The sequence below is a fragment of the Nelumbo lutea genome, chromosome 1 (assembly GCF_056320005.1).
Source record: "Nelumbo lutea isolate HS-2025 chromosome 1, American lotus-T2T, whole genome shotgun sequence".
Classification (NCBI taxonomy): Eukaryota; Viridiplantae; Streptophyta; class Magnoliopsida; order Proteales; family Nelumbonaceae; genus Nelumbo; species Nelumbo lutea.
Genome location: NC_142684.1, coordinates 62497822 through 62559913, shown reverse-complemented (window position 1 = coordinate 62559913; position 62092 = coordinate 62497822). Strand labels below are relative to the sequence as shown.

Genomic DNA, 62092 nt, shown 5'->3' with positions numbered 1-62092 from the left:
TGGTACGGTTCATTTGAGCAAACATCTGCTCACACATGAGCGAGAGAAAGATGAAGGGAGAGAAACAACCCAAACACAAATTGGGAGGGGGACTAGTTTTGGTACTTTTAGATATTCACAAGAAAAAATGAGACAAGAACTTGCTAAGTATATTGTACATGCAGAACAACCATTTATGTTGGCTAAAGATCCAAAGCTAGAAGAATGGTTGCGTAGTCTGTAAACCCACAATATAACAAAGTTTCTAGGAATACTATAAGAACCGATGCTTTAAATTTTTTTGTTCATATAAACAAAATTTAATTTCTTTGTTAGCAAATCTTAATTCTAAAGTTGCAATTACTTCGGATGTTTGGACATCCAAATTTAATATTAGTTATATTTCTGTTACCGACCATTTCATTGATGAAATTTGGCTTTTGAATAAAATAATTTTAAGTTTTACTAGGTTTGAATGGCCACATAGTGGCCCAGCTATTGCTGCAAGTATTTTAAATACTTTGCATGATTTGTTTTCTATTATTTTTGATAATGCTAGCAATAATGATTCTACAATAAATATTTTAAAATCTCAATTAAAATCATGCTTAAATGGTAAATTATTTCATCTTAGATGTGCATGTCACATCTTAAATTTATGTATTCAAGATGCCTTATTTCAAATCATATTTCAAAAATTAGAAATTGTATTATATATATCAAAAGTTCAGGGGAAGGAAAACAAGAAATGGCTAAATATTTATGCCAAAATTATGGTTTAAAATATAAAGATTTTATATTAGAAGTAAAGCATAGGTGGAATTCTACCTATGCTATGTTAGAAAGTTGTATATCTCATAAACAAATTCTTTCTGATTTTTATAATTTAAAAATGCCTAATGATATGATATTTGAAGAAGACTAAGAAATGGCAATCTGTATAAGAGATTTTTTAAAACATTTTTATGATGCAACAAATGAATTATCTAGAATTTATTATCCAAATAGTTGTAATTTACCATATCAATTAATGGTAATTAGTGATTGTTTTGCCAAATATAGAAATAATCCACAATTTCAATGTATTGTTGAAATTATGGAAAATAAATTTAAAAAAATATTGGGAGAACATTTCTCCCCTTATCGTTTAGATACAATATTAGACCCTAGGATTAGAAAAGATGCTTTAGATATTTTACTTGAAACATATTATGAAAATATGAATATTGTTATAGGAAATAAAAAAGACAAAATTAATAATTTATTATTTGAAATGTATAGTTTGTATGAATATGAAGTTGTAGGAATTCCTACAACTCGTTCATCTTCTTATTCTTCTCCTTCTGACTTTGAGCCCAGTAGTAGAAGAGAAAAGCTTTTTTATTTAATAAGTAGAAGGCAAAAATCTGCTAGTTCTACAACAAGTTCATTTATTGAACTTAATTTTTATTTGCAAGCAAAATTTTCTAATTTAGGTGAAGTATCAAATAATTTTGATATTTTAGTTTGTTAGAGTGAACACTCAAAAAATTATTCGGTTCTCGCCGCCATGGCACATGTTCTACTAGCCCCTCTAGTGTCTACAGTTCCATCGGAGTCTTATTTTAGTGCAGGTACCAGGGTGTTGGATGACAAAAGAAGCTGCATGAATGGTGAGAGCATAGAGATGTGCATCTGCTTCAAGGATTGGCTAGATGCAGAAGATAGATTACAAGACAAGGGAGGGCATGATACAACACCAGACATTTCACCCGAAGCAGATGATGAAAGTCATGAATGATGATTCATGAATTTGACTACTTGTAGAATTTTTCATTTTTTCAAATTATTGTAAAAGTTTTAAATTTTATTTAATTTATTTGATATATTTTTTTAATTTTTAATAATGTAATTTTGTATTTTCAATTTGTAACCATATTGTATTTTATATATTTTATTAATTTATTCCATTTTTATATTTCATTCATCCAAGTATGCAATGACCCAATCATTGTATTTATAATTCACTAATTTGTACCATTCAAATTTAAATGAAATATAATTCCTAGTTTTCTTCCAATTTGTTATTCCATCATTCTTATTTCAAATTGGTTAAGTTTTTTCATTTATGTATTAAATAAATTAGATTTCTCACTTCTTAATTTTTTAAAAAGTTCTTAATTCCCAAAGTTCATAGGAAAGTTAAATATTTTAGTTTTACAATTTTACTTAGAAAAGAAATCAAAATTTTCAAAAAAAATAAAGCAATGCAGCCCGATTCGGCCAAGGCCCAAGGCTCGCCCTATGGCCCAGCCTAGCACAGCCTGCAACCCGACCTGGCCTAGGCCCGCATGCCAACATAGCACGGCACAGACCCACTTGGGCTTGGGCCATGGGCCGTGCCGGGCCGACCCCCAAAATTTCCACTAGGGAGGACTGCACGGCCCATCCCCGCCTTTAGGGTGGGCCACCCATGGGTCGTGCTGTGCCAGCCCAGCACGACCCACTTTACACCTCTAGGTCATCATGGTTTGACCACCGGACCAAACCTCAACCCGGGAGAAGGCTAGGCCAAACCCACCTAGGCTCATCATGAACTCCCCGTAGCGGGTCAAGACCCCTAGCATAGGAAGTGGGGGATAATTGATGAAGGGTGATTTGGCCCGACCTACTAAATAGCAGACATGTGGATGCGACTTGCTAACTGGACAGTGATTCGGCATTTCCTGCCACCTTAGTAGGCCAGGTCGGCTCAAGCACCTCGGCCAGAACCGAGGTCCAAGTAGCCCAGGATAGTCCAACCTGCCGAGGTGACACATAGTAGACTTCTAGAAGCAAGCCAACTGTCTCCAAGCTCTTTGGGATCACATTGCACGACTGTAGGCCTTATCCTCATTCTATCCGGATCAGACAGACTCGATAAGCCTTATCAGTTATCAAGAAGTCCACCTTCTAATACGGAATAGACTCCTAACAACATTGGCCGAGGATCTTAGAGGTGTTTCATGAGACCCACTACAACTCACCCATATAAGAGCCTCTACCCCAGTGACACAAGGTACGCACAATTTATTGCATTCTAGCCTTCTTGCTCTCAAGCTTTCAGCTCACACACAGATTATACTAACTTAAGCATCAGAGTGCCCACACCAGGTTAGCCACCCCAAGTCCTCTGAGCTCTACTTCCTTGCAGTTCGACCAGCCAGCTAAGAAACCGACGTTCGATCTGCCCTCCAGTTAGGAGCAACCAAATCACGCACCATTAGGAATCAAAATCCTTTGAATTCAAAATCAAAATGGTCTATTCCCATAATCTGTTTGGTTTAGACAGGAATCAGAATGGAAATTGAAATCGCCTAGAATGGGATTTCATTTCTAATGGAGGGAAAAGGAATGGCTATTCCCTGAAATGGGGGAAATGTCATTCCACTAGGAATGATAATGAGATTCCAATTCTGCCCAACCAAACAGTTGAAATCGGAATGGCCCATTCGAATCCCGAATCCAGACCCCTATTCCCGTGAATCAAATGGGACCTTAGAGTTTTTGGATAACGAATAACTAAATTATGCCATCCTCCATCTCTATTTATAAACATCCATAATCTCAGTCTTATTCATAACTGTAAATTTTATAATGGGCAAATGCATATATGTGCTTATATCCAATGTTTTTAACATGCAATTGATCCAAACAGTAGAATCGTTTGAACCCTTAACCAATCCTTTTTTTTTTAGGTTCGGTTTTTTAAAATCTAAGAAAATAACCGAAATCGTTGATTTTGACTCAAATGGTTGAACCATTGGCCCATTCAAGTCACACATTATATGTATATTAAAACTTTAAAAAACCATAACTTTGCATTTGGTTGTTCATTTGTGGTAATTTTTTTTTAGTTTGAGTAAATTTCAAACATTGTTATTGTTGCCAAAAAAATAACCTTTTTTTGGCCTTAAATCCCCATTTTAGTTTTTTATATTTATATAAATTTAAAATTAAAATAAAAAAATTGTTAGGCCTAAACAAATAAACATTATAATTATCTATTGTATATAATATTATTTAAACACATATATGTAGGAAAAATCTATAACACTAAAAAGACATGGTACCAGGATAGCTTTGACCAATCAGACCACCCCATGAATTTTGAAGAGGAAAAGACAACGTGGACTAATTGTTCAAAGCCTCAAATAAAATATATCAAATGGCCACTTTGGAAGAAATTGGAAAATTGATTTTGCCCAATACTATGAGCTGCTGGTGTAGGAGTTCGGATCAAGTGAACGGATGCTTTGTTTGACCTAAAAGAGGGAGGGAAAAAGAGGGGTTTTTATAGTTGAGTCCACCCCTAGGATTAAGGGCAAGTGAACGGATGCTTTGTTTGAACAACAAAAATGCTGCTCTATCCTTTTAATATGTATTGACCAAAATGCCCTCATTGGCTAAGGGCAACGACTTGAAATTTGATGGCATCTCTAAAAATGTCGGGCCTGAGGCCCAGCTCCTGATTTTGAAATAGGTCGCCCCAATGGTACTTTCATAGTTGTTCATAATCAGGCAAACTGTTTTAAAAATCGGACAGGACCAGACGATTGAACCGTTTGACCTAGGAATCAGTTATGTTTCTGGATCTATTTTTAGATTGGACCATTTTAAAAAAAAATGTTGATTTGATCAGAAACCGATGACCTGAACGGTCGAATCATTACACTGTTCAACCCGAGCAACAGTTTACGGTTTATTAACATAGAAAAAAAAAAAAGAAGGTTCAGAGATGGGGGAGGGACTAAGAGTCTAAGACATGAACTCATCAATGGGATCTAAATGAGAGAGAGAGAGAGAGAGAGAGAGAGAGAGAGGGCAACATCTCAGATCTGAGATCTGAGAAAGAGAAACAAGTTAGATCTTAGATCAGAGAAAAGTCATCGTCGTTGTCTCCATCGTTGTGGTCAGTAAACGCCTCGTCCTCCTTTCTTCCTTCTTTTCTTTCTTTCTTTCCTTTCCTCCTCCTTCATTTCCTTTTATTTCCTTTCTTTCTTGACTGTTCAGTCAACAACCATCCTAGAACTAGCTCTCTCTTTTCTCATAAAAGAAGAGAGATAGAAGTATAGAACCCTAAACCCTAATATTCTAAAGGTCAAACCACTTGAACCATTTGACCCAAATGGTCAAACCACTGGCCCAAAAATCGATAGTCAAAACGATTCCGTTTCTGAATCAATTTTTAAAACTTATATATATATATATATATATATATATATATATATAACAAAACAAAGAGGCAAAATATTCACCTGCTCCATCAATACAAAGAATATATACGTTCATATGCTACCAAAAAAAGCTTAGAACAAATGGACTGGTATCATAAAAGAGCACTTCAATTAATCAAAGCTCTTTGGGCACTATGTCTTTCTGGTATCATAGATTTTCTCTTAACAAAATTCACTGAACAAGGCCTATGCTGGCTCGGGCCACAACTAGAACCTATGTTGAGGGCCATCGCTCAGGCCTACACGGGTCAGGGCGGGCTGCGTTCAGGCCCATGACTTTAAATAAATTATACAATATAAGATATTATATATAAATATAATACAAAATATGATATAAAATAATCTATGCATATCACATGGTGCCTTTTATTTTAGGGTTATTACCTTAAACTCCCCATCACTTTTTTCTCATTCCATATAAACATACCAAGATTTTTATTTCACCGTTAGTAACCATTAACGAAGTTGTTCACCTAAGCAATTAATTAATGATTTTTTTGTCCAGTGCTTTTCTAGGAGGTGGAGGCCTACTGTTCAACTTCTCCACCAAATACTGAACCAAAGAGCAAAACAATTGCTTCCCCCCTCCCCAAAATTGTTAATCTAGTAATGGCAGATCTTTGAAAGGGGTCTATGGAAAAGTCGGAATATGCTTAACAAAAATAGGAAAAAGTGAAGGAGAGATTTAGATAATAATCCTAAACAATATAGGGCAGGTGGGGCAAGTATTGGGCCCAGGCTTGCAAATATTCAAATTTCAGGCCTATTACAAGTCCAGGCCTAGCCACCCCAATGCAAGGTTTAGAGTATCGACATGTACCGGCCGATATGCATCTGTATCATTTTGGGCCTCCCCTATACGCCCCTACAATGGGTGTATCAAGGTTCTGACCAGTTCCGGGGGTGGAGAATCCTTAAACCAGCCTCCTGAATCGGTTTTGAAAAAAAGTAAAAAACAGTATCGATATCGCCCGATACACCCCTACCAGTGTATTGGGCATATCAATAGTTTGAACCTTGCCCCGATGCAAACCCATAAATTGGATGGCCAGGCTGGGCGAATTTTTGGGCCAGACTAGAGATGATCAGCCCTAAAAACCATCCCATCCAAGGTTCAAAATATTGATACAAGGCAGTACGCCAATAGGGCATAAGGGCCTGTATCAATACTATTTTTTTTGTTTATTTTTATTTTATTTTTTTTAAATCTGGTTCAGAGGGACCAGTCTACCCCCTAAACCACTCACCGACCCAAAACACCCCATGTAGGGGTGTATCGGGAAAGCTCCTATACGGGCGAATACATGACGATATTTTGAACCTTGATCCCATCTAAGAAGGTTCAGAGTTAAGGCAAATACAAATGGGTAATGGTAGAGGCATCAATGCTTAACAAAAATCTAGACCACCAATCACATACCAAAATCCAAATATGCATTTTCTAATAACTTACTATCAATTTTGTGGTAATCGGAAATTTAAAAGGGCAACTATTAACAATCAAGGTTCAAAATTATGCAACGTATTGAAGGGATGAGAGATCTATCATATGGATGGCCGAACCCTGCAGGTAGGTTGGGCGAAATTTCAAAAATTTCTCTCTTCCATCTGGGAATCACATTCCCTGTTTTAGAAAATCTGCATTTTCAAGGATCAATCTTGAACCAAGAACCGAACCAGATCTAAAACCAAAAGGTATGAGAGGGATGTACCTGATATGGAGTAGCAATAACTCCCAACGAAGGTATTCACACCCAAGGAAATCTTCAATGACTGCTTCCACTGAAGATGACACAGCATAGGATGGAGCAGAATCAACAGGTTCTTCACAAGAATCGAATCCTTCAACAAGAATTCGATGGATGGAGTGTGAGCACGACTTCAGATCAGCCTTTCTCCAAAGACTGATATCAAGAACATTTCTTGATCGCTTCTATGGTGGATATCGAACTGGCAATGGCGGCAGCAGGAGGAGGGCGCAAGAGCAAAAGATGGCGTAGTCTTACTGTAGTTGTCTTCTCTCTTTCTGTGATCTGAAATCTGATCTGATGTTGTGTAAAGAATGGTTCGCCCCCTCCTTTTATAGCCTTAAAGAGAGCTCCTAATCTCATTAGGAGTTTCCTAATCCAAACCTGTATTTGGATCAGGAGTTCTCTTTAAGAGATAAGGATAAGCCCTTATCTTATCTACAGATTAAATCAGCCCTCATAATCTTATTATGAGTTTTCATATCCAAATATGTATTTGGATCCGGACTCTTTGAGTGGATAGGGATAACTCCATATCCTATTTGTTGATCCCAATCCCAGATCTGCCCCTCTTTAACTAATCAAATTATACTAGTTCGAATTAGGCTTTAGGCCCATTAAGTCAATTTGCTCACTTACCTTCCAATCTGCTGCCCAATTAGATTTCCTTGTATGGCGTGGGACCCAAACATTGATCTACACATCAGCCACATGGGTTCAGCCTAGGCTCTGTTATAAGGCCTGGCCGAATTCATTGTTATGGGTAGTGAACCCCTAAGCCCATCACCATGGGCTCTTAACGGGCCCAACACTTACACTAAGTGGTCCCTAGGCCAAGCCACCTTATAAAAACCCAAGAACTGTGGGCAGATGCAAGATTAGCCCATCAGGTACTACCCTCAATGGTCTTACACTTAACCTCTCAGCCCATAATGATCAAACACTGCCCAACAAGAGAGGATGTCTCCTTCGATTGCAAGGAACAGTGTTGCACTCTCTGCTCACATGGATCCCAGGAATTAAAACATTTTACAAACATTTTGAAATTGTAATATATATGTATATCTTTATATAAATATATTTTGCAAAAACAAATTTCAACTATTGAAATCGGCTACCGGCAGCTTTGGTTTCCATCAGAGAGAGTGCATCCCCGATCATTACTTTGTCTAACAAAGGGACTGATCTTGTCACTATGATCACTCACTCAGATGAATTCTCAGATTGTCCCAACATACCCAGGTTTTGACCCCCTTTAAGGATCTCATTGATTGGCATATAAAAAATAGTCCAATCCGACACCTAGTGCAGTATCATAATCAAGTCTAGGGGTCAGGTGTAACATTCCAGTTTTGCCCACTAATCACCAAGGTCCAAGGCAATACCAGAATTCTGGTCCGATTCAGGGTTTCAATTAAACTTACACTGCATGTACCTCGGGTCTCACCCTAACAGCTAAGACAGGTTACCCCAACCAACTTGGTGGCACATCAGTGTTAGCTTTAGCAGGATTAATCTCCCCAGACTTATCCAATGACTGTGAACATTCTAAACTAACACGAATCTCATATGTGTCAAGTTTAAGGGTATTACACAGAAATACACCATAATAACATGAATCAAATATATACTTTATTCATTTACAATAAATGTCTTAATGTATATCATTCCGATTGGAGCTAAGGGCATACACTATCTAACACGTATCGGACCTTCCGGTACAAGTCCAATACATGGAACGCATAGAAATTATCTATAGCATTCCTTTTCGTATCTATCGGTCTATATCGAACTATTTCGGTTCCGAAACAGTCCAATACATCCTAATACAAGTTCCCTTCTCTCTCATTAATTAATGCATAATTTTAAATTTGAATTTCAATTTTAGCACCTAATTGGAATTCTCTTCTTATTAATTTCGTTAATTAATAAACCTCTTTCTCATTAAATCCATTTTGTTAGTATAAAACTACAACTTAGCAATAGCAAGATTCGAACCCTAACCATTAGGCTTTAAAACTAAAGGTTCACCACTAAGCCACGCCCACTTGCTTGCTATAGGTTTATGCATTTTTTTTTAAGTAAATTTTCTCGTTTTCTTAGTATATGTTTATCAATAAATGTTAGAATCAATTATTAAAATTTATGTATTAATAAATATTAAGATAAACTATGTTGATTATTTTAAAACTAATGTATATCAATATACATTTTAGTTTTTTTTCACGTTTTAGTTATTCCAACATTTGTCAATAGTTATTAAATGTGTCTCAATATCTCAAATTGTATATAGATCATTAAATTATAGTTTTTTTTTTTACTTTTAAATAACTTATTTACAATAATGACTGGTCTCTGCAAGAGAGCAGACTGTCCGGAATAGGTTACCGGAGAGTCTACAAGAGGATGCTCTCGGTTCGTCTTCCTTATCTTGGCAAGAAGGTAACCAATATTTCTGGGTTAGCTCGAGACAACTCAGAAAAACCTCCCAAATTAAGATAAGTTAAATGCTGGATAATGATGATGTTCATTCAAAGAAAATAAGGGTATTTAACGAGTTACACCCCCACAACCGAAAACAGCTCCACAGATAGAAACTATCTCCTACTAACAAGAGAAAGTGGCAAGAAAGTCGCCTTAGGCATCTACAATTTGAAAGTTAACATAAAAAAGATAATAATGGGCCTAACAGCTTTGACTGGCCTTCCCTTGGAGTCGTTAGAATGTTTGCGGGCCCCTGCAAGGCTTGCATGTTATCAACGTTCATAATAGGCTTGTAACAACTCTCCCCTCCTAAGGATTTCCCTTGTCCTCAAGGGAAAATTCAGGAAATTGCTCATGTGATCAACTGGTTCCCAAATAGTCTCAGCTGGTGATAATCCCCGCCAATGAATAAGAACTTCTTAATTGCCTCGCCTGACCCTTTGATCAATCACTATTTGATGGTATGGATGATATTCCTCTTCCAGGTGAAGATTATGGGGTAATTCTGACTGGGGAGAACTATGGGGCCCCAGATGCTTCTTGAGTAGGGAGGGACACATGAAATACATTATGGATTCTCAACCCTTCCGGCAGTTGTAACTTGTATGCGAATGGGCCCATTTGGCCTATGATCAAAAAAGGCCCATAGAATTTTGGTGCCAATTTGATATTACTTCTTGTAGCCACTGACTTTTGTCTGTATGGCTATAACTTCAAGTACACCCATTCTCCCACCTCATATTATATACTTCTATGTTTACTATCATAGACTTTCTTCATCCTGTCATGGGCCTTACAGAGGTGAGTTTTAAGCTCTAGCAACATCTGATCACGTTGGAGTAGGGCCTCTTCAACTGAAGCATGTGCAACTGTTCCTGGTACATATGGGATCAATGAGGGAATCGGCTTACCATATACAACTTCAAATGGTATGCACTGAATAGATGAATGATAGCTTGTGTTGTAATAGAACTCAGCCCAAACTAACCATTTAGCCCATGTGCTAGGTTGAGAGTCTACAAAACACCTTAAGTACATCTCCAAAGTTCTATTGGTTACCTCAATTTGACCGCCTAATTGGGGATGGTACGCTGAAGTTAAGTTGAAGCTTATTCCCTGCAATTCAAACAACTCCTTCCAGAATGAACTCATGAATGTGGGGTCCCGATCACATACTATGGTTTTGGGCATAGCATGAAGTTTAAAAATATGATCAAAATAAAGTTGTGCCACTTTATAGGCCGTGTAAGGATGGCCTAGTGGGACAAAGTGGGCATATTTGGATAAGTGGTCCACTACAACTAGGATAGTACTCTTCCCATTAGACCTAGGTAGACCCTCCACAAAGTCCATAGAGATACCGACCGATATATGCTCCGGAATTGGTAGGGGTTGGAGAAGCCCCGTTGGCCTGACTTGCTCTTGCTTGTTATGTTGGCAGATAGTACATTCTCTGATGAATTTTTTTACGTGGGCCTTCACTACTTTCCAGAAGAAAATTGTTTTGAGTCTATTAATGATTTTGAGGTACCCTTCATGAGTAACATTGTGGAACTGGCCCACTATGAGTGTGATCAACTCAGAGTCTTCAACCAAGTAAATTCGGCATTTGAAGTATAATACTCCTCCTCTGTAAGCCCATGGCCCAACAGCTTCATCTTGCTCACATAGTTGTATTAGGCATTGTGTTTGAGCATGCTCATGTTGGCCAGATTTGACAGCTTCAATCCAATGGGGAATGGGCTGTGTTAGTGCCATTAGAACAGGCCCATCTAGACTTTTTTTACTGTCGCCTTCATCTCTTCTGAATAATGCATCTACCACCTTGTTCTCAGCTCCTTTTTTATATTCAATACAAAAATCAAACCCCATAAGCTTATATAACCAACGTTGCTGAGTGGGTGTGGTTATACATTGGTTCTATAGGTATTTGATACTCTTCTGATCTGTATGAACAGTGAAGCGGTGCCCTAACAAATAAAGCTGCCATTTTTGTACAGCTAGTACTAGGGCCAATACCTCATTTTCATAAGTAGAGAGCAAGAGGTTCTTTCCTTGGAGAGCTTGATTGATGTAAGAGATTGGACGTCCATGTTGCATTAGAACTGCTCCTATGCCTACTCCTGAGGCGTCACACTCCACCACAAAGGGTTGAGAAAAATCTGGGAGGGCCAATACTAGAGAGTGTCATTACTTCTTTGAGTTGACAAAATGCATCTTCAGCTGCTACAGTCCACATAAAGGAGTTCTTTTTAAGCATTTGAGTCGATGGTCTTGCAATTTTCCCATAGCCTTCCACAAACTTATGATAGTATCCAGTAAGTCTTAGAAATTCACAAAGGGTTTTTGTAGATTTAGACTTGGGACGGTTTAACATAGCATTCACCTTTTCGGGGTCAACCTCCACTCCTTTAGCGTTGATAATGTGCCCCAAATACTTCACCTACGTCTGTCCAAACAAACACTTTTCTTTTTTGACAAATAGCTGGTGAGCTCTTAATATAGAGAATACATGCTTCAGATGTCTCATATGTTCGTCCCAATCAGTGCTATAAACCAAAATATCATCAAAAAAATACAAGAACAAATTTCCGTAAACAATTTTGAAATATTTCGTTCATAAGGGACTGAAATGTGGAAAGTGCGTTAATCAACCCAAAGGACATGACTAAAAATTCATAGTGCCCTTGATATGTTCTAAAAGCAGTCTTAGCCACATCAACGAGGTGCATTCTAATTTGATGATATCTAGAGCGAAGGTCTAACTTAGAAAAATAACATGCACCATGTAACTCATCTAGTAATTCATCAACACTAGGAATAGGGAACTTATCTTTAATGGTGATCTGATTGAGTGCCCGGTAATCTACACACATCCTCCAAGACCCATCATGCTTCTTAACAAGAATCACAAGAGATGAATATGGGTTATTGTTGGGCCGAATCATGCCTGTAGCTAGCAATTCAACAACTATTTTTTCAATTTCAGATTTTTGACAGTGGGGGTAGCGATAGGGTCTCACACAGATTGGCCTCGTGCCTAGAAGAAGGTTGATTTTGTGATCATGGGCTTTAAGTGGGGGCAAGCTTCTGGGCTCTTCAAATAAGTCTGAAAAGCTAGTTAGTAGCTCTTGCATCTGAGGAGAGTCGGGCTCAACTGAAAGGCCTAATGGGCCTTCTAAGGAATGCAACAAGATGCCTTGATGATTTTTCTTGATAACCCGACTATGTGTGGCATTTCTAACAAGGGGTAGTATCCCTTGTAACAATACTTCACATCCATTAACCCAGAATTTCATGCGAAGGTGAAAGAAATCCCACATGATGAGACCAAGAGTAGAGAGCCATTGGGTCCCTAAAATCACTTCATATCCATTGATGGGTAACAAATAAAAGTCAATCTGTAAGGGAACATCTTGTAACATTAAAGAAACGACAAAACATTTACCCGAGCTGACCAAGGTTTGGCCATTTGCTACTACAACCTTGAATTGACCATCCTTAATGGGTTTTAGGCCCACTCGCTGTGCTAACTTGGTTCTAAGAAAATTATGGGTGCTCCCCGAGTCCACCAATGCAATTACTTCTTCACCTCCCACCTTCCCTTTGACCTTCATGATGCACCCTAGTGTGTGGCCTATAATAGCATGGAGAGAGATTTCCAATTCATCATGGGTAGATTCTCTCTCCTCCCTTCAATTTCCATCTAAATATCACCATCTCCTTCCTGCCAGTAACCCTCTATCACAAACTTCTTGCATCTGTGACCGGGACTGAATTTCTCATTACAGTTGAAACAAAATCCCTTGTCAATAAGGGTCAATCTTTGGACAAAGAGAATAGAGGGGGTTGATGCTAAAATTTTGGAGGAAAGAGATGACCCGAACTCTGGAATCATGGGTCATCTCCATGAGTTATTTCTAGCTTTATAGAGACAGGCCAAACCAATTGCTTTTGACAGGGTAGTGGGCCTAGTTGCAAGAACATCAGATCTAATAATCTTTCAATCCACTAATGAAACTACTTGTTGCTACGGTGTCACTCTTCCCGCGCGAGTGAGAAGCCTTTCAAATTGTGTCTGATAATCTCATACTGAACCCATTTGTCACAGCTTTGTGAGGTCTCAAAAGAAATCCTAAAATTTGGTTGGACCATATCGTAGATGGAGTTGTTCCTTGAACTATGGCCATCCCATTTTGGAATGATCTTGTTGTAGTAACTGAAACCACAACTGGGGATCACCCTCAAGATGGACTGACACAGTAAGTACCTTCTCCACTTCGGGTACCCTTTGCCGTAAGAAGATTTATTCAACCTTGCAAAGCCAACTAGTTGGGTCATCACTACCATTGAACCTCGGGAATTCAAGCTTCAAGTTTTGAGCAAGAGGGGCAAGGTTAACCGCCTTTGAGTTCTCTAACTTGTCAAATCTTGTGGCGATTGAAGCAAACATTCCTCGTACCTCCTCCATCATCCACTCTTGGGTAGCCATCTGGGATCCCATCTCACCTTTAATCTGTGAGAGGCGTCGCTCATGATTAGGATCCATCGTTGGCTCTGATACCACCTTATTATGTGCTACTGTAACTGAACGTGTGACTGGTCTCTACAGGAGAGCAGACTATCCGAAATAGGTTACCGAAGAGTCTACAAGAGGATGCTCTCGGTTCGTCTTCCCTATCTTGGCAAGAAGGTAACCAATATTTCTAGGTTAGTTCGAGGCAACTCAGAAAAACCTCCCAAATTAAGATAAGTTAAATGCTAAATAATGATGATGTTCATTCAAAGAAAATAAGGGTATTTAACAAGTTACACCCCCACAACCGAAAACAGCTCCACATATAGAAACTAGCTCCTACTAACAAGAGAAAGTGGCGAGAAAGTCGCCTTAGGCATCTACAATTTGAAAGTTAACGTAAAAATGATAACAATGGGCCTAACAGCTTTGACTGGCCTTCCCTTGGAGTCGTTAGAATGTTCATGGGTTCATGCAAGGCTTGCATGTTATCCACGTTCATAGTAGGCTCGTAACAAATAATTAGTAAGAAACGTAATAATTTAAAACCCAAAACACTTTTAAGCCCCAAAGCACAAAACCTAAAATTAGGACTTTGTGCTTTTGAATTTTAAAAGCACAAGCCCTAAAGCTTATCTGAACTCAACCTTGATCATCAAACAAACGAAAATCAGACCCATGATTGGTAGATGAAGACCATATTCTGAGTTTTACACTTTTACCAAAAAGATCATGCATCAGTTAACAAAAAACTAGCAACCCATTCAACTACGATAACAACCATAGAATGTGCATAATATCAGAAACCGTCAGGAAGAAATTGATATCAGACCTCCCAATCCTGCATGTCAACTAGATATTGAGGTAAACAGGAATAAATTAGAGCAACAAGATTATGATTGTTACTACAGAAATGAAAAGAAGAAATGACGTTGTGGACCTACAGCAATGAAAAGAAAAAAAAAAATCAAGTGGTTGTCTGGAGTCTGGACTTCTGAGGCCAAGGCGGCATTATATAACAATTAGTAAAGATATATACTGCAAAAAGTGGCTTGATCACCAATCTGAACAAATCAAATCATAAGCTGGCTAGGCTGAAAGATCAACCCCTCTGGATAACATGTGACCAATTGCATTAATCAGCCATTAAGAAGAAAGCAGGTTTAATAATATGGTCATTTTATGAGCTTTCAAAAACAAACAAGGAGTCTTCCATGTGACTAAATGGTTGGGTAAAAACATGACCTATTTGTTCCTTTCTATAGACCAGCTTTTTGCCATGGAGCAAATTTCAGAACCAAAAACTGCTTACATAGCCATGATATGCCCACTGTTTGAGGGTGCCCAACCCTTGTGGTCCACGATAGCCCTATCCCATTCACAACAGGATTCCCTAAAAGCAAAAACTCTGCACACACTGAAAGCATGGAAATCCAGCTGCACATTGGGAACATCTCCCCCATGAATTTAACATCATGTACGGGAGCTATTCCTAATGTGTGGTCGGTATGCTATGTGAACAGAGTTTTTACTTGCAGGAGATCCAGGCTCATCCCATTCATCAGATGGGTAGCCTCTGGATCAGCCATATGCGCATGCTTGCGGTCCACATTAGCCCTGCCCCATCTTTCTATTGGAGTTCAACCCGATTAAAAGTAGTTGTCAGAATTTATAATTTGATAATCTAAAAAGCCATGCATCAACAAGAAGGGTTTTCTTTAGCACAAGCAAGGTGGCTTCCAAAATTTATTTGGGTGAGGAAAAGAATTCAAGGAAACCCCTTAAGCCCCAAATTAATTCAACACATGAAAGTTTCCTTGGTCTTTTAGGGATCTCTAAACAACTTGCCTAGAAAACTTGTGTGTTTTGTTGCATGTGTATGTGTAAACCAAAAATGTGCTTTCACAAGTTCAACTTCTTATCCTTCATGGAAGTATATTGAGGCCCGGTTACGTACCCGTCCAGGGATGTTCTGATGGATGCAGTGCCATTGATTGAAGGAGCAAATTGTAGGTTCATCTGATCAAGCCAAAAGGATCATTTTCACAAAGACCTTGTGTATTATAGCAACAGAGATGTGTGACACAGATCCTTTATCCCTCAAGAAATGTCATCAAATATAAATTCAAAAGGCCAAAAAGATGGGCCTGACAAGGTTAGAAAATCAGGACAGCTTACCTGGACCAGTACAAGTAACGGATTTACTTTGAGTGTCTAAGGTTAGCTAATTTGTACACAACATCCTTCATAGGTTCCTTTATATTTTGTCTTTTGCCCTGGCAGAAACAAAAGCAGAAGAGAAACATTGTAGTATGTTTTTTAATTGATAAAACATTGTAGTATGTTTATTCATTGAAAAAAAAAACATTGTAATATGTTCAAGCATGAATTAAGATAATAAGATCCAAAAGGAAATGGAAAAGGGCAAAAAGTAAATAATGGAGAGTTCATATAGGCTGTCTACCTTCTCTCCATGATCAACTCTGATGTAGTTCCAATAAGATGACACAGATGACAAGCAATTATACAAAAGCAGTGCCATGCGGTGTTGCAATTAAAGGTTTCAACGTATAATGAATTTCCCCACTAAATATTTAACTTAAGACCTTTGGTCGAAGTCTTCCTAGCTATTTAATTATCTTTATTATCCTAATTTCAATATAACTCTGCTTGTACCAGTACTTTTTCCTACCTCCATGCCCTAATGAAATGGTTCAAATTCATCAAGTTCAATTCTGTATCAATACAACACCTGTTGCAACTATCCCAAAATATTTTTCCAGCCATTCAAAAACCTAGGATACTTGACTCCATAAGATGGGGTGACTATCATCAGTCTACAAGGTTTAAAATGTCGGTGTTGATGGAAATGTCAGAAATATCATATTGAAATATTGTAAAAACTATAGACATGGTAGAAACATTATAAAATATGTAAAAATATAGAATGATATTTTATGAAATGATAAAAAAAGCACAAGCACACCTTTTTAAATTATTATCTTGTTTCAAAACATTAAACAGAGCTAAGAAACTAAGGTTATAGACAAAATAATATGTTGTGAAGTTGTACTGTAAAACTTAAGATTCAAAACTGCACGATAGACTGAATGCAAATAAAATTGAACTCAAAAAAATGGAAATGATTCTAGTAGATCAATCAAATAATCTATTACACAAACCAAAACTAATATTTAACTTTATATTTGAAATGAATATTCAGCTGGCTTAAAGTGGTAATATGTACATTAGGCAGGTAATAACATTGCTATTCCACATATCTGAAATATTGTCACTAAATTACGTTTTTTTTATACAATAGGGAGAAGATTAACACCAGAAGGGGAGAGCCCTACCTGCTGCATTCACATCTAGGAATAGGACAACATACAAAAGATTGAGCTTATATGACAATTGTGCATGCATGTTATAATACTATCTCTTGTACTCCACATAGTGCGTATTGTTCACTGGGGAATATGTCAACTTCAGTAAAATGTGTTCCTACCCATGGAAATGGAAAACATGTCATGGAAATATTAGGAAATTTAGGGGCATTTTAAACCATGCAGTCTAGCACCTTTTTTTATAAGCATCAGTGAGTATATTTCAAAAACAAAGAAAAAGGTAGATCCCCTACATCCATTCACCATATGGACAAAGGGTGCAAATGAATATTTATCAAAAAAAAGGTGCAAATGAAAACCAATAACATCACATCATTTAAGCCTTGTCCCAAATATATGGGAATGAGAGAGAGAGAGAGACATCACCAAATGTTTTTTTTTTTTTTTGAGAAAAAGTTAACTTTATTCAAAAAGAAGAGGTACATGAGGCAGTGTACACGACAGGTAAAACTCTCAGAAAATTACGAAGGCATAGAGCTATCACTAAAAAGAGAATCCCTGTGAACACCAGATTTAGCTAGACTATCAGCTTTAGAGTTTAGCTCCCTCGGAACCCATACTACATGGGCATTTAAAGAACCCATACTACATGACCATTACCAAATGTTGGTCCAAGCTATCTAGGGTCTTGGGAGGACCAGAGTAGACTGGGTGAAATCCTAACCTTTGGCATATATGGCCCCGAGTACAATTCAAACCTCCCGTCCCCATCTCTACCTTATCCATCTGCATAGAATTTGCTGATCTAGGAATACATTGGAACAAGTTCTTCAACCTGGCAGTCAACAAACTAGCTTCTGTATTTTGATAATTGATACCATCTTGGCTCACCCTTTGTTCACCATAAGCCTTTGGTCAGTTTGGTACCAGACAGGCTCACTCAAGCTGCAAAACTGAATGCATAATTAATTATAGGAACCTAATCTATCTTGGCTTACTGATAACCCAATAATGAAATGGTACTGGATGCAAACTTCACAGCACCTATTTCTTAAGAAAAATGCATGCTAGCTTGTATAGCATTCAAGGAGTAATGCATAGTGCAATACTAGAAGGCTTCTCTACATGGGAATTCAATATGGATTCTGAATTCTGAAAGTGATAAATTATTACTTTTTTCCTGTGATTTGTCAGCCCAAATAATGTATATCCATACTCTCTTGCGTTTAGCATGTACTAATCAGAAGTAAAGTAGCGGAACTAAGAGATTTGGAGAAACATAATAGTGAAGGGAAAGGCCCTAAACTGCAGGGTCCCTATGAACCACCACTATTGAGAATTACTCACCAAGTGATGTAGAATGACTAGGCCCTACAGGAGCTAGGTGCACCAAGTGTATTTAGAAATGAATGGAGATGAACAGCAGCTTTAAGAGAGTTTCTTGGAGATATTTAATATATGCAAATTTACCTATAAAAAATTCTATATCAAGTTTGGCAATCTATCAATTTCTCTTCAGGAAAGAAATTTTTGGAAAAACCAAGAAAGTAGGTCTAAGAATGAAATTTTTATTTGAAATTTAGGATAAAGGATCACAAAGGAAAACCAGTTTTCTAGGATTCTGGCTTCCACATAGGTTCTGCACAAAAGGACTGGTAGAGATGCACTTTATTAGCATTTATATATTCTGTTTATACTGTTTTTTTAATAGGAGACGGTAACTTTCATTAAATAGAAAATCAGGAATTACAAACTGTCACCTAAAGAAGGACAAGGTGACCCCTGAAACAAAAATCAAGTTACAACACAGCCCAAAACAAAGACTCTCTATTCACCCCTTGCTTTGCTAGTAAGTCAGCTAAAGCATTTGCTGACCTCCTAGTCCAATTAACAACTACACCTAGCTCCCTTGTAAGGCTCGATAATTCTCTTACAGCTTGCCTTAGGGACCAAGTTCCCAAATTATTTGTTTGCACCCACCCTAATACTAACTTTGAGTCTCCCTCCACTTCTAACTGTTGCATAACCAATTGCTTAGCCAATGCCCCTAAAGGAGGGCCAACACTTCTACTATAAGAGAGTCCCCCACACCTATTGGACCAGAGTACATAGCTAGGATTCTTCCTCCCTCATCTCTAAACACACCCCCAATTCCAGATGATTCAGGGTTCCCCACACCGTCAAAGTTTAATTTCACAGTACATTGTAAAGGAGGGGACCAAGCTGCTTGTAAGGTAGAACAAGATACCGAAGACCCTGCTATTATACTCCACCCTGTAGTCAAGTCATCTATATAAGTCCTTGAACAAATCTAAAGTTTTCAGCCAATGTACAGCCTTGATGGTGACCCCTTCAATAAGTTCACAAGCTGATTTTTCCTTTCCTTGGAAAATCCTATTATTTCTCTTCCCAAACTGCCCATAGGATATCTGCCCTTGTTGTTCTCCACATCACCCTTCCCTTCTTTGTTTATCGAAAGAAGCTAGGGCCAAAGAGATCATCTACACTTGAGGCTGAGGGAGAGTTCCACCTGCAATCAAAGAGAAAAGAGAACCAATCCCATAAAAGAGGAACAAAGGGACAAGAAATTAATAGATGATTTGTCGTCTCACCATTCTTCAAGCAAAGGCTATAGACATGTCAGTTTACTAATGTCAATTGGGAATGGTATACTTCTTTGTTTGGGTGCAAGTGGACCCCCCCCCCTCCGAATGTGCAAAGCTTATTCACTTCTATGCCGATTTGGCCAACAAAAAAGGCCAAGATTATGTGATGGTGTATGAGGGCTGCAGTCTGTTGGACTATTTTGGAGGAGAGAAATTCACAGATCTTCTCCAATAAGGAGAGAAGTTTGGAAGCAATATTGGAGGTCATCCGTATTAGGGTTATACACTGGATGAAAACCTTGGCTTTGTTTGCAGAATTCTCAGTTGATGAGTTGCAAAGATATAGAAGGAGATAGCAGAACTTGCTCCAATAAAGAAGGCCTCAAACTCTTGCTGGCTCCCTCCACCTCATGGCTTTACTAAACTGAACTTTGATGGCAGCAGCATGGGTAATCCAGGGCCATCCAGAATAGGAGGAGTAATAAGAGATGAACAAGGGAATTTGTTAGCTATGTTTTCTGGACCAGTAGGGGTGGGAGATTCTTTGAGGGCTGAGATACTTGCAGCTCTTGAAGGGGTACAAAGGATCAAGGATATGCATATTAACAAGCTGATCATAGAAGGAGATTCTGAAGTGGTGGTAAACTGGATAAAAGAGGATAACTCTAGACTTTGGAATTACAGCAATGAAAAGAGGAAATTTAAATGGCTGACTAAGGATATGGAAATTCAATACAAATGGGTAAAAAGAAGTGCGAACTCATTGGCAGATGGTCTAGCTAGACAAGGGGTGAACAGGAATTCTATATTTTAGGTTGTATTGTAATTGTTTTTTGGCGTTCAATGGTTGTTCTCGAGAGCTAAGATTGTTTAGCTCCCTTGCTCTATAACTTTTCATAATATTAATACAATTCACAGTTATTGATAAAAAAAAAAAAAAAGGTTATAGACATTGAGACAAGCACCAACTTGGTCTTTTTCTTTGAAGCACTTCTAAGGTATTAATTTTTTGGAGAACCGCTTCCTAACAAAAAGCCCTTACCTTTGGAGGCACCTGAGCTCTCCAGACTTCTTTTACAGGAAAGGATGTAATCAGGTTTGTAGGGGGCAACAAGCACTGAAGAAGGAGGAACAAGAAAAACATCCCAAAGAAGTTCCAGTCCAAATTTTACTATCAGAACAAGAAAGGAACAAGAAGATTGAACTGAAGAGAAAACAGATCATCTACCAATCCCCTTCTGAGTCCCTCAAGGCTCTCCTTAGCCCTAGATCCCAAGAATCCTCAGAGACATGAAAAGAAATAACTCAAAATTTTTTCAAAAGAGAATAGATGGTTGGAAAACTATCCTAAAGGGGAGAGTCTCCAATCCAAGTGCCCTCCCAAAAAAGTACCTTATTACCCAAACAAGCATCATACATTTATGAAAGTTGAGAACGCAGGCAATACACCAACAATGTCCTTCCACGGGGAGAAGCAAGAAGCCCTAGGGTCGACCCCAACATCCCATCCATTTGTTGTCATTCTGTGAACACTTCTTATCACCTTGTGCCATAAATTTTCTTGCTCCTTGGGGAATCTCCACAACCATTTGCCTAACAATGCTGTATTTCTTAATCTAATATTTCTGATCCCTAATCCCCCTTTGTCTTTCTTTCTACACACCACCTCCCACTTTACCCTATAATCCTTTTTAGAACCACCAAATTCCCAAAGAAAATCACTCATTATTTTTTTAATCTGGTTTGCAATCTTAACAAGCATCTTGAAGGTAGACAAAAAGTACACCAACAAGTTTGCTAGTGTTGACTTAACTAAAGTGATTCTACCACCAAAGGTAATGTAGTTCCTTTTCGAACTCGCTAATCTCTTAGAAAATCTCTCTAGCACTGGGTACCAAAAGCTTTCTGATCTTGAGTTTCCCCCCAACAGTAAACCTATGTAGTTCAAAAGCCAATTACTTACCTCACAACCTAAAGATCTAGCCAAAGATGCCACTTCTGCTTCTTTCCTATTGACTCCAGCTAAAGTTTTAATCCAATTTACCCTTAGGTTGGAGACCTTTTCAAAATTCTCTACCAACACCTTTAGGTTTTCCATCTCCTCTGGGTCTCCTTCACAAAAGAGAATCAAGTCATCAGCAAATTGAAGATGGATAACAACTATTTCCTCCCTCCCTACACTCCACCCTCTAAGCAAATTTCTAGCATCAGCTCTAGTGATCTAAGCACTCAATACATCCACCATAAGAGTGGAAAGGAAAGGGGAAAGAGGGTCCCCTTGTCTTAGACCTGTCTTTGCAGGGAAAAAATCTTTGGCTACCCCATTTACCAGGATGGAATAGTGGCAATACAAGTTACAACCCTTAACCCAATTACGCCATCTCTCTCCAAAACATCTAATTCTCAACACTTCAAGCAAAAAAACCCCAACCCACCAAATCATAGGCCTTTTCCAAGTCGAGTTTGCAAATCAGCTCCTTTTCTCCTTGCTTTTTCCTGTAATCCACACATTCATTGGCAATAAGGATCTGCTCAACAATTTGTCTTCCTGACACAAATGCTCCTTGGTTTGGGGAAATCAGGGAATGGTAGCACCTTTTTTATTCTCTCAGCCAAAACCTTTGAGATTACCTTATACATACTACCAATTAGGCTTATGGGCCTAAAATCCTTTGGCTGACTTGCATTTGCCTTTTAGGAATCAAGGCTATAAATGTAGCATTGGCTCCTGAATTGATCTTACCTCTCTCAAAGAACTCACATAAAACCTCCAATAAGTCACCACTCACCACCTATAATGTCCCAACAATCTTGGTAAAAGGCCATCGTGAAACCATCTGGGCCTAAGGTTTTAGATCTTTCCATTGATAACACAACATTTTTTATTTCTTGGATCTCAAAATTCTTTTCTAGTGCAACCATCAGATCTCTGTTACCCGGTTGCCAATCAAAGTCAGGGAGTTCTTCTCTCTCTCTTCTTGGGCTGTCATAAATGGATTTAGTGTTCCACAAAGGCTCTTGCTATTTCCTCCTCTCCTGCAATCACTTCTCCATTCCAACCCAGTCACTCCACAACATTCTCTCTTTCTTCCATTATTTAGCGTATGAAAGTATTTGGTATTCCCATATCGCTCCTTAAGCCATTTACACCTAGCTTTTTGCCTCCAACTTACCTCCTTTTTCCTAATGATTTCCTCCAATTCATGTTTCAACTTCCAATGATCTTTCCTCTCTTGTACTATCAGCCTTCTCTCTACCTCACCTACATCAATTCTTGAATCCTGTTGGAAATCCAAACCTTTCTTTCTTCCACTTTCCTAAATTCCTCCTTATACCAAGCTTTGATTCTAGCTCTTAGAGCCTGTAGTTTTTTATAGAACCTATATCCTTTCCACTTGGTCTTCTTCCCACCACAGTTGTACCTTTTTTACAAAATCAAGATGAAGCAACCACATGTTCTCAAACCGGGAAGGACAAGGTCCCCCTCCTAAGTTTTCCTTGGATAACCTAACTAGACAACGATCTGAGGTAGGTCTAGGGAGAGCCCTTACTACAAATCCTTTCAAAGCAAATTCCCGGTCTAAAGAGAATAAGAATATATCTAGTTTACAACACAAGGGTTCTTGGAAATTGGACCACGTGTAGTTTGCCTGCAACATGAGTAGCTCTCTCAACTCAAAAGAGTGGTTGAAATTTCTCATGCTAGAGGTAACCCTATGGTTTGGATTGGTAGTTTCATTCAGGAACCTAATGACATCACCCCCCGAGCACCACAAGCCATCCTAAAGACCCCTGATGGCTGCTAACTCCTCCCAAAACTCACCCCTTTCCCTATACGAATTAGGTCAATAAACATTGATAAAGGCCCACTCAAATCCATCCTCTCTCCTTCTTAACTTAATTATAACTATAAAGTTGCCAATCAGTTCTTCAGTACACTCTGGTTCCTCATTCTTCCAAATTGTAATGATGCCTCCTGATGCTCCCCAAGATTGTGCAAATGCCCAGCTTAATCCTCTAGCTAACCATACACTCCTTGCCCATCTTCTGTCCACCTCTTGCAATTTTGATTCTTGGATTAACACAATGGTTGGCTTCTCTTTCCTAAGGACTTCCCTAATTACACCCCTTTTCCTTGAACTCACTGGACCCCTTACATTCCAGCTGAATATCTTCATGGAACAATAGAACTACTAAAATCCAAAAGATTCACCTTATTTTAACCCAACTTTCTTTCCTTCCTCCCTGTACCTCCTCTTTCATAATAAACTACACATCTTAATCTCTCCACTTTGCTCAGCTTCTTTTTTCTTCTTCTAGATGCCTCTCCCTCCACCTTGTTTGGAGTTTTTGTCTGATCTACTTATTTTTCTTTTTTCTAATTCTTTTTTCTAGTTTTTCTTTTTGCCTTTTTAGCTCCAGCATCACTTTTACTAATCACTATTAGCTCCCATATTCTGTTTATTCTATTTTTTATATGTTTTTATTATTTTATTAGGGTGGCACGGTATTTTGGTTTTTTTTTTGACAAGTATTGTATTTTGGTTATTGGTACATTTTTTTATAAGATCATAAAAATACAGTTGTTTGGGGCGGCAGACTGATTCCTTTTTTCTGGCTCCCTTCTTTCATTCAGTCTCTTCTCTGTCTCTTTTCATACATTTCTGCCTCTCTTTTATTCTTTTCCTGTGATTTTTTCCTTCATTTTTCAACACTAAATAGGATCCTGGTAACAGAATGCTCAACAAGTTAACACAAATTCTGCAATGTAAGATTTAAAGCAGAAAAGTTTTGTCAAAACTTAGTGGAATGGAGCATTATAAGGGCTTTTAAATTTGAGGTCCTGTGCAGGTTTGTCATTGAAAAACAAAAGAACTATTTACCGAGACAAACCAGGTAGTTTTTTAAATTTAGAAATGGGAAAGAGGAAAGGAAACTTGGATGTGCTAGAAGATGGTTTTAGAGTCGATTGATGCCTTTAGAATGTCAACCTACTCAAAAAAAATCTTTAAACTATTTTAGAATATATTTGATGGAACATGATTGGCTGATGGTATATAAGACAGAATAAAGGCAGTGGAGTTCTTTTAATTTTCTTCTAATCAAGGATGTGCTGGTATGGAGTTGCCACAAACAAAGGGCACATCAAATAGTTAAGGTTGAACTTTTTCTTTGGAAAACAAAGGCTGCAATTCCCTATCCTAGCCTATGGCCTGACTTTTTGTGAGAATGCATCAATATCTTAAATTATAATCTAGCATCCCAGAGATTGAGATGATCAATCCTTACAATACAAAAACAAAAGGATCATGCAAGCATAGCCTCTCTCTCTCTCCAGTTACATTACAGACCAAAACATATGGTTTATGTTTATGGTTTACCATTTGCTTTGCTAATTTATCAATCAGCCAGTGAATTTGCAACCTCTGTACCCATATAAATGTTCACCTGCATATTTCTTGACAACCACTTAAACTGCTTTATCTCATTCTTAAACATCCACAATGCATTCTCTGTTTTCACAAACCAACTTATCACCACCTTTGAATCACCTTCAATGATTAGTTTCTCCACCCTCATCTCCATCGCTTTTTGTGTAACATAAATTACAGCCTCAAATTCTGCTATTATTGAGTCGCAATTAAAACAGATATTTTATCATCAACTAGTCAGCACTTAGAGAGTGATTAGTAATCACATTGACTAGAGGTCAAAACGACCAGTTATTATCACCTCACTGCATTGACAATGCTGCTTCTATGAGAATTGAACCATTGACTCTTTAATAAATATACAACATTCAATTGTATTTCCAAAAAATGGGAGGGGGAAGCTCCCAAAGGTGAGGCTGTAGAAGTATGCTGATCTATATGATAGCATATATATATATATATATATATATATATATATATATATATATATATTTAAATATTGTCCAAACACACACCCAAAAACATATATTATCAGATCAGATAATCTCAGATTGGATGGGTGAATCCTTATTCTATCCAATTATAAACAGATTGAATTTGGATTAAATTAGTCAGATTGGATTCAAACTTGAATTTGGACAAACAGATATAGTTTGCAGCCTAGATGCAACTTGTGGGGACTTGCTCTATTGGGTACACTTACCATTCTACACCAGAATAAAGTTAAGAGAACATCAAACTTATGATGACCCTCTGACATTGTAACTTCTAGAAAATATAAAACAAGATTCAACAAACATTTATTTATAGTAAAAAGAAAGTTAAAAAAATAAAAACGGATACATCATACATCTAGGTCACAAGATGTGTCCTAGATGCTCTATTGGAGGTAAGATCAATACTTTGGAACCAAGCAGATGTGTCCTATGTGTTAACAATTCTGAGAAGATGGAGCATCTCTTTCTGCACTGCAGATTCAGTTGGGAAATTTGGATGAAAATGCTAAAGGTTTTTGGAGTTCAGTTGTGCCTCCCAAGGAATGTATTGGAAATGTTACAAGGCTGGGGTCTGAGGGGTTTGTCAAGGAGAGGCAAGATTGTTTGGAAGGTGTTGCCAACGGTTGTAGTGTGGTCAATCTGGTCCGAAAGAAATTTGAGGCTTTTTTAAGACAATTTGAGGTTAGAGGAGAAAGTCTTAAAGAGCATTTGGGGAAGGCTATACTCTTGGGTGGCAACTCACAAATTGTTCAAGAATTGCCCTTACAACTCTTTTTTGGAACACAGTAATCTTTTTGTATGATATTCATATAGTGGTTTTTTGGGATGTACAAAGTGTTATTGTCTTGCCCAATGCTTCACTGAGCAAGGTTGTATCTTTTCAGTTTGATTTAATGAAATACTTTACCTTCTCTCTCAAAAAACAAAAAAAAAAAAAGATCAACACTTCAGAAAACATGCAAAAGAAGAGAACTTATATGTATTTGTCCCCAAACCGCTGTATTTTGTGTAAAGTGAAGAGTGAGGACTATCAACATTTGTTGATATCTTGTTCTTTTGCTGCCAGTATTTGGAACTGGGTTTTAATGTTATTTGGGTCATTGGGTGTAGGTGGAACTTGCCCTCTGAAGTAAATCTACTTTTTGAACTGTCTGCCTTTGGACGACTAACAAAGAGGGGGAATTTAATGTAGAAGTATAACAGAGCAGCTAACTTGTGGACAATTTGGGAGGAGAGGAATAGTAGAATATTTCAAGAAAAAGAAAGAAGCCTTGTTGAAGTAAATGAGTGTATAATGACAAGGACAACCTTTTGGCTGAAAACTTCAGACCTGTTAATGATTTTCTTTTTTATCAACTTGTTCGTGAATCATGCTTATGATGATTGTAGGATTTCAAGACTGCTATTCAGTCTTGACCACTAAGAGATTTCAGGTTCGATGAGAAGAGAATGTGAAGAAGAAGTAGAAGAAAGAGTGGTGAAGAGCAATAGAACATAGTTTTTGAGGAGAAGAACAGAATGTCAATATTCTGCCGCCGCCACTTTAAGTTAATATATATATAGGTTATGCTAGTTACATGAAAGGACATATCTGCCCTTGGTGTTTACACCATAACTGCTAACAAATAACAAACAATATAGAACTGAAACTAGAAATAACAAAATAGTAAAATAACCACAGCTGTGACTAGATACATTCTACCCTACGGACAGAGTGGGACCACAGCTGTGGGGCCCACATCAATGTTCTCTACACTCCCCCTCAAGTTGGGAGTATATGTTCATCATTCCCAACTTGGATAGATCCGCCTCTAACTTCTTTCTTGATACGGCTTTAGTGAGGATGTCTGCTAGTTGCATACTGGATGTGATGTAAGGGAAGCATACTTCTTCAGATGAGACCCTCTCTCGCACAAATGGCGGTCAACTTCAATGTGTTTGGTTCTGTGATGTTGTACTGGATTATATGCTATATTAATGGTGGCTTGATTATCACAGTACAGCATCAGGGGCTTCTCATACTCCATACCAAACTCCTCAAGTAGAGATCTTAGCCATAGGATTTTACCCACTCCATTGGCCATGGACCTGTATTCTGCTTCAGCACTTGACCGAGAGACAACACTTTGTTTCTTACTTCTCATACTCAATACCAAACTCCTCAAGTAGAGATCTTAGCCATAGGATTTTAGCCACTCCATTGGCCATGGACCTGTATTCTGGTTCAGCACTTGACCGGGAGACAACACTTTGTTTCTTACTTCTCCAGGAGACAAGGTTTCCTCCCACAAGAGCACAATATCCTGAGGTAGACCTTCTGTCATCAACACTCCCAGCCCAATTTGCATCAGTATAGACCTCCGCCTTCATGTGACTGTTGTTCTTGAAAAGTATGCCCCTACCTGGGCATCTCTTCAAGTAGGCTAAGATTCTTTTTGCCGCAAGAAGATGTGTGGTTCTAGGAGAATGCATGTACTGGCTGACAACACTAACAGCATAAGTAATATCTGGCCGAGTGAGGCAGAGATATAGGAGCTTTCCTACCAGTTGCTGGAACATAACTTTGTCTTCAAGAAGCTCCCCACTCTCGGCACTAATCCTGTGATTCTGTTCAATTGGTGTATCTGCAGGCTTGACACCTAACTTTCCAGTTCCTGCCAACAGGTCTAGGACATATTTCCTCTGAGATATAAAGATCCCCTATTTGGATCTAGCTACCTCAATACCCAAAAAATACCGGAGTACACCAATGTCCTTCACCTCAAATTCTTGGTGAAGCTGTTTAAGAGACTCAATCTCATGGCTATCATTCCCTGTGACCACAATATCATCAACATATACTGTCAATAGTGTCAAAGAGGACTCCACCCTCCTGATGAATAGGGTATGATCTGACTGGGCCTGTACATATCCAAACTTCACAAGTGCTAGTCTGAATCTATCGAACCAAGCCCTAGGTGACTGTTTCAAACCATACAAAGCCTTGTTGAGCCAGCAAACCTTCTTACCTATTTCTGCATCATAGAACCCAGGAGGCAAACGCATGTAAACTTCTTCCTGCAGATCTCCATTCAGAAAGGCATTTTTCACGTCCATTTGGTATAAAGGCCAAGTGTGACTTGCTGCAAGGGACAATAGAATTCGAATAGTAGTCATCTTGGCCACCGGTGCAAATGTCTCCAAGTAATCTATGCCATAAGTATGTGTAAACCCTCTTTCAACTAACCGAGCTTTATACCTCTCAATTGATCCATCTGCATTATGCTTCACCGTAAATACCCATCTGCATCCAATTGGTTTCTTTCCTTTTGGCAAATCAACTACATCCCAAGTGTTGTTTTTCAACAGGGCATCCATCTCAACTTGCATTGCATCTTTCCATTCAGGGACAGATAGGGCTTCTTGCATTGTTCTTGGAATAGGGACATTGGAAATGGAGCTAAGGTAGGACCTGTAGGTAGGAGATAGGCGATCATAGGATAAAAAATGGGAAATACAATGGGTTGTGGATGTGGTACAATGTCGTTTCCCTTTACGGACTACAATTGGAAGGTCAAGGTCATCTGTAGGGGAAGTCTCTGTGGGCTCTGGGACTGAAGTATCTAGACCTAGAGCTGCAGATGAGATTGGAGCTGGTCTGGACTGCTGATGATCAGGATCAACCTGCCTACACCGTTTGTGATAAACCCTCAACTCCTAATTCCTCTTACCACCCTCACCATTGCAGCTTTCCCTCAACTGTTGATCCCTCTGACCACCCTCACCATTGCAACTCTCATCACCCAATGGAATAGGTAAAGGAACTACCCCACTCTCACTGCTCTCCCCCTGAAGACAAGAACTCAAAACCCCACTCTCACTACTCTCCCCTTGAGGGGCAACCCGAGGATAATAGGGTGTCCCCTCAAAGAAAGTGACATCCATGGAGACAAACTTCTTCCCGGAGACAAGATCATAATAGCAATAACCCTTTTGAGTTTGTGCATAACCAAGGAAGATGCATTTGGAGGCTTTGGGTTCGAACTTGGAGGGATGGGGTCCGAGAAGCTGAACAAAGCAAGTGCAACCGAATGTCTTAAGGGGAATGGAAAACAAGTCCTCACGTGGGTGTTGCGAAAAAGGAGATCGCATATCAAGGACCCTGGAAGGGACCCGATTAATAAGGTATACCGCCGTGAGGATAGCATCCCCCCAGAAGCGAATAGGGACATTGGAAGTAAACATGAGGCTTCTAGCCACTTCCAAAATGCGCCTATTCTTCCTCTCGGCAACTCCATTCTACTGAGGTGTATGAGGGCAAGAGCTCTGGTGGATAACCCCATGATGAAGAAGATAAGATGTCAATGATTTAGCAAAGTATTCCTTTACGTTATCAGATCAAAGAACTTTGATCTTGGCATCAAACTGGGTTAGGATCATTTGGTGAAAATTTTGGGTCAGGGAAGGTACCTCATCTCGTGAACGCATGAGATAAACCCAAGAAAAACAAGTATGGTCATCAACAAATAACAAAAAGTATTTGTACCCACCCATGGAAGGGATATGATAAGGCCCCCAAACGTCAGTATGCACAATATCAAAAGAATTATCACTCCTTTTATTACTCAATAAATAAGGCTTTCTAAAATGCTTAGCAAACTCACAACTTTCACACTGTAGCTAAGACAACTCAATAGACTCAAATAAAGTAAGAAACAAACTTTGCAAAGATCGAAAAGACAAATGACCTAATCGGTTATGCCAAAGCATAACCAGACTCACACTCTGAGAAACAAAAGACAACTTCTCTACTGACTCTCCCTGATAGAACCGCTCCCCGAGCAGATAGATCCCATTCGTCTCATGGCCAATCCCAATCACCTTCTGCGTCTCCAAGTCCTGAAAAACACATCGGTCAGGGAAGAAGGTTACTGAGCAATTCATATGCTTGGTAATACTACTAACTGAAAGAAGGTTAGTATCAAGCTTAGGAACATGCAAAACAGATGATAGGGAGATAGTATCTGAAAGCTTGATGTCACCCTTCCCAGAAATAGGAACCAGGGAGCCATCAGCAATAGATACCTTATCCCTACCAGAAGACAAATGGTAAGTAGTAAACAATGAAGGCAAGCTAGTCATGTGATCAAATGCACCGAGTCTATTACCCAACAAGGTTCAGTAGTACCTGGAGCTGAGGCATGATAGGCTAAAGCTCGAGTACCTGAATGAGCGAAGGCAGATGTGACAAGGGCTGATGGAGGCTGTAGTGGCTGAGCTGAATTTCCAAACTCCTTTTCTAGCTGTATTAGGGCAGCCCGAACTGCAGCTAAGGTCTCCAAAGATGTTCCTTTTGTGCCAGATGAGGATGTTGAATCAGTGTTCATGGCTACATGAACAGTGCCCTTCTTGTTTCTTAACTTCGCAGGAACCAAGTGGGGATGCAGTTTCCAACATGTCTCTTTTGTATGTTTGGGTTTCTTACAATGTTCACATACTACATCCTTCTTGTCTTCCTTCCTCCTGTCCTTCTCTGAATCACCCCCTGATTTGGGTGTAGCCGCTACAAAGGCTGATGTGGGTTGCATCATAACCTTCCTTCTGGTCTCTTCATTGTGTACAAATGAGTAAGCCTGAGAGAGAGTCACATTGTCTCTGGTCAAAATCTGTTGCCTCACAATATCATATTCTGAGTTCAGTCCCGCCAGGAACTCAAACACTCTGTTTGTCTCGATGTGCTTTCTATGGGTCTGAGCATCTTTGGGACTCTCCCACTCAAGAGTCTCTAAGTGATCAATCTCATGCCACAGGGACTTCAAGGTAGAGAAGTAGACCAACACCGGTTTCTCTCCTTGTTTAAGGGTGTTCACTTCACATTTCAATTCATATGCTCTGACAACATTAAGGGGTTGAGAGTAAGTTTTTTTCATAACATCCCATATCTCCTTAGCTGTGTTTGCCCACAAATAATTCCGGCTAATATGAGGCTGCATAGAATTACACAGCCATGTCATAACCAAGTAGTTTTCTTGCATTCACTTGGTATATGCCGGGTCTCCCTTGGAAGGTTCTTTCATATCTCCCAAGGGTACCCTAATTTACCTCTTCCACCAATAGCCATCATGGCTGATTGGGCCCATTCCAAATAGTTTGATCCATCAAACTTTACAGTCGTAATCTGACCACCCATCTCAGAAATACCACCATAACTGATGTTCCCAAGACTGCCTTCTGCCTGAATTTTAGACTCCATTTCTGCCAAGTCTCAAAACAGCACTTGAAGCACCAATCACAATCAAAACAGTATAGGCCTGATTTGTATTCTCAGTGTATGTGCACAAAGCTGAAACAATTCTGATCCGAAACCAACTAGCCAACACAACAGTAGTTGTCCATAGACCTCTAACCCCCTTAGAACTCTAAGAACAGCCTTTTAAAAAAACCGATATGCTAGGGAAAGTTAGGGTTTTAATCAGTACTGAAAGGAAGCAATTCAGTCGCACAGTCCAAACTGTATAGATGAGCTTGCAGTAGGGTTAATAAGAAACCCTAGAATCTGATCGGACCTACCAATCAACTTAAGAATAGCTCTAGGTAGATCACAGGGTTCAGTCAAACACTAGGGCTTGCCGCAGATCACTTTCAAACCCTAGAGTAGAGAGAAACACAGTTCGGTCCAGGGTTTGATGTAAAACCCTAGTGAATCGAAGAGAGAAAGAGTTAGAAAGGTTCGGCCTTCCCCTCCAGATAGGTCCAACCTATCTTCTCTAAAAGAACTTCTCTTAAAAAGCAAACAACTTATAAGGAAAAATAGTTCGCCGCCTTCTAGGGTTACCTGAACCCTAGTCTTCTCTGGTCCTTCCTAACCACCAACACTCTGCAACCCTAGCAAGTTTCCAACAGCTGCTAGCACCTCTAGCGATCTCCAAGAATCAGTCTGCGAACTCCTCCTTTTCAGCTTTCAGTCCTAGGAGATTCTCATGTAGTCGGCCGGTATTAGACTCACATGAAAAACCCTAACTTAGCTCTGATACCATGTAGGATTTCAAGACTGCTATTCAGTCTTGACCACTAAGAGATTTCAGGTTCGATGAGAAGAGAATGTGAAGAAGTAGAAGAAAGAGTGGTGAAGAGCAATAGAACACAGTTTTTGAGGAGAAGAACAGAATGTCAATACTCTGCCGCCGCCACTTTAAGTTAATATATATAGGTTATGCTAGTTACATGAAAGGACATATCTGCCCTTGGTGTTTACATCATAACTGCTAACAAATAACAAACAATATAGAACTAAAACTAGAAATAACAGAATAGTAAAATAACCACAGCTGTGACTAGATACATTCTACCCTACGGACAGAGTAGGACCACAGCTGTGGGGCCCACATCAATGTTCTCTACAATGATTTAAGGAAAAATTGGGCAGTAATGGCATCCACAGCCTCCACAAAGAATAGACTACAAGCAGAACGAAAATCCCCTCCGGAAGGAGTGATTAAACTAAATTTTGACAGAAGCAGTCAAGGTAATCCAGGGCCCTCAAGTAATAGGAGGGTTCTGAGAGATAAGGATAGCAACATCCTATCTTTGTTCTCAGGACCAACGGTAGTTGGTGACTCTACAAGGGCTGAATTACTAGCAGTGGTACAAGGTATACAGGTTGCTAGTTAACTTGGAGTTGAGAACTTGATAGTTGAAGGGGACTCCAAGGTGGTAGTGGGCTGGCTGTCAAGTTCAAAAACAGCCTTTTGGGTTACAGGGATCTTCTAAAGAAAGTTAATTCGCTTACAAAGAATATGTTAGTTTTTAGTGGGTCAGCAGATTGGCAAATGTCATGGCATTCTTTGGCAAAACAAGGGGTATCAAGGGGTGATCTGTTTTGGGCCACCTTAAAATTGCAATTCAGGCTAGAGTGTGCTTATTTGCTCAGTTCTAAGAAAATTATCCAGTGAGTGCATCATGTTCTTGCTACCTCAAATGGTGCACTAACAACCCACTAACATATGAAAAAATAGAGATTGCCTCCAAGGTAGCCTAACATGTTGAATGATGAATTCACACGACCACAACACTTTCATGTGACCCTCCAATGAAACACAAGCATGCTATCTATCAAATGAAAAACCAAATCATTGAATGAGTGCAAGCCTATGTAATTTGGCTTCAATGAGTTCACATGGTCAGAACACTTCCTTGTAACCCTACAATAAAACACAAACATGCTAACAATGAAATGAAAAATCGAATCACCCAATGAGTGCATGCCTTTTCCCTACCAAAAATAGTACAAAAATAACCCACTAACACATAAAAAATAGAGACTGCCTCTAAGGTTTACTACTATGATAATCAAAGAATGCCAGGGTAGCCTAACATGTATTGTGATGTGTTCACATAATACTTTCTTGTGGCCTTCTAATAAAATACTAGCATGTTATCAATCAAAGAAAAAACAAATCACCCAATGATGCATGCATAAGCGATTTGGTTTCGATGAGTTCATGTGGTTACAACAATTTCTTGTGACCCTCCAATAAGTCACAAGCATGCCAATAAAATACTAACATGCTATTAATCAAATTTAAAACCAATAAAACATAGACATCCTATCAATCAAACAAAGAGGTAACCTGGGCCCTTCAGTTATAGGAGGAGTATTCGGAGATGAAAATGGCAGAATTGTGGCTTTGTTTTCAAGACCAATAGGAGTGGGGGACTCATTGAGAGCGGAGGTGATGGCCTTGCTTCAAGGTGTAAGATATGCCAAACAATTAGAGTTACACCAAATTGAGATAGAGGGAGACTCTAAATTATTGATTGAGTGGCTGCAATCTAGTAAGTTGGGAGCCTGGATTATAGACAGCCCATAAGAGAAATCCTCAACATAACAAGGGAGATCGATGCATGCTTCAAATGGACAAGGAGATCAGCTAATGGTTTAGCTGGCACGTTGGTTAAACAAGGGACTGTGAGGGAGAGAATGTTCTGGACAGTTTTGTAAGAAAGATTACTAGGGGCTCAACACCTACTTAGGGGTTGACAGCTGTACTTAAATCTGGTTTAGCTGGCACGTTGGTTAAACAAGGGACTGTGAGGGAGAGAATGTTCTGGACAGTTTTGTAAGAAAGATTACTAGGGGCTCAACACCTACTTGGGGGTTGACAGCTGTACCTAAATCTGGAAAGTTATTCTGAAGTTATATTAATGAAGTTACCGTTTCCAATCAAAAAAAAATCCTATCAATCAAACAAAAGACAAAATTACCCAATAAGTGCATGCTTGTTGTCGCTACCCCAAGTGATACATGAACTAATTGCTATCAAATGAAAACTACAGACTATTTCTAGGATCCACTACCTTACTAGGAATTTTAAGAAATACGAAGGTAACCTAATATGTGGAACATTAAATTCACATAATCATTACAATTTCTTATGGCCTCCAAGAAAATGTGAACATGCTATAAACCAAATCACCCAGTGAATGCATGCTTGGGTGATTTTGCTTTGATGAGCTCAAATAGTCACAACAGTTTCTTGAACCATCCAATAAGGTTGCATACATCTGTCCCTCCCCAGACCCCACATTGGTAGGAGCCTGTGCATTGGACTGCCCTTTGTCCAATAAAACATAGACATGCTGCTATCAATCATATGAAAATCCAAAGAATTGTTTGGTTGGTTAATAAAAAACAAACTATAATGCTTACCTTCAAGGACGGAATAAGAGCAAACACTTCATCAACTGTTTCTGGAAAAATATTGCCAATCATGCACATCTGCAGTCAGAACTATGAAATCAGGAATGGACCATCACACAGAGGAATTAAGTCATTTGTGCTGAGCTCCAAACCTCGCCATCAGAGACACCATGTCTTTTGAGTGGCCTAAAATATGAGTTAATTCTTCAAAAGAGTTTAGCCATGAGGTTAAAGGTTGTCAAAATATCAAATTAAAGGATACTCAAGCACTTGTTGCACAGATGTATGACTTGTATACTGGTTACTGGTTTTGGCATATTGCAGACCATTGTCAAATGATCTGAAAAGCAAACACGTCCCCAGAAAGAAAACTCAGACATCAAGAAATTCCATAATTCACAATAAGCAGAAATTCTATCATTCATTAAAAAAAGGAAAAAAAAAAGAAAGAAAGATGAGATTAGATGAAATGAAGAACTTAAAAACTTTAAATGAATTTCTTACGCAGGCATCTTAAATGTTGGATCTTCAGATAGTATGACCAACTGTTCCTGGATTCCTTGTAAAATAATTGCTGCCTCACAATCTAACAGGCATTCAGTGTTCTTCGGAAGTTCTGATTTTTTTTGAAGATCAGTAAAAAAGAAAACTTGTATTAAATTAAAAATCATTTTACAAAGACAATGCTCCGAGTTTTTTAAGGTATTGTACTAAAGGCAAGAAATAAATACTATGCTTTAGCCATGTGACCAAGGAACTTTACATGGAGCTATACAATAGATACTATTGCTGTTAAAAAAAGAGTATATCCTTGTCAAAAAAAAATATCCACCATGTGGCAGTCCATTGAATTATTTATGGACTGACAGCCAGAAACACAACTTTCTTTTCATCTTTCTTAACACCTCTTTCCATGTGCACTCCTTGTTCTCAAAAGCCTTAACATTCCCTTCAGTCCATACAACCCAAACACAACCATAGGTATTAATCCCCACACAACTTCCCCTTTCCTACTGAAGCCCCTAAGCAGCCAGCTTAGCAGAAAATTGCTGATGGATTCAGGAAAGCACCCTTCGCAACCAAATGTAGCTAAGAGAGAATAACACCACAGCCTTGTTGAGAAAGAACAATGCAGGTGTGAGGCAGTGGTCAGTGGATTTCTGAAAGTTGGAAAGGTAATGCCACTAATGATAACACTTAGGGCTTGGGAAGAGAGAACTGAGGTGAAGAAGCTCTGCAAGAAAGAGCTGGGGGAAACTGCAAGCTGAGGGAATTAGGGTTTCTCGACGAGGAAGATGGTATCTCTCAAGGTGGTGAGATCGGAGTACATCAGCTTATTGACTGGAATATGAACAAATGTCCCTCAAGGTGTTCTGTCACCTGATTATATAGAAAATCCTGCCATGCAGATCATGTGTGATCTGAATGATTCTGGAATATTCTTTTGTCAGAAAGTAATTCAGTTAGTTACACCAACTCACATAAGTGGGTACAAACAAGGGCACTAAGGAGATCCAGTACTGAACAACGTGCTTTTCCCAATCTCTCACACGAACCCACCACGTGTCACCATCTTGAACCTCACTTCACAGTTATGTTATCGTGCACTGGGTACTAAGATAACAGATTCGAAGTAGTTGGGAAACCTAGGCAAAGGATTTCACACACTTGGGATAGGGATTCGAATAGTAGACCAATGGCATGGGCATGTCCATGCCCTTACAGCAGGAAAATATGGTTTGCAGACTCCAAAACAGAAGCACGTGGAGCAGTTGGCATTCTCCAAGCTCAGCCTCTGCTTAGAAGTTTAACAAAGGTGAACACTTTTCTGGAGTTGCTGTCCGATCCAGAAACTTCACTTTCTGGAGATGGTGCCAGCAGCTATTGCATGGAGAAAATGGACCCAAAGGAGAGATGTTTTGCCATCTTCCTGTCAAAGGTGAGACACTTTTCTGGAGTTGCTTTCCTACTCAAACCCTGAAGTGGCCAGGCTGAAAGCAGCTCATTAAGAGGCCAAGGCATTGCCCAGGTTAGGTTAACCACCCTCAAGAAGTGCAACCAGAGCCCCTGGCCCTGGGCTAGTTGGCAGTGGACGATAAAGTGATCAACATTTTCTAGGTCCTGTCTACACATCCCACACGCTTGATCTTGGAAGTTGAATCTGCAGGCTCATCTCAGCAGCAGCTCCGTCATTGCACTGTTGTTAATTCAGATCTCTTGAAATTTCTGCAGTAGCTCCATTGTTGTAGCCACTTCCCAGTCATTTAAATATCATCTGAACTGAGGATGCCATTCTGTAGTTTCATTGTAAAGTTATCTGCCACCCTTGCTTACTTGTTAAGTGGTATTTCAAATAACAATGGAAAGATCTCCATAAGCGGTCTGTCATTACACCATGTCTTTCAAAAACCTCACTCTTGTACCCCCCCCCCCTTCATACTTGTAAAGGTGTTCACTTTTCATGAATATACTCCATGTTCCTTGATCCATATTTCACCGTGATAACTCATCACCATAGACTATTTGGCTGCTTGTTATACCTCCAAAACCTTTTTTTTATCAATAACAGAATGTTTTATTAGATTATAAAAATTGTGAAACTTTGAGTACAAGAGAGGGGAGGTAAAATATCTTGACTCCCCCACAACAGAGAACAAGAAGGAAAGCTAAAAAGTGGCCCAAAACAAAGAATCCTTAAGCACCCCTTGCTTGGCTAACCCATCAGCCATGGAATTAGCACTTCTCTTCACCCAGCTGTACTTCACCTCAATATCCCTACTCAGCCATTTAAATTTTTTCTTTTCATTTCTGTAGCTCCACAAACCATTGCTGTCTTCCTTCAACCACCTAATTACCACCTCCAAAACCTTTTCCCCAAGAGGACTATGATGCTTCAACATGAAAGTTTCTTTGGGGCATACATACATTTTGGTTGGGGCTCTTTCGTACTAAATAAACACTAGCTGATGTAAAACCAGGAAGAAGGGAAACAAGGAAGATCCGAGATTTGGAGTTTCCTTGGGAAAATGGGCTTTCACGTGTGGAACCAACTGGGCTTCTATTGGTCTCACTAGCATAGGTGATCTCTAGAGAAGGCCCTAACCAAGAGATTGATGGCTTGGCGCATTGACAGAGTCAACAGTTCAAAGAGTTTAGGTTTTTAAGTAAGTTAAATTACAAATTATTTCACTTTTCTTCCAACATGTTTTTCAAGGGCCCCAACTTGCTTGTTAGAGGTTACTGAGCTATCCATCCCATGGGACCAAGATCTTGAAAACCCAATACATTTTGAGTGAGTCATAGCTTTTTTTTTTTTGAATAATTAGAGATTTATTAAAAATTTTATGTAAAGACTTTACAATCATCCCTTGGAGAGGCACGAGCTGCTACCTCTCATACAAGTAAAAGCATATTACAATTGTGCCCTGAATAGACTAGACCTCTTCACCCCTTGTTTGGCCAAGGCATCCGACATCCCATTTGCTGATCTTCTCACCCATTGTATCCTTAAATTCATATTCCTGGTTAGCCAAATAATCTTCAAGTCCCCTTCTATCACCACTTTTGTCAAATCCAGCTCACTAACTATCTGCACCCCTTGAATTGCAGAAAGCAATTCAGCTTTGAGAGAGTCCCCCATACCCACAGGGCCAGAAAACATTGATATAATTTTACCTTCTCCACCTCTCACCATCCCTCCAATTCCACATGGACTTGAATTACCTCGGCTACTCCCATCAAAATTCAGTTTAACAAAACCTCCAGTTGGTGGTGTCCAGACCACCTCCACTCTGTCCTTTCTCTTAGAACTTTTAGCGACTATCTCCCAATTCCTCCAAATATCATCAAAGGAGAACTGGGAGAACAATTCCAGAGTCTTGATCCAGTGGATCACCCTAACCACAAATCCTGATTTCTTCCTTGCTTCTCTCCTTCTCTGAGAAGATTCTTGCATTTCTCTCTTCCCAAATGGTCCAAATCAAGGCTGCTCTGCACATCTCCACATTATCCTCCTTCTCATCTTAGGCCAAGTAAAACAGGAGGGATCAAATAGCATAGTAACCTTCATAGGTAACGTCCACCTGCACCCAAACAAAGAAGAAAACCAAAGCCAAAACTCTGCAACAAAGGGGAAGAAAATCAGTAAATGACAACAACTCTCATCACTTGATTTGCATAAGACACACCAGCTTGGAGAGAGGCACGAATTAGGTCTTCTCTTTTGAAGCAGGTCCATAGTATTTATCTTCCCGTGAACTACTTCCCAGCAGAAAGCTCTTACCTTGGTTGGAGTGGGTCTACACCAAACTCTTTGACTAGAAAGGAAGGAACTGAGGAATCACAAAATGTCTTGAACAAAGAAGCACAAGAGAACAATCCCTTAGGGTTGGGGGCCCAAATCTGCTTATCAGGTTTACCGGGTTCCAAGTAAACATTTTGATAGTAATAGGGTGAAAGTCTATGATGGGACTAGAAAGTTTCTACATTTTGGGTCTATTTTCAGAGTTATCTTTTATTTATCTAGTTATAGTATATTTGTAATGGGTTGTTAGAGTTACAAATTGGCTTATATATTTGACTGTCCTTGTGGGTTATATATTAGTTTACCCTATTTCCAATGCAATGAGGAGTTAATTCTGGTTAGCTTTCTAGTTGGAATTGGAGTCACTAAAGGGATATCTGAGGCCTTACAGTGAGTCTATAAACAGACATTATAATTGACGATTAGAAGATTTTATTTGATGCACACTAGTTTAGAGAATTCTGGTTGTAGTCAAGTATTTCTTATCTCTAGTTTAGTGAATTCTAGTTCTAGCCAGGCATTTCTTTTCTCTTCTCTATTATTTCTCTACATAGCCAACCACATAAATTGGGATAAGGCATGAATGATGATTATGATGATATTATTTTTCTACATATCATTAACATCATCATCTTGGGTTTTCGTCTTTCTTATTGCTAAAATCTCTATTTAGCAACACATTCATACAGTCTCGCCAGCTATATTCTATATTTCATCATGTTCACATATTCTGCTGCATTGAAATTAGTTTATCATATATGAACCACAAATAACTCACAATTTAGACCAGGAAGATAGCAAAATGTTGTGGATTCCCAGCAACAAGTTGTTTTCATTAAAACTTGCAACCTTGAACCTTAAATTGAAACCAGTTTGCTCTGGGGAGGCAGTCCTGTTGATGCTTTTAGTGCAAGGCAGGACTTAGGAGACCAAGACAATATACTATTTTTGTATGGTTTCTTGAAACCATTGATCTTTTGGTAGCTTGCACATCTAAACTTGGTAAAGTTTCCACCTTAGAGATTTTCTCCTCAAAAAGTGTTGTTTATTGAGAAAGTCATTAGTCACTATGCAGTACTAGTTTGGGGCTCCCACATCCCATATAGGGGTATTGGGAGGATTAGACCGGAAACAATTCAAACAATCAAATAATTTAAAGCACAAATTAAATCTCAGGGACACAGCAACTTTTAGGAAATTTTTGAGGCATATTTCTTTAGCATGTTTTCCCTTCTAGACCAGAAAGAAATGCAGGATTGTAAAGATGGGGGGGGGTCCAAATGCAGTAGTGCATAGCAATTGCTGATCAAAAAAACAATAAACACAACAACAGGAAAATGTAGTACCCAAAATAACCCTGAAGCTACCATTCATGACAACGTTAAATTGGAAACATATTTAATTATCTAGCTACTAAAAGGTAAAGCATCCAAAGAACTGCAAACTTATCATGCAATTACTATCACATATGATTATACTGAAATTAACACATGTCCACAAAATACAAAGTATAAAAAGAAAGGCTGATCATACAAAACAAATACCAACCATCTTCGATTTTCAGTTCAGGAATGGTAGGTCCTTTTGATACTGTACTCTTTCCGCTAGCTTTCACTGTCTTATCTCCCTTTCCTCCTTTGCCCCAATCTCCTAAACAATCATAAAGTACGCATTACAGATTATTAAAATGTAAGCAGAATGCTTATGCAAAACATAAATATATCCGAGAGACCCTTGATATCCCAATCACAACATGCAGCCAAAGAAAAGCCTAGAGAGAAATGAATAAAAAGTGTAAAAGGTTCAAGCCTTTTGAAACTGGAAAACCAAACGAGAATTTTCCGCCCGACTTTGATGAGTTGCTGATTTTTGCGTTGGATGACTCTAAAGAAAAACGGAATGAAGATATTTGTGGGAAAAAAGACCCATTAAAGTTCCACTTCGAAGAGTTCAAAGAAAGTCAAAAAAATAAAGACAAATGAGATAAAAGAATCATACCTTTTGAAGCAACACTTGCAGGCATGACTTTTCCACCTGATTTTGATGGAGTATCAATCTCTGCTTCTGGTTATTCCAAAGAAAAAGTGAGAAAGAAAGTTTCATTTGGTGAACAAGTAATGTTGAAATGTGAAGTTTAGCATCGTAACAGCATATAAAAACACTAAATTCGCGGCAGAGGCGTGCAGAGCCAAAACAATGCACACACTGTGAAAATGAAAAGCAAATGGCAAATGATGCAGTAACCTTCAGGATCAGATGTATCAAACCGAATTGTCCTTCCCTTCTTTGACGAAGTTCCATCTTTCCCCTTCGCCGCTGCTACAAAATAAATAAATAAAATATTAAAAGAGGGGAAAAAATAAAAACACTTATTGCAACGAACGAGGAGGGAGAAAATTAGAAAAAAAATTGTTCGTTGACATGGAAAAGTCGAACTCCCTTTTCCAGCATTTGTGCTTCTGGCCTCTCTTAAAAAGGCTCAGTAGACATTTGCTTGGTTCCTGTTCCCGCGGCTTTGGTGAAAGAGTTTTTATGCTGCCAACTGGTCAAAACCATCCTCCAAGGACTAAGATAGCAGAAAAACATGTTATGTTAAGCTTATGACCCATTATTTCTCTCGATCATAAAGGAGTGACGAAAATATGTCCAAAAAACCATCGGAAATCCATGCAACAGAAATCCTGGGCCTTTGATATCGATATTAACAACCCCGCATTTCCGAACTTGGCAACCAAATTACGAGGTTCTCAAGCAGTAATGAAATGCAAAATCTATTCGAGCACTGACAATCTCTCTTCAAGCTAAACAGAAACCCTAGTTTTATGGTCTTAGCAATTGCATTACAATATTTAGTCCAATTAAGGTGTTGCGTCTGTGTGCTCCGTCGGAAACCGGAGGAGCTTCAACGAAAAAAGTTTAAAAAAAAAAGGAAGAAGAAGAAGAAGATAAATGAGAAGACTCAAACCTTCCTTTTTACCGGATGACGACTTAAGCGAAGATTTCATGTTAAACCCTTTCTCTCCTTTCCCCGCCATAACGGAACCCAGTAAGCAGGATTCAGCAGACCAACTTCTAGCTTGTATATGCTTTTCAGTGATAGAGGGAGCCTCTTCACCTTTTTCCCTCCACCGCCACGTCACTCGTGTATAGACAATCAAACTTCAAAGTATCGGAAATTTCTTAGTGTATAAGATACATGGGAATCGAGAAAAATTAAGATACGCATACATTTGTAAATATTATAAATATTTTAATAAATCATAAAAATACAACATTAAGATCTCAACGACGAGGTGTATATATGTTAAATTAATATATTTTAATAATTTTATGAAAATATGCATACATTTGAAAATATTATAAATATTTTAATAAATCACAAAAATATAACAACACTAAATATAAGATCTCAACGAGGTGTATATACATTAAATTAATATATTTTAATAGTTTTATGAAGAAAATATATTATAATTAATTATAATTTCATTAAAAATCCTATGTTTAACTATAATTTATAAATTATAATTCTTAAGTTTTAATGTTTTATGGGATGAGAAAAACTCAACTCTCCTATCCAACTATAAAGCATGCATTAGCACAACTTCTATGTGAAAATATAATTACTAATTATTTATTATTTATTTTCAAAAATAGTTATTAAAGAAGAAATTTCAATTGCTTTATGGATATGATAGATCATCTATAGAATTATAATATATTTAATCAATGTGATCAAATGATAAAATATAACTAATTATTTATTTATTTTCTAATTCTAAAAATATAAAAATACAAAAAATAATAATTATTAAAGAAGAATTTTCAATTGGTCTATGGATATGATAAATCAAACGATTTCCATGTGCATCTTGTATCAATTTTTCAAATATACGATACAATATGCCCCGTATCGGGCATATCGTATCGAAATTTTAAACCTTGCTGGCAACTCCCAAGGTGGAATCTGTAGTGTACGAACCGAGGATCTAGTGCGTTTAGACTCGAAGAGAATATTTTTACATCATTCATTGCTCAATTGGCCATTTATTAAAACACCCCTTGTAGTTTCATTAATTTAGTAAAACTTACTATATTAGATGAAAATAGAAAATGACATTTTACACCTTAATATCCATTCAAATGAATTTAATCAAAACAAACTAAAAGCAAAAATGCCATTTTGACCTTAATAAAATATGGACACCCCCTTTATTTTTCTCTATTTGGTTAATTTTGTTTTCTATACAAAAAGTGTTATGGATACTTGATGTAACACGATCCGGTCACTCCTAACTAGCACTCACGTGGCTCCTGGAAGATACATGAGATGAATAAGAAGAAGAATCCCCGGGGAGTTTATCCGGCGGGAACACTCCGATGCTTAAGTTAGTACTTTGTAGGAGAAGCAAAGAGAAGACGAGGGCTAAGAGTGCAGATAGCGCGTTATCACTATACACGAGAGATTAGAAGTCTCAAGAAGAAGTTTCTCTTCTGCCTTGAGTGCTTTTATTGGGGTGTTCAAGTCAGGTCGGGCATAACACGCCACTGGGCTCCTACCACAACCGTTACCTGCTAGGGCTGCGCAGGTGGCCGTTGTGACGTGCTTCTCGCCCGGGTGAGTGACACGTCTCCAAAGTGGCAGGCACGCCTCCGCCTACTGAGAGACATGGATGCAGACTATCAAAAGGACAGGGACTACGCCGTCAGTAAGGGACGTGGCGCAGTCTGATCGGTATGGCCTGTCAGATAGAAGCTTCCTGAGGAGTACTCACACGGCTCATTCACGAGTTACTTTATAGCGAGCTCGGAATACTTTAGGATTACCCTTAATAGAAGTCCTTGGGATGACTTGTCTGCTTGGGAGCTCGGGAGAGCTAGTTCCCCTAACTCGCGAGCTAAAGTTGCCTAGGAGTATCCCTTCAAAGGTAGCTCGGGGAACCCGGAGCTCGCGTTGTGGCGAGCTCCTCCTTTTGTGAGTTACAATGTAGCGAGCTGCTTTATGGGCCTGTCACTTGGTCGCACTAGGCTACAATGCTGAGCTATCGCTCGTGCTGAATCAATGTCCACGTGTCACCGTTTCATAGGTTGGGTCAAATTATGGACACCCCCTTTATTTTTCTCTATTTGGTTAATTTTGTTTTCTATACAAAAAGTGTTATGGATACTTATGGAAGAAACAACCATGAATCCATACCCTTGAACATTTTTCACTTAGTTTAAGGGTATTTTTGGAATAAATAACCATGGGTTCGTGCCCCTGAACATTTTCTAATTACTTTAGGTGATCATGTATTCATGTTACTATTTTCATACGGGAAAACAAATCAATGTTTTAAAAACCGACCCAAAGGTCGAACCGTTTTTTTCTCTGAATCATGGGTCACTTGTTTGACCGGCTGAATCAATGGCGGTTGAAAACATTGAAACAAATGGTTCTTAATGAAAGGTCAATTAAGTAAATAGGTTACAAACTATAAGAGGTATTGTACAATTGTGGATTGGGGTGCAATAATGCACTGAACTGGATTTTACACTGTTGCCAAATGTAGCCCAAGGAACACCAAAGTTAATCATGTGAGTTTTTCATTTCCCAATTTTTTTCTTTTTCTAATGTATCTACTGATTCATCTATCAATATTCCTATTACTCTAGGTTTTATGCATAGATATATGCTTTCTACAACTAGAAATTCAACTTACATGTTCTATTGTTCTCTGTGGTTTGGTGATTTGCAACATGTTAGAATTAAAACTTTTGTGGTTTAAATACTTCTAAGTTGAATTGATTTCCACTCTTTATAGAGATGGTTTACAAGAGCTTGATTTTTAATGGAGATCTCTAAATACATTTTACATTAAAATATAACATCTACCTACAAGATCTGACCTAGATGCCCAACTAGATTCTTGTGTTTTTCCCTCATAGCTTTCAATCAAAGTTCTAGCATTCATAAGTGGAATTTATAAATGAGAAAAGATGGATGGTTTCTTCTGTCCCATAATGGATGCAGCTGAACTAAGATGAACTGAATATTTACTTGCATGTTCTATTATTTCATAATATGCCCCAAAGGAATCCCCACACGCACAACTCAAGTTCTACTGTTTCTACTAAGTCAAGACAAGTAGAACCAGATTTTTACTCATGTGTTCTATTATTTCTTCTTTCTTAAAAGATAATTGATCTTACATGTAGAGTTTGTGCAGTTTTTAAAGCTTATTAGGCTCCGATTCATGTAGACGGAGTATTCTCAAGCCCGTTTCTTTCCTAGATTTCTTTTTTGGTTTTTTCTTGTTTTTGTTCCTATATCCATAGCAATTGTGATCGGGTAAGATGAAGAGCTTAATTTCTGTTTTGAATGTGAATCGATTACAAGGAGTATCAGTTGTGGCTAGTGGCAATGACTTGGTGGTTGATAGGTGGATGGACCATTTATAGGAATGGAGAGGAAGTGATAATTTTATTCAAAGCTAAATAGAGGGTTAATGCAGTAAATTTATAAAAATCGTTAATGTCCTAATGAGTGACAGGTCTAGATCTTTAGTATGGCACTATGCTGGTGTCTACAGGTTTTCAAATTCATTATGAGTTCAAGAGTGTGAAAAAAATCATGGCAAGTGTTAGATGATATCGCTAAAAGAATTACAATCACAATCTTTTAAGTAAATATCTTTTTATTTTTCAGACTCATAACTAGTTAATTTTTATTGAAATCTAAGTGGTGTTCAAAGGTTTTAACTAGGGGTGAGCACTATTCCATTAAAACCGAAAATTTCAGTTTCGATTTTTTTTGGTTTGTTTTTTTCGGTTTTTTGTTAAATCGGTTCAATTAATTTGGTTTTTGGTTAATTCAATTTTCAGTTTCGGTTTGTTGAATTAGCATTTCGGTTAATCAAATTAACCAAACTTTTTATTATTATATGTAATATAATAATATATTGAAATTTGATTTCATAATATATATTTTATAATATATAACATATATTATATGTTATAATATATAATATATTATATATTATTAAAATTTGGTTTTAACCGAAATAATCGAAAACCAAACCAAAATTTTTGGGTTTTTTTTATTTCGGTTTCGGTTTGGTTTTATTTTTTTAGTTCATTTTTTTATTTCGGTTTATTAGGTTCGGTTTTTAGCCGAATAAACCGAATGGTTACCCCTAGTTTCAACTAATATCAATCAAGTTATCTTTGTCCTTGAACATTATAACAAATTCAACTAATATGATTGAATACCAAACTAACCCAAATAGCCATTGATGTCTTCTATTAAGATCATGGAATTAATCTAAACCACCCATGTGATGTACAAGGGTTTCAATCAATTTATACCATCCAAATAAATCAACACAAGTGTTTGGGTTATGGTTGAGCTGGCCTCATATGCCACGTGTTGCCCCTGTGGTTGCCCAATCACCTCGGCCACGTTAGCACCACATCACCTTCGTGACCTACCTTATCTCCTTGGCCATGTCAGCGCCACATTAACTCCGCGGCCTACCTTATCTCCTCGATCATGTCAAATTCGTGTCACCTCTGCGGCCCACCTTATCTCCTCAGCCACATCAGCACCGCATCACCCCCGCGGCCTACCTTATCTCTTCAGCCATGTCGGCACCATGTCATGCAGATAAGTGCGACCAAGACAGGAGAGTGGATGGGGACAACTCCGCTGTTGATTACGTCTTATCCTAAAGACCTCAGCGGTTAACCTCATCCTGATGACCTCGGAAGCCTCATCTGACCAAGACACAGATCATTGACTATAAAAAGGTACCTCCCGCTCAAGGTAAGGAATTTCAACTCTTGATTTCCATACCGTTACTCTGTTCGGACCAATACCATTCTCCAACTGCTCGGTCCAACCGCCCACCTTCCTCGACTAACTTAAACATCGGAGTATCTACTCGGGGATAACTCCTCGGGCCTCTAACTTTTATTGGTTTTAGATCTTGGAGTGCGACATCATCCTTCCACCTCGACTTTGCCCAATTGGCATGACTATCTAACTGTGGCCTTGGTTCAAGCACTACCTCAGATCGAACAACATCATACATGAGTGGTAATGAGTGGTTTATTGAATGTAATGAACTAGACAATGACCATCCAAGTATGTCCTAATATTTAAATCCATCTTAGACATTCAATTAAAGCAGTACTAAAAGGCATTAATTTATTACTCTAGGTAATATTTGACTTGGTTAGTCGAAAAAAGAAAATGATGTATAAAGTTAACAAGAAAATGATACATTACTTGGATAGTCAAAAAATAAAAAATAAAAGGGTAAATTTCTTAAACTTCAGTAAGTGCATCCTTACTGTTTGAAAATTAACTGTCGCTACTTTATTGTTTCTAACAATTGTCTAAATCTTACAAGAATGTAAAAATTAAATGTCCATTTTACCCTTCTGTGATCTTTACCACCCTCCCCTCCTCTGATCCCTTCGAACACTCAATCGGCAAAACAGGGAATCTCAACTTGAGTTTAATGGAGCTAATGAGCAAAGATCCCAGATCCGTATCCGTCTCCGGTGAAGATCCCAGATTGACTTTAATTTAGGGTTGGGGTGGAGCACCATCTCCCTTATCGGCAAAGGCATCACGAGAGGTTGCCGGTTCTGCAAAGGCAGAAATTGATGCTGCCAGTGCTGGTGCTGCAAAAGCGTTGGAGGGCATTTGGGTTGTAACAGAAAAGAGTCCAAAAAACTCTAAGGTTGTCGGTGATACAAAGGCGGAAATTGATGCTGCCAGTTGAAGCCTAACTGCATTGAAGCTAGACAAGGCCTCCAGACCTCCGAAGGTGCAGCTTAATTTGACCTGCAAAAAAAAAGCTTGATTACACTATCAAAGAAGGAGAGAGAAAGGCCAAAGAAGCTGCGACCATTAGATCTGGAGAGAGAGAGAGAGAGAGAGAGCAGATGTGGGAGTGTGTACCAGCAGCGGTGGTGCCACTAGTGGACAGTGGAACAGTGGAGAGCAGAGGGTGTGGGAGAGAGAGAAGTTATCGTTCATCATCTCTCACCTTGAAACGAAAAACAAAGTAGTGGCGACAAGAAACCTCTCTCATCTCAGAGTCAAGAAATCTCTTTCTTCCCTGTATGGCTTTGGTAGTAATGGTTCTTTTCGTTCTCAACCGCCACTGGTGGTTGGTGGAATAGTGGAGAGCGGAGGTTTTGGGAGAGAGAGAAGTTACTGATCATCATCTCCTACCTTGAGACGAAAAACAGAGTAGCAGTGGCAAGTAACCTCTCTCCTCTCGACGACAAGAAGGTAGGAATGGTTCTTTTCATTCTCAACCGTCGCTGGTGGATGGTGGGATAGTGGAGAGATGAGGTTGTGGGAGAGAGAAAACTTACTGTTCATCGTCTTCCACCTTGAGACGAAAAACAGGGTAGCGGTGACAAAAAACCTCTCTCCTTTCAGCGGCAAGAAATCTCTCTCCTCCCTATTTGGCTTTGGTAGGAATGGTTTTGGTGGAAGTCCCTATGAATATATGAGGGCGCACAGAACAGGGTCTGATGTAGGAGTACCATTAGACGTGACTTTTCTCCAAAAGACTTCCTAAAAAAAGTCCAGTTTATGAAGGCCACTGGAATTTGCTTACCTCTTCCAGAGCATCCTTTCAGTGATATATAACAAAATAAGCCAGTTGGTCTGCCAAGGGCATTTTCAAACTTTCTTGAACGTGAGGTTGAAAATAGCATACATCGGTGGAGGTTGAAGATAGCATGCATCAACGGTGGTGTTAGTTTCTCCTTCTTTCCCCTTTCGCCTCTAGTCTCTCTCTCCTTTCTCCGTTCTCCATCAGACCTCCCTTGGAGAGAATGCAGATGGTACTTTGGGTATTATATAACATTAGATCATACACTAAACAGTTTTTGATGGAGAATTAAGGTAAGGGTAGAGCTAGACAATTGTCATTGCCAGAAACAATAAGGGTAGCAACAGTCGATTTTCAAACAATAAGGATACATTTAGTCAATTAGCTAAGCTATAAGGATAATTTAAGAAGTTTAAAAGACATTGATTTGTTGAAATCGTAATATATTACTTGGATGGACAAAATTAATCCACTAATATCAAGAAATCACTTTGATGGCCTGGATTTTATATTACTTTGGTATATTTATTGTTTGGAGTAGGAACGCTTGGTAAATAGTTTAGATGGGTTAGACAATGAATACAGAAAAGAAAATGATACACAAATTTGAATGTTGAGATTTAGTAACTAATTTTAGGAGGGCTTTTTGAATTGTCTAGATCCTGGTTTTTCCTTGACACATTATTCAACATGTTTTAGGCTTTTTTCTTTTTGTGTGTGTATGTATTGCATTGATATTAGATGAAACATTGGTGCATTATTGCATATAAATCATTGAATCTGACACAAATCTGATGGTAAATTAGTAAAATATCTTTAGATTTAATATTATTTTTTAAAGCATCCTTGAGTTTCTCCCAAATTCCGTATTCATAGGATCCTATAATTCTATTTTTAAAATACCCACAAATTCCCACATTCTAATTCCTAAAATAGCTTCAAATTTCCATAACCATATTTCTAAAATAACTCTCGAGGTGGGGAAAATAAAGGAATTCCCCATCCCCAACAGGGAAGAGGTGTCCCACCTTAGTGTTTCATACACATAGGACTTACACTCGTGTACAAAACATTGGTGTATCCGCTTATGATTGACTGTGTAGCGTTCTAACACACTGTGATGAGTAACTAATCTGAGATGGGATTTAATAATTAGACAAAACGGAGGATCTGAAGCAATTGACAATGATATTGGAAAAAAGTTATAAACAATAAATTTAAAATCTGTAACCAATCAGTTGGTATTTACCAAAATGAACAAGGTATTTTGATTGGCGAAAGCCCTTGAAGAGATCATATCTTTCTAGCACCATAGATTTTAGGTTGTATTTGGTATGGATGAAAAGGTAGGGAAATCTATACAAGCCTTTTTCTACCTTTTTTCTTTCAGACCAAACACAATCTTTAAGGTTAATTTGGTTCAAGGGAAGAATTTCATGGGATGGAATGACAAAGGCAAAATGGGTCTAACGTGATCTATTACTGCTCACAAAGTTGTATATAATGAAACCAATAACAAGTGAATATGCTAGTATTTTATACACACAGGAATATAGGCCCATGCATTCGAAACAACGGCGTATTCACTCTAGATCCAGTGCTTTTGGACTCAAAGGGATTTTCTTTTCCATACACATATTTCTAAATACGCCAACTTTTACTTACACTATGGAAAGATCCACATTTTTATCCATAAACCATTTCTCCTTGTCTCCTTTTCTCTCATCTTGATATTTATATAATGGTGTTAGTTTAGAGGCATTCATTAGGATTGTGAAGCACCTCTGAGTTAGTGTGCTCTTGATAAAAAAAAAAAAAAACATGTTGAGGAGCTTTATTGATAAAATGAGATCATGAAGCTTTGAGAAATTTGGAGCAAGAGGCTCTTTTGAGAGATCGAGATTGTGGAGCTCTTCGGATAAAATGCCATGGAAGCTAGTGCCAAAAGCCTAGGTTCAACCTGCATTACAACAAATATGATCATTAATACCTCTTGATTTATGTTCACTAATTTGCTTGTACCTTTCTTTGTTATCTATTCTACAAATAAAAAATTCCTTTTGTAGAGAGATCAATATAGATGCATAAAGTTGTACTACTTGTTCAGGTTTCCATGAATATTATTAAGTAGTTATTTTTTGTTTTTTGATGAGTGGGTATTAATAGAGTTGGAGCATCAAGAGAAGCTTTTTTGGTCAAAAAACTAATTTTAGGAATGGGGTGATTTGTTTTGTCCCATTTACAGTTGGAGTCTAAAGAATTCAGCCACTTCAAATAATTTTAGGACTAATTATTTAAATACACCCTATAATTTATTTAAATATATCTTATGATTTCAAAATCTATTTTAAGTCCTGTTTGGAATCACTTATTTTAAGTACTTACTCAAATAAATACTTTTTTGATAGAAATAAGTACTTAAAATATGTGATGAGAACATACAATAAGTGAAAAATAACCACTTATTATTCATGTTTGAAAAAAAAAAAAACAAAAAATAAGTGTTTTAAAAAAACAACCCTGTGCTAACTTATTCTAAGTGCCCATTTGAGAGGGATTTTGGGACACGGTTTCTCATATTCCGAGCCGGGCCCTATATGAATTTCATATGAGTTATGCTTGGTGAAAATCTAGAAATCCAGTATTAGCGTTCTGAATGCAATAAACACGACTATAAGGTGAAGCTGCAAGTAACTTGTCCGGAACACAGGTGATCAACGATCGTGACTTAATCACCTAACCCAACTCAATGCGCAATCCCTCCCAAGTCCTAGATGGGCTCGAAGCACTTATTGGATAAGTGCTTATTCTTTTTTGTGGGACAAAATTCTCCCCACAAATTTTTTAAATTTTCATCGAGTGCCCCTATTGTCTTCTCCATTCTGCGTGAGGAGTTTTAGTGGCGGTGGAACCTAGGTGGACTTCACGCTCCGGGTATGTGAAATCTCCTCTTTTTTATGTTTCTTCTCCAATTTTTGGGTAATCTTTTCTGGTTTGCTGGGCTCTAAACCCATATTGCACCATTTTTCCTTAGATTTGTAATTGGGAAGGCTCCGTTTGTTTGCGATGCAAACGTCGAATCGGGGTACATAAACACCCCGGTTTGCGTTTGCGAGCATCTATTTGAAATGTAAAAAAGTAATGATTATCAGAGTAAAACTGTATTTTTTGACACTTTTGTATTCTGAGAAGAGAGTATTACTATACTTATTTTTTGAATACAATTTTCTGTTCTTTTAATAGTTAACTTTTTGACCAAAAATAATGCAATGGAGCATAAGATAGTTAGAGCATTTAATGTTAGCCCATACTTTTGCACCACCCATTTCAAACAAACAAGATGAATGCAAAAAAGATTTAAAATATGAACCATGTTTGTATTCATAAACCGAAGAAAAATGAATAAATATGTAATGCACATAATTACATTTACATTGCAACCAAAAACAGAGTTAAACCACCTAGCCGGCAGCAGTCTCTGGGTTGGTGAGTCCTAAATCCATTTTTTTTCCTAGCTATTTGCAAATATATGATCGTTTTTTTTTTTCCTAGCTATTAACAACAATTGACTTTAATTTTATCAAGATAGAAAAAAAGAAGATATTTCCCTACTTGAACAAAAAAAAAGTATAAAATGGCTAGGAAGCAACTTAAATCTAAGTATCTCACCACGATGCTTAAGCTTCCAAAATAACAGAACCCAAAAATTAAGACTTTTTCCAACCGTTTAAGCCATTTACAGGACGAGGAAATTCAACATTGTAAAAATTCACCCCATTGACTTCTTTAGATTTTTTTTATAAGACTAGTTTCTTCCTTTTCTTTAGAGAGTTGAGATTAATTAAATTAATTAAAATACATATTAAAGACCCAAAATTCTCCACTTGAAATTAAAATTTCAAGTGTTGCAACTTGAAAGCGATATTGGTAGAGTGGCCATAGGCCCTCATTTGTTCATCCTCAATATGTTCCAGTGGCCATGTGACAAGCCCTATGTTAATGGAAAATAAGTTAATCTTTGTGCTACACTTTTGCACCACAATGAAGTTTTTCCTCTTTAATTATATTATTATAATTATCTATTTGCTATAATATTCTTTTAATTGCTTTTTTTTTAATGAAAGTGTTTTTCCTTCATTTTTTATGCACAGAGAATCCATTGTTTAGAATCTTTATTACATCCTATTTCCAGTTCTTATTGAGTCAATGACAAGTCATTTGACTTTGACTTTGTGTAGACTGTAAAATCCTTCGCCAGTGAAACACTTGTTTTAATTCGGAGGGGCTTGACTCAGTCAACCAAACGGTTTCACTTCAACATTCCTATTAGCATTTATTGCACACAATAGGATGATGTTATAAAAGGGCACTTGGCTTGGTTTTTATGCACACCCGAAAGGAAGCTAGCTATCAAGGGAAGAGTATAGAGCCTCCCAGATAGCCCAATTCGGATTAAGCAGTTCTAGGTTGCACTTTGCATCCATGGGCTAATGTCTCGGATCTCCTTTGTTTCCCTTGAAGATTGGAACGGATGACAAGCGGATCGAAATGGGTGATTCATCGAGTGGTTCATCAAACGAGAGGTGGAAATAGGAGATGAAGTTATGTGGCCGAGGTGCTACAACAAAACAATGGTCACTTCTGGTAGTTTTGGCTCATCCACACTAAGGGCCCGTTTGGTCCACAAGAATAGAGGTGTTGAATCAAACTAACTATTAGTTGGGTGGAATCGAAATGTCATTCCCAATCTTGGTGGAATGGCATTCCCTGTTTGTAAAGAATGGTTATTCCCTCCCCTTCCCTTAAGAAATAGAAATCCATTCCAGATGATTTTGATTCCAATTTCCATTTGAACTAAGCAGAATGGAGGAATAGAGCATTTTGATTCTGATTCCCCTCGATTTTGATTCTGGTTCCAATTGTGAAATTAAATGAACCCTCATTCAATTGAACAAAATTCACCAGAGTAGTTTAGAGCTTTCTTGCATCAATCAAATGCATGGTTTTCAAAACTGGACAGGAAAAACTAGGAACCGGCTGATTCTGCTTTCCCCCAAAACCAGATTTTCTTCAAATCGTTGATTTTAGTCAATAAACCGTTGACCCAGACGATTAACTGTTCAAACGGTTTTGACTGTTTTTATTTATTTATTTATTTATTTTTTTATCAGAACGGGCTAACCGTTCGACCTGAAAACTGAACCCCTGACCAATTTGTTCTCCAGGTCGATTTTAAAAACCTTGATCAAATGTTCATTTAAGTAAACTTAAAAGATGTTGAGAGAATCGGCGAGGGAGAAAACAATAGGGGAACTTGGATGAGACAACGAACAACGTCTTTAGTATTATGGCTTCAGTGATTTGACGATGAGATTGTCCAATTTAGGTATGCTGTCTACAACACAATGACCCGGCCAATGTCTCCTGTTGACCCACTTCGAAATCACTATGAAGGAAACATAGGGCATTTTTTTTTTCGTCTTTCAAATTGTTCCTGTCAGCCTTAAACGGTTAAAAGCTTTAACAATGTTCATTTAACTATTTTTGAAAAATAAGGATATATTTAAATAGTCTAGTAAAACTATAGGATATGTTTAACTAATTAATTCATAAATTTGATTGTTTTATCTATTTTAGGGGTGAGAAAATGGGTAGTTCTACACATTAATTCTAGGGTCTATGGATTTATCCTATTCAAATCGACCCAATGAACCAGTCTTGGTAGAACCTGCCTCGGAACTGAATTTGTCTTGAAATAAATTTCAAAATACTTTTGGGGATGTGAAGATTTGAACCCAAGCACTCCATATTTGAATGTATACAATAAGTAGTTTAAAAAATAATATTTATAAAAATTCAAATTATAAATTTTGAACCATACAATGATATTCTACATATTAAGTTATCCAATATAATCAATAAAAGTAATACAAGTTTTAAACTATATATTATATTTATTAAAAATCAAGTTTTTAGATAACATTTTTTTTTCAAGGGGAAGAGTAAAGAAAGTACAAGTTCTGTGGGTAGACCTTGAAATCGACCTTCATAACATAAGGTTTTGGTTCCAAAAACCTGAAACCAACCTCTATAGGATAGGTTCCAAATTCTACCATAGAACCAAACCACATTGGCCCATTCTCACCCCTAGTCTATTTAAAAAAAAAATGAAATAAGTAATTTCTTAAAAAGAGGAAAGTACTGGTCGCCCATTCTTACTTTGGACTATCTTTAAACGTGTGGACTAGAAGGAAAGAATTCATATGGACTCCATGCACATCCTTATGCGCATTACAAGAGATATTCCTAATGGACGGCTATGATATGTTGTGGGGCGCCTATGAGGTTGGGCTGGCAAATTTGACTCCAACCTGTTTAACCGACCTATTTGCATGTCAATATGGGTTGAGTGAGCCAATGGGGAGAGGGGAAAAAGGGTCACGGTGGAGTTGCTAATTAGGACTTGCTCAAGTTTCAAAACCACCGATGACCATTATTGCCGCTACCATCATCGCTATGTAGGGCTTGCTCAAGGCGCCATTTCTCCTGTCACTGTTCTCATCGCCACCACTGACAACGACACCTTAATCAATGTCAGATGGAGATTTTGAAGCTTTGAATCGTTGCACCATGATGGTCATTGCTTCAGAACGCTGCCTTAAAGTTTCTTGTCGATGTTCTTCCTCTCAAAACTTTAAAGAAATGACCATTGGTGTTCTTGTTGATGTTCGGCCCAGGAATCGTCTAAGCAAACGGTTCCATTTTACTCTAAACCCGGAATCTGGTCAAAATGACTGTTTTATTATTATTTTTTTAATTTTACTGTTAGAACAAACTATCCATTCGAATCAGATGATTGGACCATCAACCCAGAAACCGATGGTCAATATGATTCCATTTCTAAGTCATTTTTTAAAACTTGTCCATGTCTTAAAGCTTCAACAGCCTCCCATTGGCGTTCTCCTCCCCAAGGTATAACTTTCTCCCTCCTTGGTTTTCTTGTGTTTCTTTTTGAAAGATTGAGCGGAATAGAGGAGTAACAGGGGGCAAACAATTAGAATAGATGATGCCGGCAAGTGAGGCAGGACCATTTAATCTAGGAGGCATTACTGCTGCCATTTTTTTTTAAGATTTTTTTTTGTATATTTTATGTGATTATTATTTTTAGTTTTGTTTTGAAAAATTGTTTTTTAGTTGAAATATATATAGCGGGAGAGATGATTATTATTTTATCTTTTTCTATGATTACTTTCTGCAATTTTTCTTTTATAGCAAAAAAATATAATTTATGTTTTTTGGGGAAAATAGATTCTTTATTGAAAAATTTTATCATTTTATTTGTTTTCTTTAAATTTTCCCTTTTTACCTCAAATATATAGTTTTTGGAAATTCATATGATGAAAAGAGAATTGATATTGATTAGGTCGGTGCTAGAAAAAAAACAGAAAGGACTAATTGAAAATGACGTTTCTAGCATACTTATGCTAAAGTATGTAGAAGTAGAAAGAGTAGAGGAAAAAAGTGGAACTTGAAGCAAATGGAAAACAAGAAAGAGAATGGAATGCATGGCAATTTCCATTAGTCCTTTCTTTTTTAATGAAGCCGAATCCTTAGTTAAATAATTGAAAATTTTGAAGTAGAAAAGATGACCTATGTGTTAAAACAAAACACAACGTTTAAAGAAAGAGAAACCAAATGCTTTCGTGGACCAGCAATGTAATTGTTTATCGAAAGGAAGGAAAACTTGATGGGAAGAGGCCAAAGAGAAATTGTGTATACTACTAAGCTTATGGGATGTCTACTCAATTCATAAAACTTATTTATCAAGGCTGCGTTTGGTATAGGTGTAAATGAGAACCGGGGTATACTTTATACCTCGGTTCGATTTTGCAGGCATTTAGTAGAGGTGTTAGAAAATTCATCGAAAACCAGTGAAAATTTTACATGGCTAAAATCGATGTAAAACTTTACCGATTTGTCCAACGGTTAAAGGATAAAGTGTAAAACTCGATCCCACGATCTGTCCGTTGCCCCTTCTGCCGGGGCAAGGTTCTTTTGAGACAGGGTTATCTGTTCATCTTCCTCCGACAAGAACAGAGAGGTGGCGACAACAGTGGTTTACCGTCGAAGGAAGATGATGGCGGGGCGTAGCCCCTTCTGCCATGGTTGACCGTCGGCGACATTAGAGGTTGCTGGGGCAAGGACCGATTGGTCATGCTATGTACCCATCTCCTCTAAGGTTTAACTCCTCTTCACCTGAATATCCTCAGTCTATCTCCTTCTTTACCACTTTTGTATTTGCCTAGGTTCCCCAATAGACTATTGTGAGTGGCCATGGCATCGCCTTGGCTTTTTCGCCATTCATGGGGTTCCCAGGTGTCATGGCAAGTCAGTACCTGGGACTGTTCAATGAAACCAACAATGGAGACTTCTCCAATCACGTTTTCGCCATTGAGCAAGATATTCTTAGACCCGAATTTACTGATATAAATGATAATCATGTTGAGATCGATGTGAACAACCTTAAGTCGATTGAATCAATTCCAGTGGCTTATCAAGCAAAGAAGGGATCAACAAGAGCCTGCACCTCATAAGTGGAGATCCAATGTAAGTTTGGATAGAGTATGATGGTGTAGAGAAGCAACTCAATGTAACATTAGCTCCACTTTATTACCCCAAACCTGGGATTCCCCTACTGTCGACATCACTTGAACTTTCTTCGATTTTCATGGACTCTATGTATGTGGGTTTCTCTTCGTCCATTGGTGCGATTACAAGCTCCCATTATATTATTGGATGGAGCTTCAATATAAGCGACCAAGCGCAAGAACTGGGTCTGATACGCCGCTCACCGCTGCTCGCGGTGCTCTGTTTCTTGGCCGACCAGCAAGGACTGCAAGGACTTTTACCTCAATGATTTACCAAACGCGAAGAGTGTTAAATGGGACCAACATCCGGTTCCCATTTTACACTCTCATGAACCCATCGGTGTAATAATCCTTGGTGTAAATTTAGATTTACACCGCGTAGCCTAAATGTAAAACATGATGCATGAATAATGAAGGGAAATGCACATAGTTAATCTAAAAAATGGCAAGCCAATGAGATAGTCGTATTGACCCAAACAAGCCAAAAAAAAAAAAAAAAGATAATTTAACCCTATAATACTAACTAAAAGGAATTGCAATCTAAAATGGACCAACCTAATTATTTGTGGGAAACAAAACAGTCTACAGTGAAAGAAAACTGAATTAGAAAAAGAAAATTTAATGGCAAGTATGTTACATGTAAATTTGCACTCTGATTCAGTTTTGACTATGTCCGACAATATTACATTTTTGCACTGGCAAATGATAGATCAATGCATATTTACATTGATAATAAGATGTAAAAGTACATCAATAAAAAAGAAGTGAATTTGCATTCAAGTGTGATTTTGATAAAAAAAAAGTATATGTTTTATTGGAATTTGTGTTTGTTTCCATTACAGCTAAAAGTCTATTTGGTAAGAAGGTAAATTTGTCAATGCAAAACTAACCCAACTTTACAATTTATATAAACCATTTTACACTCTACAATCTTAGGTGGTCGATTTTTTGGTGCCAAGGCAAGGTTGTTCCCTGAGGTTCAGCTGCCATTGCTAGAGTAGTTTTGTTGTGATTTGCATTCTTCTTACAAGCATTGGCTTCATGACCCAGTTTGTGACAAGATTGGCAAAACTTTGGAATATTTTCATACATTACTCTTTGGAAATAACCACCATCTTTTCCTAATCCAATCCATTTTTTTTTTTGACGAGGTTTTGAAATATCCAACTCAATACAAACCCGAGCCAATTTTACTGAAGTACAATGAAGGGTGGCCAGAGGCACTTTCAACATTTTGCCGATATTCCCAACTATAGATCTAAGGAAAGAATCTCCAAACAAGAAGAGTGGAAGTTTTGGGAGATTAATCCAGATCAGAAGAACTGTGGGGTCCTCATCTACACGGAAAGTCGGCAACCACTTAAAGAACCTGAATAGAAAGCCTTCGATGTAGGTCACTTCTTTCAACCATAAACAAATGAAATCATCATCGTTTTGAAATCTGAGGAGATGTGTATAATCTAGAATGGAGATTACAAAGTCATTCTTCAGGGAAAATTGTTGAAACAAAAGGTTTTTCATTTCCTGGGTTGCTGCTATTCCATAAGAGCATTTAGCTACCAGAGTAAATTTGAAAGGCTCGCAAGCCAGGGCCATTTCCTCAGAAGAGAAAAAAGCGTGCATGTTCACCATATTGGGTAAAAGAAGGCAGTTTAACATTGATCTTGACCTGTTCAAGAGCACACGATTCCACAACTATTATCGCAAAGAATTTTTTGACACCAGAGGAAGAAGGATTGCAGGCAGCCCTCTCCCCTCGGGAAGACATCACCAAAGTTCCAGTCCTACAGCCTACAGGTTGAATAACATATTTTTGAATTGTTTTTTATCATTTTATGTGTTTTCAACAATATTCACAAGTTTTTGCATTTTATGCGGTTTTGCATTTTAATGCAACTTTTGTTTTTTTCTACAACACTGCTAGATTTTTTTTGAAATTCCGAGGGTTATGGTAAAAAAAAGTTTATTTTGAATTAGAGGGTCAACTAGGTGAATCAGGGTCAAAAAGTGGGTTGTGACCCAATCTAACTTGCTGCCAAATTGGTTAATGTGTCGTGGGTTGGTACTAAACCCACACCCAACCCAACCCAGCCCAACCCACACATTCGCCACCATTACTTCGGGTGCAGTCGGTAGAAAGCCCATCTAAATTCAGAAGGAAAACCTCTTCGATTCCAAATGTAGGAGGTGCATGATTTATGTAGCTTGTTATACACGGTTTTGTGAGCAATTGATCCGGATGGATTCGCATTGGCCCAACTGTACATCTCCCCACGGGCCGTGGCACACCTTAGATCCAATGCATTTAGACTATTTGAAGGAATTTTCTTTTGAGTCCACTAAAATTTTGATACATCATTCGGTACTCAATTACCCATCACCTACAACCAGTTCAAACTTTATGATTGATAATAATATTTTTAAATAAAAAGTTGACAAGTTATAAAACTTTTGTAAACAAAAGCTAATATTTATAGAAAAGTTTAAATCCCTCATGTTCTCTGTTCTCAAACTCAAAGCTTGCTCCCCTAACCTAACCATTAACCTTCATCAACGGTGTTCAAATCGCAACAGAACGACAACTGTGGATTTTAAAAGTTGGTAGCCTAGTATCCCTGTCTTCTTTTTTTCTCAACGAACCCAACCCTAATGATGGAATCTTTGTTTTTGTGTGTGTGTGTGGGGGGGGGGGGGGCGAGGGTCTGTTTGATACCTAGATTTTACCTGGCCATCCTCTCTTTTTTAATAGGAAGAAATATAGAAAAAAAGAAGAAAATCATAGAACACGACATAGGTCATAGGTGTGTTGTTATTTGGGGAAAAAGAACAATGTCTTAAGAGTGCAGAATCCATAATCCGATAGAGAGCTGGTTCACACACATGTTTGATCCTGAAAAAGGGAAAAAAGGATGATGAACAAATGGAACCTTTGTCACCAGATGATCGAAGAAATAGATTGCTTGACTCTCTCTCTCTCTTAACATCGTCTTGCCATTGTCGCTGCCATTAAAATCCACAGTTGCCGAAGGTTAATGGTTGGGTTGGGGGAGCAAGGTCTGAGTCTGAAAACAAAAAACATGAGGGATTTATCATTTTATGTCGGTATTAGCTTTTGTTTACAAAATATTTACAATTTAACAATTTTTTTTTTTTTTTTTATGGATCAGGAAGTGCTATACAAGATGGGGTATAGTACGATCCTATAAATCAGCAACAAAAATAAGGGAAAGAGAAGAAGGATTGAATGAATACAACCTAGGCTAACTTGACTATCCATGATAGTAGAGTTCACATCTGCACCCCACTAGGGGCACCCCACAACGTCCCACAGCACATTGCTGTCGTGCATTGAGAATATCTCCCGATGATAGTACCAGTCTTGATGATATCATCATCCGGAGATATTCCCAATGCACGGCGGAGATGTGCTGTGGGGCGCAGATCTGAACTCATGATAACATTGCACACTAACCAATCCGTAGCTTGATTTACCTATCTAAATGGGTTCTTATAGCAAACTCCACCATCCAAATGAGAGCTGATGCGCCTATAGTCATCAATGATGTTTGAAACTCTCCAAGGCGTGGCGACGGATTTCTTCAGGCAGTCGATGATCAACTTTGAGTCTCCTTTGATCATGAACAGAACCAAGGTGATCTCTCGCAATACACATAATAGCACACCACCCATCAAATTTGCGAGAAGCATCAAAATTTATCTTTATAATCCCCATACTTGGCCATCTCCAAACAATTGGATTCTAGCACTTTAGGTTCATAGAGTTTTCAACTATCTTGTTACTATTTTTAATTTCTGAGAAGTAATTCAACACTCTCTCAAGCAAGATAGGAGGAGATATGGTCCTATTGTTAAAAACATATTCATTTATGTTTTTCCATAAGAACCATAGAATAATTGCACACTTTTCAAGGTATAAGTTCCCTTTGTCCAAAGAAGCACCAGTTGTAATGTGGGTCCACC

At 38.1% G+C, this 62092-nt stretch overlaps 1 protein-coding gene and 1 pseudogene across 16 annotated transcripts; one reads left to right on the top strand and one right to left on the bottom strand.

Moving 5' to 3' along the window:
• Window positions 1-14630: 14630 nt before the first annotated feature.
• On the bottom strand, window positions 14631-43021 carry LOC148874870 (DNA-directed RNA polymerases IV and V subunit 4-like). 16 transcript variants are annotated; one of them, XM_088963820.1, is made up of 12 exons: window positions 42812-43003; window positions 42091-42162; window positions 41845-41910; window positions 41656-41730; window positions 41395-41496; window positions 36048-36159; window positions 35806-35883; window positions 35696-35729; window positions 35553-35621; window positions 16161-16258; window positions 15940-16001; window positions 14631-15093 (listed from the first exon to the last, which is right to left on the bottom strand). In XM_088963820.1, the coding sequence occupies exons 1-10, from the start codon at window positions 42879-42881 to the stop codon at window positions 16184-16186; spliced, it is 753 nt and encodes a 250-aa protein (XP_088819946.1). In that variant the 5' UTR covers window positions 42882-43003; the 3' UTR covers window positions 14631-15093; window positions 15940-16001; window positions 16161-16183. The 16 variants fall into 16 exon arrangements, with proteins under 16 accessions (XP_088819946.1, XP_088819944.1, XP_088819945.1 ...); XM_088963818.1 differs by having other exon boundaries at window positions 14631-14834; XM_088963819.1 differs by having other exon boundaries at window positions 14631-14823.
• A 14805-nt stretch (window positions 43022-57826) lies between these two features.
• Window positions 57827-58380, top strand: LOC148874869 (L-type lectin-domain containing receptor kinase IV.1 pseudogene; annotated as a pseudogene).
• Window positions 58381-62092: the final 3712 nt, after the last annotated feature.

What these genes read in the sequence shown, in the direction of transcription:
- LOC148874870 (XM_088963813.1), bottom strand. Translation starts at nt 42,881, where the DNA reads ATGGCGGGGAAAGGAGAGAAAGGGTTTAACATGAAATCTTCGCTTAAG. An exon ending in GTCATCCGGTAAAAAGGAAG is followed by an intron (nt 42,166 to 42,811) that starts GTTTGAGTCTTC and finishes TTTATTTTGTAG; the next exon opens with CAGCGGCGAAGGGGAAAGAT. An exon ending in TGATACATCTGATCCTGAAG is followed by an intron (nt 41,911 to 42,090) that starts GTTACTGCATCA and finishes TGGAATAACCAG; the next exon opens with AAGCAGAGATTGATACTCCA.